We start from the raw sequence: 71743 nt of genomic DNA on the forward strand, positions 1-71743 counted from the left end.
GGAAGAGTCTGTCTTGCTCTTCTGCCATCCACTAAAAGTAATGTTTCTGAATTTCAAATCTGATTGGGCCTCTCCCTGCTCAGAGTCCTCCAGCAGGTTCCACGGATTATTGAGCAAAATGCACACTTTTTAGCTTGGCCATCAAGGCTATTAATTAACATTCTTCTAGGACCCTGAGCACACCAGATCCATTTCTACCTGTCATCACCTCTTTGTGAGATTCTCTTTTGTTAATTCAAATGATGGTTAACTCAGTAATTCCTACTTATTTTTTCAGACTGACAAGCATAGTTCTTCCTCCAGGAAACTTCACTGGACCAATTCCTCTCTTCTCTTCTACCCCAACCATTTCCTTCCCCTTGCTTCTCTCCCCCATCTCACTCTCCTGGGTCACATATGAAAACATTCTAGGATCCCTTCTGTCTCTGTATTTAGTGAGCTGTGTTGACACTTTTAAGTTTTAAGTCCTTTCTATCACTATTTTTGTGACCTCCCTCATTCATTGATGTAGACCAAGTGTACACGTAAGAGCAGGCACATAAAAGTTTCTCTGTATATGCTCTGTGATTCAGATGAAGGCACATTCTTCTATCATGGTAAACAAGTGGCTATCTGCCCTCCCCCAGGGTTTTGTTGCTGTGGCCAATAACAAAGTTTCCTGACTTGGCTCCTGGACAACATCATCTTCAGGGTTTTCCATTATTGTGAGAATCGAGTGTCTGTATCCACGTAGAATGTTTCTGAAAGGCAGCACCTTTCCCTCCTCCAGTGCCCCGCTCAGACAGACATCCCTGGGGAAACAGGGATATCCTGAAGGAACAGATATCTTGTGGGATATCTCTGAGAATATATTTGCCTGGCCTCTGGGAGTTTGCTTGGGAAAACACTTAACATCAGTTGGAATAAATTCTAGTTCAGTGGATAGAGCTGCTGGTTTGGCTGGGTCAAGGTTGCAGATGAGCCCACTTACCTCATGCCAGATAGAGAGGGTATCTAGGCTAGAATAATTCTCCTGCAGGCCCACAAATCCTAGGTTCCTAGAAACTCAGGGCAGTTCTTCCATTTCAGAATCAGCACTTTCTGAAAAACTGTGTGGTGATTAAGTGCATGGGCTGAAGCCTGAGTTCAAATCCTGGCTTTATGCTATATCATGCTATGCAATCTGGATGGCCTTCCTAATGTCCCTGTACTCAGTTTCCTCACCTGTAAAATGGAGTCCTACCTAAAAGGACTGTTGTGAGGATTAAATGAGTTAATGGGTCATATCTAGTACACACTCAGTGACTAGGAAACTTAGAAAGGTTAGTTATAGCTCAGTTCCAATGCATTGTATTATATCCAACAAGCCCTTACCCCATCTCTGCTTGGTGTCTCCATCTGTTCAGTGAGAGAGCTGGGCTATATAACCTCATCTGTGCCTTCTAGCAGCAGGAGCCCCTAATCATATTCCATCTTGTCAGCTCCATGCCCTGTGCTTCCGAACATGGATGTATGTCCATGGAGTAGTGTGGCTGGGCATAGGTCTAAATCACTTTTTACATGGATGGCCTTATTTGTGGTTTAAACAATACTCTTGCACTGTTTCTCTGTTTGGCTGTAGAGACCATCCCTTCTGGGTAGGTAACCTTCACTAGGGGAATTCACACCAGGATTTGCAGCCTTGGGGAGGAGGAGTAGGATGCAGAATATTCTGAGTTTTACAGCAGAGCCAATTTTTGGGTGAGGTTTGTTTAATTTCCACTGCTTTTTTTCTGGCCATATATTTTTTTGTAGAAGACCTGAAGGAAATAGCAGAAAATGATGACTCATACCTCTGCTTCTCCAGAGGAGCTAAGCTCCCTTGCAATTGCTGGGACAGAGAGAGAGACTTCTGGTTTGTAGTCTCTCAGTGTGGACTCACAATGCCACAGTGTAGACCCCTTGACAAGAGATATACAGTAGGGCAAAGAAGCCCATGAAAGTGCTGAGGGTAAAGAGGGAACAGGCCACAGTGAAGCTCTGGTATCAGTCTCCAAAGGGTGAGGAGTCTCAGAAAAGCTTCCTTGATTCCCATGGAAACTTCTCTCAATGGTCTTAGCACCCTGAGTGGTTACTGTTAATGTGCAGGTGGGGTTTCCAATCTTTTCTGTGCCTTTTTAGCATGCCTGAGTTTGCACTGGATATATTGTGTATTTTAATGCTTTTCACTTAACATTATATCACAAGCATTTCCTGAACTTATTAACAATTCTCTGAAACATCATTTTATTGCTGAGAACATCTAATTGCAAGCCCACATCATAATTTTCTTAACATTCTCTTAATGATAAACACTTAAGCAGTTTTATATTTTTCTTACTGTAAATAGAGCTATTATGGATGCTTTTTAACTGAAGTCCTGGTCTGCATTTCAGGTTATCTTCTCAGCATAGACTTCTAGAGGTAGAATTTCAGGGTCGAGGAATGTGAACATTTACGAGATTCTTGGCACACTGCCAAACGGACTGCCAAGCCTGCTCCTGCCAGCATGTGGCCATTGCACACTTAGTGGCTTTGGGTAAGTTCCTTTTAGATAACCTCTGCTTAATTAGTAAAATAAAATGGATATACATATTTCTTTGATTAGTAATTCAGCAGTGCATTTTTTCCTCTTAGAATCATTTTTCAATGGCAGGTAATTAATAATAAGTGGGATAAACAAGCTAGAGAACTTCCTTCTACCTCCCTGGGGGGAAGCTGCTGTTAGCTGCCAAGAATTCCAATTCAGCTTGTCTGTTGAAACTAGACTCTAGCTTTTTTATTTTGAAAATCGAAATGCCTGTGTGTGTGTGTGTGTGTGAGAGAGAGAGAGAGAGAGACCCTCCATATAAGCAACACAAACACATTTTTGACACGGTACATTTCAACAAGATATTGAAAGGGATGGGAAAACTCATGGTGGAGGCTTTCCAGCCATCACACATTAGCACCTATGTCTCAACATCAGCCAATTCTGACAGCTCCATGAAGAAGGGACGTTAGGACTTTTCTCCCCTTTTTACTAATGAGGAAATGAAAGCTCAAAGAGGAGAGCTTCCTGACTCTGTCAATGTCAATTCCCAGGAATCAACTCATCTCCCTCAGCTAGTGAAAAGCAACTACAAGATGCCAATGATTCACTTCAATTGTCAGACCACATCTGGATCTGGCTTAGGCTGCCGGGAGTTAAGTTTGGGGGAAAAGGTGAAGCCCAGCCTGGCTCCAGTGGGAGAGCAGTGTAATCAATTAGTAATACATGCCAGGAACACAGGGAATGGGAGGACTTCACATGTGCCCACTACTGCTCAGGTGTCCACTACTGCCCAGATATCAGTATTACCCAGGTGCTGCTATTGTGTAGTTGCTAGTATGGCATATTTTACAAAACATGTGGAGCCTATCCTCTTTGGAGTCTCCAAGACCCCATTTTTCCTCTTCCAGGGAAATTAGAAGGTTGAACATAAGTATACACATTTGCGTCTGTGACCTTGGCATATGTGTAGTTATTGTGCCTGACTTCAAGAATAGACTCTTTTCTGTATCATGGTCCTATGTGGGCCAGAATGGGGTTCTGACCTGAGTAACGTTTCAGAGCTGAGCCTTTGTAAAGTAATGAAGTTAGAAATGTCTTCTTTTCCTGCCTTGCATGGTGGAATTTCTGACTTACTTGGGGTTAGAAGTTTGGTTAGAATGCCTTTCCTGGGCATCTCAAATGCCATATAGTCAGGTTTTAAGAGGTAGCCCCTTCTGAGTCCCTTGTTGTCTCTTCTGGGGTTGTAGTCAGGTATTTTTAGTCCCAGGGGAGCTACAAATGTGACTAAAGGGTGCTGAAGACTTTGGTTCATTCTGTGCAGATTTTAGTGATAAAGGCTGATGAAGAGTCTACCTCCACAAACTCAACAAATCTAGTATGAACTTCTGCTCCAGGGGCTGGAGTGCTCTGCATGCATGGCATCCCATCACCAGTGCAGAGTCAGGTGAATTCACAATTGTGTCAAAAGAGGATTTTGACAAAGGATCTGTTACAAGGGGCTTTTCCCTATTCAGGCCTCACAAATTTCCAGGCTATCTTTCTTTCCAGAGTACACCTCTAATTCATCTTCAACACTGCCTGTCAATGTGACTTGCAAACTGGACTGCATCTGTGCCCCATTCCCACCTGTATGTTCCCCTCCCCCAAGAGCTCTCCACCACCCCCCACAGCATGACAGCCAGGCCCTTCATTACCTGGTTCTTTGTAGTCCATGGAACTAGCCTCATCCTTCTTCACTTCTGCACAGACCACATGCCCCAGGAATGACAGAACCCTGGAAGTTTCCAGACTCACTTTTACTTCTCTGCATTTCTTACCCTTGTGACTGGCTGAGTCCTTCAAGAACCAGGCTCAGAGTTCTTTTTCCAAGAATCCTTCCCTGGCCTCCTTTAGGCTCTTCAGTATTTCTCCACTGTGGGCTCTGTGCAACTTGAGCTGTTTTAACACATTTCCTATTATGGTGAGTGTCCCCAGAGTAGTGGCAGGGCCTTGCTCATCCTGTCTCTGGCATTGTGCCTACCATGTGGGATAAGCTCAGAGAACATTTGTGTACTGAATGGAGGTGTATTACTGCCTAGATGCTGAGGTCTGGATGCTCACCATCATTTTGTTCTAATGTCTCCACCTGTGACTGTTAGAGGACAGTCTGATGAACAACAACTGTGAACTAAATAGTTCTCCCCTGGAGGAAGAGGAAAGGGTGGTCTGCCCCTGAGCCATCTTAGGAGGCTCACAGAGTACTTTATCTTCAGAGAACTGAATGTAGAACTCTTTCTCACTTTTTGACTTGGAGAGAAAAATAAGAATTTCAGCTATTTGAAAAAAAAAAAAAGGTGGCCAAAATGTTTGGTTTAAAGTTAAAGACAGGATGGGGGGGGGGGGGGAAGGGTCTGCCTATTTTAAGCATCCTCTGAGATCTATAATGTTGGTAAGAGAGACCTCTTGATCACTGGATGACCTTAGAAATAGGGGCTGGAGAATTCCATCTAGCCTCGTTGTCAGGGCTCTAGATTTATGAGTTCACTCATGAACTGAGAGATTCCCATAGTGTATACCTCTATTTGTTCCTGTCTTTGTGAACCAAAACACCAGAGAATCTGCAGCCATATCTCTTGAGATCAGGAAAAGAATGGGGAAAAGTTTTCTCCTTTAAACTCCCCCATGTACCTTAGGAAACAGAATATGCTTTTTGGTTGGCTGGTGACAAGGTAGGGATACTTTAATAGGCTCTGAGCCCAGCTACTTAGCACATTGCTAAGGTTTAATGTATGTACACACTTATTCAACAAGTGCTGAGCACTCATGAGCACCAGGCAGTGAGGCAGTGCTTACCATGTTGAGGGGACAATGCTCTGCACGTGTCTCAAACTTCTCATATCTTGTGAGGAGTGAACTGGTTATTCTAGGCTATCTTTGCAAGGATGTTTGTTTAGCAAGCAGGTTTGGAAGATGGAGATAGTGCCTTTCTCCAGAGCAGAGGGCAGGCTTGCTTACTGCCCATCGAAAGAGACTTTGGTTTTCTTAGCTTAGGGCTCTTCTTTTGGAACTCAACCTACCTGTGGACAAGCATCCATTGGGGACCATCCACATTGTCCACATGGGGCTAGGGGAAAAGAAGTGCTGACGTAAGTATGCTGATGTTCATACCCTAGCTGTGAGTAACTGAGCTCTCTATCCTGTGTCTTCTGTCAGTATCCATGGAACTGTAAGGCTTGACTTACCTCATAAGCGGGTAAAATCTCAGCACCTTTATAGTTTCTGACCAGCTTATATCCTCATTGAATTTCATATTCAAAATACTCTAAAATTAAAACATCTTTATCTTCATTTTGTGGATTAGAACTGAAGTAGAGAAGAAGAGATCCATTTCCCCACAGGCAGGATGGGCTGAGTCATGTGAATTTCAGACAAAATAAAATGTTGTTGGAGTAATGGGTTTGCTCCAAGATGACAGAGGTCTCCAGGCCCTTGACAGGCCTGTAGAAGCCCCCTTGTACATTTCCACAGTACATTTTCATCTGTGTCCTATTTAATTTGATCATCGCCTTATCATTATGATAAAGAATGACCTGTTTCTCTAGTGCCTCCATATGGTCTGTGGCGCAAAGCCTCATTTCTTAGCCTGGGGCCCAAAACCCTCTGTGGTCCAGTCCTAGTCTACTGTGTGGCCAAACCAAGCTTTCCTTCTTGCCTGAAGGCTTCCTAATCCATCTTGTCCTTAGGTGGAACCGGTGTCTTCTTTCATTGGTCTTCCACGTTTATCTGTATCCCTTCTCTCACAGCATCTGTAACACTTTAGGGCTGTATACATTGACATGTTCATCTTCTCCACCAAGCCATGAGCTCTTGAGGCGAGGCCTGCTATATCCAGCTACCCCACCCATGTTTGTGGATTGTAGCTATATCCTCAGACACCACACTTAGACACACAGACACACACATGCATACTATCTCGGGGTCTGAAATTTCATCATTAAATACTCTTCTTTTGGGGTTAAACACCTTTTAAAACCACAAATCATCCAAGCAGGATTAGTACAGATGTTATATGGATGTTTTGACATGATGGAAGCTGCCTCATCATTGTCCTCTTCCATAAGACCTGGGTGGCAAGATTCTTGGGTGCCTGCATGTGAATCAGGTGTAATCAACCTGAAAGCACTTGCTGTCTGTATCTTGTTGATCATCCTGCAGAGGGCTGACAGTTCAGGACTCCATTTGGTCATTGACTCCCATGCAGAGCTGCCTCTATCCCAGGCTAGCCCTCGCCAGGGATGGAAATGTTGGTGTAACAGCCCAGGGCATTGCTGGCAGAGATGGGGCCTGGGGTCCTCTGACCCCAGCACTGGGTCATTTTGGGGTCCCTAGGTCTTGATGCCACCTGTTCTGCTCCCATGAAGAGCTTTCACTGATTCACCTCAGCCTGCAGAAAGAAGGTGCCTCCTCTTTCCAGACCACTGGTCAGACAGGCCTGGGTTCAAATGCCCCCATAGCCTTTAAAAGCTATGTGACCTCCAGCAATTCTTCCAAACTTTCTGAGCCTCAGTTTCTACAGGGCTAAAGGGTGGATGAGGCCACTGGCCTGTGAGGATTCTGGTGAGGATAAGAGGAACACGCGCAAAGCAGCTGGCATTGCATACAGAGTGTGCTAGCTCCCCTTCCCTTTTCTTCCAGCCATCCTCTTCACCTCTCCTATTTCTCTCTCCTTTCTGCTTTTCCTCGCCACTTCTTTTTTTCCTTCTTAAAAGCTTTTGGAGAACTAGTGTGTACATATTTGTGCACATTTGCTCCCATCCACATTCATGGCACACATGCTACGTAGTGACTCTATGTATCATTGGGGGAGGGATCAAAGATGAAGTGTGCTAAGTGTGGTAAGGTACCAGACAGAGCACTATTTATTTGCACACCAGCATGTACTAGGTGCCTGTGGGGATATGTGCTCACTGTTGTGGCTCTCTTGCTTCTACAGTTAGCTTGTGACAACTCCCTCCTGGGGGCATCTGGATAGGCCACTTTGGATGACCCAACCTGGCAGCATCCATGTCTGATTCTGGCTGGGCCTGAGGGCTGGGAGTAGACTGTGCTTTATTACACTTTGCTAGGACATTGGATGGGCACAGAGGGCAAAGGCCAGGGGAGGAAGGGGCCAGTTCTCAGAGATCAGTCAGTACAGGTTGCTGTGGGGCTGGGGCAGGGGGAGTGTGGAGGGGCATCTTTTTCTAGCACAGACACCTGTGGAGGCATGGGTGAGGGGATATCCTGGGCTTATCCTTTCCCTGGAGACTTTTTTTTTATAGCAAGGCATGCCTGTGTGGGGGTTCTGGGTGCTCTGTGCCCACTGGACAGTGATCTGTGCTCACAATCCTTGAAGACGAGGCCATATGCCCCCAGATTCTCAAAACCCTGAAGTGATGTTATAACAGGTAGGGATGTTGGCTAATTGGTTAGTTCAGTGTTTCCCAAACATGTTTTGGGGACTCTTGGCATTCAGGTTTCTAAAAAGTATTCTGGGAAGAAATAGAGTCTCTGGAAAAATGTATTTGAGAGATGCAGCATTCATCCCCTTATACCCCCCACTCTCCAAGAGTTATCGTACACATTGGAACCCTAAAGATGCCTGGAAGCCTCGCACGGCTTTAACTTTGCTTAACACATCATTTTACACATTTATTTGCACATGGAACACCCTTTTTGATTGGGCTGTTTATCACTATTTTGCCAGGCTGGTATTATATAGGTCACAGTTTGGGACATACGGATGTAGCCAAACCCTTGATTTGATAGATGAAAAGGTAGTAGGCCAGAGAACTCGGGTTACTCAGGGAAAAGTCTCACCTTTTGACTATCACCAGCTTCTTTTCTTCTATTTCTCTCCCCACACCCATGACAACCCTATAACTTCCAGCTCTTTTGCACAGTGGCCATTCCTGGCAGAGCTTGGATCCCATTATTCCCCTAGGGAGAATGATGGGACACCTTTATGACTCCCAGGTGTAGATGGTGCAGCCTCAAGACACCTGAGTCATAGGGAGTTCCTGGCTGCCTGGGCTGCAGTCTTAAACCTGGGCCTGCTGGTCTCTGAGTGATTGCTGAGCTGCTGGGAATCTTAGAAAGACTCTTACAAAGGAAGTTATTCAGTAAGTTCATCTTCTCTCCCTATTATTCATTTTAAATGACAATCACTCCTCCTCAGAAAGTGCTGAGAAATGATGCAATGAGCAACTTTCATTAACTAATCCATATGTGCTGCATTTCTATTGCCAATTATTGACACTAGAAGACAGCACTGAGCACCTGCCACATTTGTTCCTGCCATCAACCCTGAGACTTTGTACTGTAGGGATTCAGAATGAGTCCCTCAGGATGGGCCCACTTTGGCATGTAGATTATTTTGAGCTGGAAACAATCAAGGCCCCAAAGGCTTAGGAAGAAACTCTGACCTTCCCCTTAACTGCGGAAAAGAATTTACACAAAGGACCTGCTTCAGAAAAGGAACTATCACCATAGATAACTACATTATAATATAACCAGAGGAGGTAGACAGGGAGGGGTTCAGGAAAGTCTGTGTTAAGATTCCTTTCCATGTCCCATTGTTCCTAAAGGGCCTAACAAACATTTGTTTACTAAGCATTTACTCTTTTTCACCATCCTGGGAATGAGCTTTCCTTTCCTTCGAAGTCCCAGACCCCTACCCTTTTCTACTTAGTCAGGATGGCATATATACCTCATTTTGCCTGACTGTTTTTGGAATTCCATGTTTAGTACTTAGGATATTAAATTTGATTTTTCCTGCCAATCTGTTTCATGTCAACTTGATTCTTAGACCAGCCAGAAGGATCTTGGAGAGTAGAGGAAAATTTTCCTCCTCAACACTACCATGGAGTCATGTCCACTCTAGGGATGAGAAGACTGATGCCAGAAAGGTCAAGTGAGTTGCCCAAGGTCCCAGGACCAGGAAACGGGAATCCAAGGCCCAAACCCAGAGCAATGGCACTCTGCAGTCTGTGCTGTAGCCATTGTTATTGCAGGAAGGATGGGTTCACTCATAGTTATTTAACATATAACTAGTTAGTTTTTCTAATACCATAGTATTAATACCATAGTAGTTTTTCTAATACCATGCTTAGATAATCAGTGCTTCAGCCAGTGCCCTGGCAGCTAGGACAGCCTATTTTTAGAAGAACATTCCACTCTTATATTTGTTTCATGAAGTTTGTGCCTACATAGGGAAAAAAGAAATCTGGTCACTAGGCCCTCCTTCCCCCGGGGGCTCAGGACCCCTCTGTGCAGTCTATGCTGAGACAAGCCAATGGGGATGGAAGTGGATGATCCCAGTCCCACTCATGCAGACTGTACCAGAGAACACAAAGTCACACTGGTGAAAAGCAAGGCCTGAGTGGTAGTTATCTTTCTCTAGACAATTACAGTAATGCTGTTTGACTCTGAATGCTTGGTTACATTTCAAATTTATTTCTAATCATTTAGAGCTGGATCAATGGGAGACTAAGGTGCCTTTTAGCTTTGGCACCTGCTGTTCCCCCCAAATGTCAAGGACTGACATTTGATGCCATTATCCCCAGTCAGCTTACAGATGACTCACTTCCTTGCTGCCCCAGCCCTCAGACCCACCCACCTAGTAAGGACTTTCACATCATGCTGATGACAAATTGTACCGCCCAGGAGGACCAAGACTTTCTCCCTCTGGCAGAACAAAGGCAGGCCTCCTGGGTAGCCACTGCAGCTCTGGGTGCCTGGGACAGTCCTCTTGTGGCTCAGTTCCTCCTTCTTTCCTCTCTCTACCCAGGATGACACCTAGTGTTCCCGACCAGGTGCATATCTTGGGGATGAGGTGGGTGCTCTTATTGTCCTCCTGGTAGTGCAGAGAAGGGTGGGGTTGTGGGGTGCATCTTCTCTCATGGAGTTGAAGGAGGCATTGGGGGAGGTGAGGCCTGGTGCCCTTCAGATAAAGTACTCCTTTCTGCTGTTGTCACCTGTGTCCTGGAGGGAAGGATCGTCCTGCAGGGCTGTGTCTGCACTTTCGGCAAATTCTGTGCCCTTGGCCTCGTTCGTGTAGTATGTGCCCTTGTGCCGGTACATGTAGCGTAGCATGAAGATCAGGAGGCAGATCAGGACAAAGGCTATAGCGGCGATCACACCTGCAGGAGGGAAGCAATGCATGGCTCTGTCTGGAGAAGGTATCTGGAACTAGGGACAGGGGGTCAGGATGCACAGGGCTTGGGGCAGGACAGATACTTTGCTATAATAAACACCAACCCCAGACAGACTGGTTTGTTCTTGCCCTTCTTCCTCCTGCCCAGAGTGTGCTCACCCTTATTTGTGCCCATCTGAGTTGCCCCTCTCTCTCCTTCTGCTCCCCCTACCTCCACTCAGCCTGGTGCAGGCTGAGGCTGGAATAGGATCCCAGAAGGGAACTTTGCTCAGGGGCACTTGGTCTACTGAGGAAGACATGTCTCTATGCAAAACTTGCAGAATGAGCTGCATGCATTTACCTAAAACTAAGGGGTTCATGGGCCCTTCCTTGGGACTTTCAGTTTTAAAACCAGAGTAATCCCAACTGAGAAGTTTCCTGGGACACAAGATTTGGTGCTAAAGCCCTGAAAGTGCCCAGAAGGCTAGGCCCTGGTGACTGCCCTCTTTGCACTATTGGGGAAACAAGACAGGGCCATGGGAAGCACTTAAGACAAGTTGGGTGGAGTGTGATTCACTGCTCATCATCCTACCTTAGTTCCAGCACACTTTCTGAAGGTGAGGGCTGCATGAATCTGGCAGGGAAGCAGGGATCAACCAAAAAAGAGTTGAAGAGGGAGAGGATTCTGGAGGATGCTGTGCAAATGCATGGGATATGCGCAGACGTCAGCCTTTCATTTCTGTTTGGACTCATGAGCAGTTAGAAGAGGTCTGAAGTCTGGGCAATAGGGGGTGGGTCACTTGGAGCCTGGGAGTAATGGGGGAAGGGAATACTTATGAGTTTTAGAGGGGCTTACATATAGGCCCCCATGCAGCCTCATTCTCATTCAGGCATTTGCTTTGAAGGCGGGTTCTACCCTGGGCATTCCATCTGACCCTCCTGGCTTGGAGGCCCAGGATAGCTTACCTGCAATGATGGCAATGTTTGCCCCCAATGACATGAAAAATGTGCCAGTGTCGAGTTCTGTGAACAGAAGAGAAGAGCCTAAGTGGGGAGAAAAAGTTTCCCATATTTAGCAGCACCCCAGCTGTGCCTGCACCCCCTGCTCACAGGTGCACGGCTCTACAAACACACTGAGTGGACAGGAGGCAGTGTGAGCATGGACAGGCTTCTGGCTCTGCCTGGCCACTGGCCAGTCTGGCGAGAACATGTGAACCACAGTGGAGGCAGACTCAGGTCTGGCATCTCTGAAACAGTGCAAGTGGGGTGAGGGACAGGCTCCAGCACTGGGCAGACATTGGGGAGACATGCTTGGTGGTGAGCATGAAGGTGGGCAGTAATGCACCTGTTGCCAGCACCACCTGCCTTTGGACCTCAGCATTTCTCACGAGAATGGTAAAAACAGACTATTTGTGAGGTGTCCCCACACGTGGAGGGTCTGTACATGCCACGTATTGGTTTAGTTACCTTTCTCCCGTCATATCAGGTGGTCTTTGCCACAGTTTGATGAGGCGTGTGGTATTACCAGTCCATTTTATAGGTGTGACACTGAGCATCAGAGAGTGACCTGCCCAAGGTCACACAGCTTGCCCAATGGTGGGCCCTGATTTTGCTCACACTCACTTCTGTGGAGTACTTTCTCTTTTCTCTCTTGAAGATGTCCTTCCCAGGATGGCTCCTGTCTGGAGGCTCCTCCCCCAGGCCCCTCTGTGATCTCTGAATGGCTCTCCTGTGGGAAGGGCCACCCTGGGGCACTACCAAATTACTGAGTGTTTTTCCAAGGTGCTATGGTCTGGCCACAGGGCTAGCATCTCAAGGAGAGCAGGAACCTGCACATCACTTCCAGCACAGTGTCTTCTCTCTCCTCTGGGAGATAAGTGAGAGGAAGGATTTATTAGACCACAGAAATATCAGTGTTAACATGGAAATCCCATGTTCCCGTTACAATGGCTATGCATATTAAAACAGAGAAGACTTCTTCATAATAGCCCTTTCTGCTCAGATAATCACTTTAATTATAGTGGGATGAGGTCATTCTCCCCAGCGCAGCTTTCAGATGCCTTTTTCTGATAAGAAACCAGCTGTGGTGCCAGGAAGGACAGTGCAGGGAGCCGAGGAAAGGTTGGAGGCAGAGGAGGAGAAGAACCAGCCTAGAGCCTGGAGGTGAGGAAGAGGTTAAAAGAGGTCCTCAAGTCAGTAAAGAGACAAAGCAGGCACACAGCAGGAGTCAGCATGGGGAGAGAAGGGGAGGCAGGAGGAGCAGTCAGATCAGCTTCTAAGTGCTTCATAGCCTCCACCTGAGGCCGGAAGGGCAGGAAGTTCAAGTGGCATCTGCTTTGAGATCCAGGGTGAATGAGAGCAACCTGGAATTTAGCCACCTAGTACACAGTAGGTGCTCAATAAATATTTGCTGAATAATACTTCATAAAGAAATGCATGTAGGCATGTATACGTGTATACATGGGTGAGTGTATTCAGACACTGGCATTGTAGACCTTCCTCAATCATTAAGTGATCGCACGATTCAGTAAGAAAAAAGAGTGGCCCCTTCCTTAAGTCTGCATGGATGGTCACAGAAGTTCAAATATCCAGAATTGCCACTTAGAATGGTCCACGTAAAGGCCAGCATTTCTTATGCCAGTTTGTCCAACCCAGTCAGGGTTAGAAAGGACTGCTGTTTCCTTTTCTTTTAAAAACAACTGCTCGAAGCCTGTGCTTTCAGCTCTCACCTCTGGAGATGGTGGGGTGAGCACTGCAGAACAAGGTGTTATTTACAGCTGGGTGTAGGTCTGAGGTCAGAAATAAACCATGGTGTAGCCTTCATGGACAGGGATGGGAGGCCTCAACTCTTTCATAGAGATCCAAAGTATTCTGTGATTTCCCTTCTTGGCTCCCCTCAAGATTGCGATGCCCCCACCAGAGAGAAAGCTCTACAAATCCTGGAACATGTTAGCCCCACTCATAGCTCTATGCCCAGAATCAGGCTACTGTGCCTGGCACCCAAGAACAGTTGTTGAATGTTATTTGAAAGCCTGGTCCCTTTGGGAGAACTGAGAATCAAACTGTACTTTGCATTGTCCACATTGTTGTGAAGACAGCTTTTGGTTCAAGTCTTGGCACAGAATTTCACAGTGGTGTATCAGCAAAATATTTAATATTGACTGACTTTAGTTTCTGTGTATGTAAAACAAGATGAACAACCCTCCCCACCCTGTGGTAGGGATTAGAAGTGACATGACCACACATGATAAATATTTTCTATATATTATGGAGACAATACCTAATGGCACATAGCTCAGAATAGGTGTTTACTGAGTTGTCACCACTTTTTTTTTTTTTTTTTTTTTTTTTTTTAAAGAGAGGCAGACTGCCACATACAGAGCCTCATTTGGATGTGTCTGGAGTCTTGGAAGCTTGACCACCCTACATTCTCCTACAGATGGACTTAAGAACTTATTTGGAGATTTTAGCAGGAGAGCGCCGTTACTCAAATATCCTTGTCCAAAGAACCATCCTTCTCTATCAGGGAAGGTCGTCCTCTGACTGAGGGAGCGGCTTTGGGAGGGACACACATGGAGTGGTGAGGAAGGAAGGAAGGAAATACCCCCTAGATAGCCAGATCTGCTGAATCAACCCTGGTGATCAGTGGGGTGACAGATATCATAGCCAGACCATCCTCACATCCTGTCACCACTAGTTTGATTTCACTCTTATTGTCACTCTGGTTTGCACATAATTCAATGTCAGTCACCGAAGCGACCCACTAACAGATGTTGGGAGTCCTTGCAGAGGATGGATGCTCGTCATGGATTCCCACCACAGTCTTGGCTGACAGTGAATCAACATCTGGATGCTGAGTGTCTCTGTGTTCCCAGCATTACCATAGGGACTGAGGAGCTTTCAGGAAATAGAGAATGAGTCTCTAACCTCAGGGGGCTTATGGTTTCACTGGGAGATGTGATTATGACATACAACTTATTTAGGGCAGTGTTTGTCAAATGGTAAATCCCAACCACTGGTGGGACCCAACTAGAGAGAGAGAGGAAGGGAGAGGGAGAGAAGCAAAAGAAGAAGAAGAAGAGAGGGGAGGGGAGAGAGAGACACACAGAGAGAGGTATTCAGAAATCATCAGGCCCCATCATAGGCAGCCAGAGTAAATACTGTTTGGTGGGGCTTAGATTTCATTTGTGCACACACCAGTAGCATTCACCAAGCTGTTTGGAGGGCCTGGCTCAAACCACAGCACTGTAAGAGAGAATGCCTAGTCCTTCAGTGTTGGGTTCAAGGGAGCCCAACTGTGAGCAGGCAGATGGTGAAGAAAGCATGGCCTCACTCCAAACAAAAGCTAGTATGGGTCATGGCGGCAAGGTGGCCATGTTGTGTGACAGCTCTGGGCTTCCAAATCCCCAGTGTGGCTAGCCACAGGCATCGCCACAAGGCCAGGGCCTGGGCCATGTGCCAAGGACAGGGATAACAGATGCTTCCTGTGAGCTGAACTGATGAGTTTCCAGAAGGAGAGGAAGGGGGAGGGCTGTTACTACCCGAAACTCTCTTTAGGGAAGCTGCCCTGTAACAGGGGTAGGGGTGCGATGGCAAGTGGGAAGAATGACCCCTGATCGTGGAGATGAGGCCATGTATCCTGGGGGTTCAGGCTTCTGAGGCTCTGGAGGAGGAGGAGCACTGCATAGGTTCTCTGTGTATTTACTAGGCTTAGGCACTGGGCAAGATTTCTATGGAAGCTCTCTCATTTAAGGTGACATTCCCAGTTCCAGCTGGCAGCTTGGACATAGCCAACAGGATGCAGGACTTTAGCAGCAGCTGGGCCCTGGGGGTTGGGAGGTGAGGGTATTTTCCGATGTTGACAGAGAGCAGTGGTTAGGCACTGGCTCCAGGGACATAGGTCAACCCCTTGTTGCCACTAAGGACCTCCCATCTTTTGTGTTGTCTGTCTGATGAAGCTGTGCCAGGAGTTCTCTTCTTTCCTGCGAGGTGTTGTCTTCACACCTCCTGCCCATCTCTAACAGATTTTCCTTGTGCCTCACGAGTTATGTCGGAAGTGCCTGCTCCCTGCTTCCCATGTCCGCCTGGCCCAGCAAAGGGGCAAGAATTTCGGCCAGGGCTGAGGCCTCTGGGGATTGAGTTCCTTTTAGTCAAGAGGGAGAATGCCTTTGGAAAAGGAGACCTAAGTGTTCTGGGAAGAGGAAGATTATTTCAGTTTTAAAACCATGAAGGGGAACACAGGTTTGTCATGGAGTCCTTGGGAGAATTCCTGCCATGACAACCCTGTCTATGACAGCAATGCAGAGGCAACCACACCACCGCCTGGCAATTTGCCAAGCTCTGTGCCACTTACCCAGAGCATTCTATTTCAAGGGGACTACAGATCTGGTTAGAAAAGTCAACTCTCCCACAGCAATGACTTTGCATGAATATGATTTGGGTTCAGGGGGAGGGCAGCTATTGGGGAAGGGACAGGAAACTTTGTGGCCCTAGAAAGTTCTTCACTCCCACTGGAGTTTCTTCTTCCTGTGCTAGATTCTTGCCTATTGGCATAAGAAATCTGGCAATTTCTTATGCCAGTTAAGCAGAAAGCAGTTGACAACTGAAGTTTATTATCTGACTTTTATATTTTGGTAGGAAAAATGTCGACCACATTTCCTATTCTTTGATGGTTTGTTGTTATCATACCCTGAAAGGATATAACAGTTAAGCTACAACTGGGGAAGAGTTGATCTCAGGATAGTAGTGCTACAAAGTAATAAACGAACAGCTTATTATTTGCTGTCTGTCCATCTCTCTTGCAAGCCAGAAATGTTGGCTAAGCAGGTAGCATTTGCCCAGCCCCAGGGATGTGGAGAGGATGGGGTGTACCCCCAGGGAGCTTATGACTTGATTGAGGAGATTCAACATATTTATGTGAAAAGAGACTTTTCAATAGAGTAGAAAATGTAGAGTGTCAAAATGAGCAATAAAGTGTCAAAATGTAGAGTGTCAAAATGAGCAATAAAGATATGCCTGGGGGTTTTGCAGAGGGGACTCACCCATCAGACTCAGCCCCAGGACTCCCAGTGTCTTTGACATGATAGTGCAGACGCTCGTGATTTTGTTTCTTCTTCCTTTCCTCAGCAACATTTCTTTAGCACCTACTATTTTGCATGATGTCATCTCTAGCGAAGCAAGGGCCTTACCTTTAAGGAGCCTACTGTGTAACAGACAGAGACAAATGCCTGTGGGTAAGTTTAGGAAGGGTAGCTGTCTGATGTTCTCAGGAAGGGCTTTCTGGAGGAAGAGGAGGCCCCCCACGGCTGACCTATGGAGATGGCAGGGTAGGCAATGCAGGCAGGGGGAACTGGGTGCAGTGGTGAGAGGGCATGGGGGGGCAAGTTCATAGTGGAGAAGTCACAATTTCTGGGTGGGGCCAGAGGACCTCTGTGTGGGCCTGTTGTGGTACCACATCATCATTATGTCAGGTACAAAGCCCCATGAGGTAGGACTACACCTATGCTGGAGCGCAGAACTTCTCAGGCAAGTTAGCTCACCTCTAGGAGCCTCCTTTCCATTTCTGTAAAGTAGAGAGTAAAACCTCTTTCTGATAGGGTTAGTGGGGGCTGATAGGCATGGGTTCTCAATCTGAGTGTGCATCAGGATTTCCTGGTGGATTTGTGATACCACAGATCTCTGCACCCACCTCCGATTCTGACGCAGCATGCTTAGAATGGGCCGGAAAATTTACATTGCTAAATATGTTCCCAGGGGCTGCTGATGTGCTGGTCCAGGAGCCTGTCTTTGAAAACCACTGAGCTCCTGACAGAGTGGCTTATAGACCACGTGCTCAGTTACAATGCTATCACACACCTCCTCTCTGCAAGGAGGTGATATAAAGCTTTGGTAAATGGAAGTCGTGGGGGATGGTACTCTCTTAGCAATGAAAATAAGAAGTCACAGTCCCAGCTGTCCTCATCACAACCTGAGCTTAGTGTCCTTCCTTTAAGGAGCCAGCTGATGTAGTTTCAGACTTGGCATGGTGGTAACTGTGAGAATCTGTCACCTGTGTTGGCTCCCTTGCCTGCCCCCGTGACTGGAGCTGAGTGAGAGGACTGAGGGCCCTGTGCCAGCATCTCGCAGGTACACTTGGTCTCTGATCAATGTCTGATCATTGAGACTGTAGTCTCCTTTGCCTTGTTCTTTGGAAACTCTGAAAGTCTCAGCTGCCCCCTGGATGTCCATCTGCATGCTGAGTGTCTGCAGTGAGACCTCTGGAAGGGCAAACAACCTTTGCTGATTTATTTCAGTATTCCTGGGCTCTGATGATGCAGCAGGGAAGTGGTTCTCCAAAGAAAGGTGTCTGGGGCACCAAAATGGCAAAGGGAATGGATGCTTAGGGATATTTTGAGGAGCTAGGAGGGGACAATAGTATCCTAATCAACATTTTCTTGGCTTCTAGCTCTGAGCTCCAGCAGAAGTGACTGGAGTACAGATGGCCCTGGATACACAGCTCCATCTAGACTAGAATAGAGTGAGGGTGCAGAAAGCCTCCACCTGCCAGGCTCAGGGCTGAGTGCCTGCATACCTATGAGGTGTGCACACTGGCTGTGTCAACCAGGCTCAGGGGTGAACAGGTGAAGGAGTGAGGTCCACAGCAAAAGGCAGTCCCACAGTACGACTGAGCTCCTGCCTAGACCACACCTGGACCATCCTGGGAAGTGCTGTGTCCTTTCTTTTCTCTCTCTCTCTTTTTTTAGATTTATTTATTTATTTATTTATTTATTTATTTATTCATTCGAGAGAGAGAGAGAGAGAGAGAGGCAGAGACACAGGCAGAGCAAGAAGCAGGCTGTATGCAGGGCATGGGGCTTGATCCTGGGACTCCAGGATCACACCCTGGGCTGAAGGCAGATGCTCAACCGCTGAGCCACCCAGGTGTCCCCTGCTGTGGCCTTTCTAGCCTCAGCTTCCTCACATTTGAAATGTGATGGCACAGCTGCATAGGCTCCTTGTGAGTTAGTGTGTGGTGAGCACCTAGCACAGTGGCCAGCACAAGTTGGCTGTTTCATTATCATCATTGTCACCATTATCGCCATTGTCAACAATATCAAAATAGCCTCAAAGTGAGATTTTTCAAAAATGGCCACCTTTAATTCTCTCATACAGTATTTGGCAAATGTGTCACCCTAAGAATCAAAAATTCCACTTCTAGTAATTGATCCTAGAGAAATAATCTGAAAAGGAAACAAAAATTCATGCTCAGGAAAGTATACTGCAATTTGGTTTAAAATGGGAAATAAAAGAAAGAGAACAATCTAAACATTCCACATTAGGGAGTTGGTTATGTAAATTCTGATACGCTTATATAATAGAATATTATGCAGCTATTGAAGTGATGCATGGAAATTCTTAGTGACAGGAGGAAATGCTTACAGTATGATTTAAGAAGAAAAAACAGGACCCTATAAATATAAATTATGTTAAGTATTCAAAAAAATACCTATGAGAAAGGAATAAAAGGAAATAGCATGTTGAGGTAGTAGCTTTTGAGTGGTGGCTGGGTAGTGGTTAGAGGTGGTATTATTTTCTCCAAACATACATTTATTTTTCTGCACTTTCCAAATTATCTATGATAAACATGTTTTCTTAAAGTCAAGAAATGGGAGTGGATCTCCAGAAAGGGCTATCATCAAAGAATCTTCGAAGCTGACTAAAAGGTCTACAAAGTTCCCTCCTAGCTCCCCCACCCCTGCTTGCACTGCCCCACCCTCTGTGGGGTGTTTGCATCCCTTCTGCAGTGTTTCCCATAAAAGCCACCATGGGCCGTCACTGGACAGTGGGACTATGGATGCACTTTCTCAATGACTGAGTCTTGTGTTCACATACCTTTTGTCTGACCCAGTAGACATTCTCCCTTCCAATAAAGAAGCCCTCACAGGGGAAAACCACAAGTGCATTCAATGCCCCTAGCTCATCTTGCCTTTTCCCTGGGCTGCAGATGTGGATGGAGGAGTTCCAGATGTGGCTTGAGTCCAAAGTCCTCACAGACACCCTTGTTTCTGCAGGTGGGAACAAAGGCGAGCTCTGGCCATCACAGGGGATGAGTCAAAGCCTGGATGTTAGAAATCCTGCAGCTGCTAGATGACAGGTTTTGCTCCTTAAGTCATTGTGGGTGTTCTACTCAGCTGGCCACTTAGGGATCCCTGGATTTGAGCATCTTCCTAAAGACACTGGAAGGATCCCTCTCACTTCCTAGACTGGTGGAGAGCCCTCTAGGCAGGATTCTTTGAAAGGAGGCTCAATTGTCCCTCTAATTTCAGTCTCAGGGGAAGGGACCTTATAATGGAAATGCACAGACTCAGTTTCCCCTCTTGGCCTCCTCTTCTCTCCATCTCTTCCTTTCTTCCTTATCTCTGTCGCCATCTTCAGTCACTTCATGCTCATCCATATCTCTTGCTTCTTTTTTTCAAGTATAGTGATTTTTCCATCAATGATTTCTGCCCCCCCACCCCCACACTTTCAGAGTCTGTATCTGTTCTTGTATTTATAAAGGAGTGATGGGGTTTAGGTCTGGAAGCAATGACTATAGTTTGCTTTGAAAAGTGCTAGCTGTGCGGGTGCCGCAGACCTCAATCGGGGAAGATCCTTGTATTCCCTGAAATCCAACCATTGTAACTTTAAGAGAGTGTGATTGCACCTCAAGGTCACAGAATGTCTCATCTTTCAAAATGTCTGTGGGAAGGGTGTTGGAGGAGTTACTATGATCTATTGTACACATTGTAGTAAGCATGTACTTATCAGTTGCTGGGGTCACAGCAGCTCTGGGTTGGAAATGACCTTGACTGTTCATCCTGGTCATTGTTGTCTGGTTCTTCCGTTACTCTACAGCCTCCCTGACCACAATGCCTACACTGCATCCACAGCTTCCCAGGGTTATCAACCCAGCCATGGATTCCTTTTCTTTCCACCTGAGCTGGGTGGCTCCAGGGCCCCAGGACACAGCTGTCCATCTGGCCCTTGTCTTGCTATCTGATCAGTTCAGGAGAGCTCCTCGAGCTGGCAAGGGGCTGCCACCCCTACTTCATGTTTTGTGGGGAAAACACATATGGAGTATGGCAATGTTTGTTAGCAAGTTTACACATTCTCTCACCCAGTTAAGCAAATTGGTATTCAAAGCAATTACTCATTCACAATATAATTTTAATTCTGGTCTCCTACAGGTAATGCCTGCAGCCAGGAGGCCCTGAGTTGAGCAGGCATGGGAGGAGGGCCTTTGGTGTAGGAGAGACAGGCAGGGAAGATGATGGGGCCCTGCAATGGGGACACAGCTTCTGCCCTCCCTTTGCATTGTCAGAATGTACTTTGTGTATCTCCTCTTGACCTGGGACTGCATTGTGGGCCAATTCTATAACTTTTTAGTCCCTTCTGGGAAAAGTCTAGTCCACAACAAAAGCTTTGGTCTTATATCCATTTTAAAGGTCCTAAGTGAAATAAGCTAGTCACAGAAGCACAAATGCTGCATGATTCCATTTATATGAAGAATCTAAAATAGTCAAATTCATAGAATCCACGGGTGGAATAGTGGTTGCTAGGGGCTGGGGGTAAGTGGGGACTAGCTAATCAATGAGCAGTTTCAGAAAATGAAGGTGGAAAGCCCTAGAGAGGTGTCCACAGTCAACTGTATGGTACCCTGGGACACTGGTTAAGAGGGTAGATCTCATGGTAAGTGTTCATACCACAATGAGATAAAATGTTTTTTAAAAAACTCCCACTTGTGCTCAGCCAGGTCAACAGGGGAAAGAGGGCCTGGTCGCTCACTCTCCTTAATTCTTCTCTCTCTATCAATTCTGATTCTGGCCTCTCCAGAGTTGCAGTGGAAAGGAGATTCGAGACCAGGGGGAACTGTCTTTTTACCTAATGGGTGACATGGTTGTTTGGTCTTGGTGGGGGTGGTAGTCCTCGACTGGGCAGTCTCTTTCTGCGGGCAGGGTGATGGCCTCTGGGAAGAGCTGAGGCAGGTGTGCCCACCTTGCCCTGCCCCTGACCCCAGTGGGCCTTGAGCTGACTGACCTCCTCAGTGGCTCCCTATTTAGCCTGGATGATGCTCTTCTGAGTGGGCTGCTTGAAGGTGGTTCATACCCAGGCCCTCTGAGCCTGACCCTGCAGACCAAGGAAGGTTTAGGATCTGCTGCTGCTGCTTCTACTGCACAGAGGGATGGAGAGCCAGCAACCCAGTGGCACCGGCCCTGCATGCTCTGGGGGCTCTCTCAGGCCTTCTCATTTGGCCAGAGGTAGAGAGGCTGAAGGCCACTTAGAGAGACAAGGACAACGTGGTATTGTAGTCTCCCAAAACTGCCCTCAGGGATGCCCTCTGGGCAGCTATCTAGCCTTTCTGAGACTATAACTTATGGGTGACTGTGCCTGCCCCAGTGTGGACTCCATTTAGGATGTGTCCAGTGTCTGTTTAGAATGTGAGTGTGCTTATTGTTTCCTCAGCTTTGGGTCTTCATGGGAATTCCCATATTATATCACACACACAAGTGCACAGGCACACACACATGCACACACACATGGTGTTCTAGGACCTGTGGCCCTGTAGCGCCCTTCCTTGGGCTGATGCAACTGCTTCTCTGAGACAAGGTCCCTATCACTGGTTGCCAGGCTGTCAGCTTCCCAGCTATGTGACTATTCCTGCCCAAGGTCAAACACATGGATGGTGAATGAGATCCACAATGGGGAAGATAATTCTCTAAGGAGCCAGTGTGCCTCTCAATGAGGTGTGAGGCTCAGCACACCAGTGCTCACCCAGGAAGTGGGCCAGTGGTACTCTGGCCAATCAGGCATGGACCTAGGGAGGGCTTGATCTCTTCAGCTTAGGAAAGAACAGAGGCTGGGATTATAAAGCCTCTCCCTGTAGTGACCCTACAGTCCTCCCTGTAGCCCCTGTAGTGCCTGCCTCTGAAGCTTTTCTGAAGACGTCATCTTCTCAGACTTACCCAAGCCCCCATAGGCCTATGTGGCCTTTGTTTGCTCTCCCTTTCACACCCTGAGGCCTGGGCTGCCCACTGGCCTCCACTTCCCCACAGATCCAGGTTGCCTGAGGCTGTCTTTTCCTACTTGAAACCTTCCTTTCCTGATGTGTATAATGATGCCATTGCCACCATTTTGGGAGCTCATTTTATAATTGCATGTATTGTTCCAATTTTTCACAAGAATCACTGAGGTGAATATTATAACGTCTATCACTTTACAGCTGAAGAAACTGACACTCAGAGAGATTGAGTAACTTGCCTGAGGTCACATAATGGATAAGAGTGGGATTGGAATCTAAGTCTGTCTAATCTCAAAGCTAATTCCAGAATCATCCATCCAACAAAAGTCTCTGAATGGCTACTGTGTTCCTGTTTTAGAGACTGAGGATCTCATAGTGCACAGCACAAAGCCCTGTCCTCAGGGTCTTCCATTCTAGAGGAGGAAAGTAGCCATTAGCTCACAAAAAATGTGGATCCATGCTATAAGGCCAGGCGGTTGTAGACACTATAAGACAAAGAAAGGAGAAGAGCGAGTGATCAGGGAGGCTCTCAGAGGAGGTGCTTTTGGGCTGTGCTACAGCTGTGCTGTTTGTGTCCTACCAAAATTTCAAAATTCATATGTTGAAATGCCTCACTGTGATGGTATTGGGAGGTGGAGCTCTCATGAATGGAGTTAGTACCTTTATATAAAGACCCTGAGAGCTCCTTTACCTCTTCTGCCATGTAAGGACCCAGACAGAAGATGGTCATCTATGAAGCAGAAAACAGGCTCTCACAAGATACAGGATATCTCAGTGCTTTGATCTGGGGCTACTAGCCTCCAGAAACACACATAAATGTCTGCTGTTGAAGTCTTCCAGGCCACAGTACAGTACCCTGGGTAGCAGCCTAAGCTGCTTCGTATAGGGTGAAGCAGAGGGAGAAAGAGCCCTGATCATTCTGAATCCAAAAGAGGAGTGTTCCAGATGGACACTGGCCAGTATGAAGGCCAGAGCAGGAATGCTTGATGAGCTCTGGAGTGAGGCAGAGATCGTGGGGCTAGAAGGTGCAGCACTCAACAGGAAAGAAGTATGGCTTCCATCTGAGAGGGATGGAAGGCCAGGGAGGGTCTCCCACGGGAGCTGTTCATGTTGTTTCTATCTAAGCAGCATCACTGTGGCTGCCATGCTGAGGACAGACTCAAGGGTGAGGATGGGAGCCACTACAGCCATGGTCCATGCAAGTGCTTAGGCCTGCACAGTGGTGGTGCTGGTGATGAAGAACAGAGGTATTTTGGACATGTCTGGAATAGGGGCTGATAGGAGTGCTATTGGATTAGGGTGAGCAAATTTTAAAAAATAAGAAAAAAGAAAATAGAGACAGGAAAGAGTCAAGATTTTGGACTGAGTGGGAAGGCTGGGGCTATGTTTACTAGGAGGGGTGGGCAATCTGTTCAAGGGGAGGTGAAGACCTGCTATGCCCAGAGAGCCTCCAGATGTGAAGCACAGTTTCAGTGTAGGCCACTGTGCATAGGGTCTCGGGGCTCAGGGGAGAGGTGCAGGCTGCAGTCCCAGCTAGGGCCTCCAGTGTTTCAATGGCATTAACAGTCAAGGGTAGGAGAAGAGGAGCGAGGGTTGAGCCAGGGGTCTTCCACAGGGCATCCCAACAGGGAGCAGGCAAAGGACCAGGAGGAAAGCAGGGAATGCTGTGTCAAGTTCTCGGCTTTCCCTTTGCTGCTGTCCACAGTGTCTGTGCTCCTAACCTCTGAGTGTATATTAGATCCATCTTGCACATCACCTAGACTCTGTTGAGATCCTCCCCTCTCCCCTCCCTCACTGAATTGCCTTCCTCCATTGGATTAGCTCTGGCAGCATGACCATCCCCAAACTTAAGAAAAGGAAAACCTCCCCTGATACCCTGCCTCCCTCCTGCTCCTGGAGGAGCAGCAAAGTTCCCCAAAAGATTTCTATACATGTTTTTAGTATTTGAAGTGCTTCTTTTTATTTCTTTCCCAGAGAGGTAAACTGAAATGGAGATTCTACAGTATATGGGAGGCTTGGAGAGAGTGGAGGCAGGGAAACATGGTGGTTTGCTGGACAACGCATTGGGGCTGTGGTCATGGTGCTGAGGTAGGGCTGGTCCATGTGAGTGTGCATGAGTGTGAGACCGTACAACATGTATTTGTATGTGAGTGAGTGGGGTGTACTTGCAGCCATGGCCATGTTTAGGTGCAGGCATGCAGCAGGGAGGAGTTGGATATATCTAGACTGAGTGAACAGGTGAGAATGAGAAAAGACGAAGAGAGCATTCAACCTAAACCAGTTGGGTTATAGAAGTAGACAAAGCCCAGAGGTTTCATCCTCCTGGAGTTCATATCCTAGGGAAGAGATACAGATAATGCAAAGGGGAGATAAATTAGTGTGCTAATGGTGATAAGAGAAAAAAATGGAGCAGAAAGGAAAGTGGGGCTCCGGGTGGGAGCTACAAGTTTAAACAGTGCAGCTGAGAGGGCTCAGGAAGGTGGCAGCTGAGTAAGGCCTGAACCAGGCAATGGGGGAGGATGGAGGCATCTGGGAAACAGTGTAGCACACAGAGGAACAACAAGTGCAAAGGCAATGAAGTGGGAACAGCTCTGCGTGATTCAGGAACACCCAGAAGGCCAGTGTGGCCATAATAAAATGAGTTGTAGAAGACAGTGTTGGAGTATGAACTGGGGGGATGGGGTCGGGGGGGAGACTATGTAGGGCCTTGAGAGCTCTGTATGGGCATCAACTCTCACTCTGAGGTAGACAGGAGCCATGGGAGGATTCTGAGCAGAAGAGTGACATAAACTGAGACACTGACAGGATGACACTCTGCAAGGGAAGGGGACAATGAGGGCGCTGTGGTAAAATCCAGGGTGGAGAGGATGGTAGCTTGGACTCTGGTGGAAGAGGTGAGAAATCGTGGCCTTGAATATATTTTCTAGGGATTACTGGCAGGAGTTGAGGACTTCCAACAAAGGACCACAACAACGGGCTACAGAATCTGAGCACCATAAGGGAAGAGGTGAGAAAGGAAGGGAGGTGGCCAGGCTGCGGAGGGCGGAGTGCCCTGGGCTGATGAACTGAGTGGAGATATGGAATGGACATTGGCACGAGCTAGGAGTGCTGGGGTCCACTGGAGGGCAAGATGACTGAAATGGAGACTGGGGTCACTAGTAGTGTCCCATGCCAGGAGTGACTATAGGAGCTAGTGGCTGATGCCAATTGCAGGAGTTGAAGGAAGTCACCTGTACATATGCACAGCACGAAGAATGATGGTGGCAGTGTGTGAGAGAGGCAGCAGAGGGAAGGGCCTTACCCTAGGGAACAGGATGTGTGCTTTTTAGAAGGAAGGGGCTCTTAGGGAGGAAGGAGTAATAGTGCCTGGGAAGTAACCTCTGTCTTACACAGCGCCCAATGGCACAAGGGCATGGGAGAGAAATGCAGTGTCTTCTGAGAGCCAGGCTTCCTCTCCCATGGGAGAAGAGGCTGAGGGAAGGGGGTGATGCAATCTGGGGGCCTAGGGATAGAGACACCAGGCAGCGCTGAGGGTCTGGTCAGCAAGGGAAGTACTGAGCCATAGGGGGAAGGGCTGGGGCATCCCATGTCCTTGGCGTCTGTGTGGGAGGCCTGGAGCACTCTTGGAGTTGTCTGCGTGTGCCTGTCTCTTCTCTCCCTGGTCATTCAATCCCCAGAGGGACTCTCTGATGATTCAAGGGCTACAGTCAGTGGCATCTAGGCCGTAAGGGCTCTGAGAAGCTGAGTCATCTGTCCCTTCCCTTTGATTGATGATGGGGGCCAGGCTGGTGTCTCTGGCCAGATTCCTGTTGGTTCTCCAGCTGAAGATCTACTCCAAGTGCCACTGCCTGACATTTCAGAACTTCTGAATGCCTACAGCCCTTATTTCAGGTACAAATAAATCCTCTAAGTTTGCCTTTATCCTTGCTTTTCATGTTCAGGCCGCCTGGCTGGAAAGAAGCTCCTGGAAGGCTTGTGCTGCACTGTGCCATCATGACTCTGGGCCTTTGCAAACTCCTGTTCTGCCAACAAGTTTAGATCATGTCACCTCCTCTGGGAAGCCTTCCCTGACTTCTGCAAAGGGCCTGTGTGCTCCCTCTATCCCAGCAGAAGGCAGCAAGCTTTCTAATATTCCTTTTTTTTAAGGATTTTACTCATTCATTCATTCATTCATTCATGAGAGACAGAGAGAGAGAGAGAGAGAGAGAGAGAGGCAAAGACACGGGCAGAGGGAGAAGCAGGTTCCATGTAGGGAGCCTGACATGGGATATGATCTGGGCCTCCAGGATCACGCCCTGGGCTGAAGGTGGCACCAAACCGCTGAGCCACCCGGGCTGCCCAGAAGCAAGCTTTCTCACAAATATTTTAGGCTTTATAGACCACATACAGTTTCTGTTGCATAAAACAGAGACTCTGCCATATAGATGACATGGTATGATTTTATATGCATAAAACAAAGTCTCTTCTTTGTTTTATCTTTTTTTTTTTTCTTTTTTAGATTTTATTTATTTATTCGAGAAACAGAGAGAAAGGCAGAGACACAGGCAGAAGGAGAAGCAGAAGCCTGACGTGAGACTCGATCCTGGGTCTCCAGGATCACATCCTGGGCTGAAGGTAGCGCTAAACTGCTGAGCCACCTGGGCTGCCCTATCTTATTCCTTCTTCCTTCTTCTCCTTCTTCTTTTCTTCTTCTCCTTCTTCTCCTTCTTCTTTTCTTCTTTTTTTTTTTTTAACAATACTTTAAAAATGTAAAAATCATGACTCTACCAAAACAGGCCAGAGGCTGAGTTTGGCCAGAAAGCTGCAGTTTGCTGAACAACTTGTTCAAATCACCATTAAAAAGCTTTGCAGTTGTCTGTCTCCTGTGCTGATTTTTAATACTGGAGGGCAAGGACTGTATTTTACATACCTCAAATCTGACACAATGCTATGTGAACGAATAAGTGATGTTGTATAAACTATCCTCTGACATGCATGTCACAGTTGACTCTTTTATCATTTTTCTGCACACCTGCCTTTCACAAGTTAAATAAATAACCTCAAGAGTCTCCACGCCAGCCACGAAACAGCCCTTTCACAGATGCGCACTAAGCTTTCAATGATATTAATGGATGTCATTTATTAAGCTTCTGGTATGCAGCAGGCCAATGTAGGGTCCTGGGGACACAGAATTAAAGCCAATAGCCCATGTGCGTATGTGCTCACACATGTGACTCAAGTCCAGGTCACTCGGTTTCTGTGCAGCCCAGGGTCACACTGACATGCCCTCTACAGTTCCTGCTCTTCAGCTGGATCACATGTGCTAATCCTTACCACTTCTCTGGAGGACTTAATTCACTTAAAAAATCATATAATTGCATTTTCAGCATAATTAGGTACCTAATTACTGACTAAATGTCCTCGATCAGGCTGCATGTGTAAATAATAATGATTTAGTTAGCCATGCTTTGTTATTGGCTTTCCAGAAGGCTTATCAGTTGGTGAACAGGATGCAGAAAATGTTTTTCTCCTTCCTTCACTGAATTTGACAGGAAGGAGTGGCAGAGCCCTTTCCTGTCGGGAGAAGAGCAGAGTGGGGAGGAGAACAGGAGGTGGAGGGGACTCCTATTGCCTGGGGACCTTGATTGAAAGCCTCAAGTAGAGCCTGTCAGATGAAGGCATGAGTGCCCAGGTCCTAAAGACAGACAAGATCACTTCCTCCCCAGGATGTGCTAAGGGAGGCCAAAGTGGCCCTGAGACAGCTGAACCTCTAGGTAATGGACCAGAAGGGTAGAGATGTGGTGAGTATCCTGGAAGGTCACAGGAGTAGGAGGCATGTGTGGCTCCTCTTCCATTTCCTGGAATGTTTCTCTTCCTCCCAAGCCAGTGAGAGCACCCACACTGAGGGATGCTGCTTTCTCTCCACCGGGTAAAGGCATGCTGAGGCTCACTGTTCTTACACATGCAATGGGATTATGAGAGAACCTTGGAGGGCAGTTGTAAGGATGACATGAGCTGATGCATATAGATGGCATGGTATGATTTTATATGCAATACCTGTTAGCTAGTATTGTGAAAGATACTTCTGTGGTTTTTTAAGCTGGATCAGCATTTGAAAGGGAGGGTACATTTTGACCTACATATTGGGAGTGTATTGTTTGGGGCAATGATGAAGAGAAGGGCAAATGCACATCAACACACTCTTCTAAGAAATAATCTTAAAGTGATTGAGGAAGGCATTGTGATGCACAGCACAGGGAGTATGGATTATGGTACCAGAGAGGTATGGCCATAGGTCTTGGCCCCTGAGTCCCACATGCAAATAACCCTCTCTAACCCTCAGCTAACTCGCCAATATAGAAGGATGCACCTGCACAGATCCAAGAAAGGCAGTGTGAACACATGCAAGCTCTTCTTACCATTCCCATTTATTTGAGCATAGCTCCTGCACACATGTGTGCACACATATATGGCCCCTGGATCCAGGGCCCCTATGGGGGAAGCAGAGGGAGACAGTTCCAGTGACTTGAGAGGTAAGGAGTACTTGTTTATCTCCTGGGATAGTTGGGCGTCCAGACACCTCTCACTCCCTGTTAGCCCTCCTTTGTCGTCTGGGTATCAGGGCAGGAAAGGGGCTTTAGGAAGTCACCAATTTACCTCATTTTGCATCCAGCACCAGAACCAGGAAGCTGGCTGCCCAGAATCAAGCCCTTGTGCTGTCTTTGTGCTTGGGGAGGAAAAGCCATTTTTCTTCACTGCTCCCACCCCACCACCCCTTCACCCCATCTTCCCACTGTGTTTCTGGCTGATGAAGACACTCTATAATACATCTCAATCCATCACCTTGGCACACTCCTGGTCTGTCTTCCCAGACCCCCGTTCAGGTCTTGTGATTTATATTTCCCCAACATTAATCTTTTAAAAGCAAAGAAGCTATAAACACATACATAACTCTTCCTCCTGTCAGTTGAAATCCCATGACACAAATCAACTGCCATCTAAATTAAATGTTTCTTTCACAGAAAGTGATAAATGCCCTGGAGACCAATCAAGAAAGCCAACAAACTTAGACTTTGTTTCACTTTGGAATTTTGCAGGTAGTGTGGTTAAAGTCCAATAAAGGGTTATATCTCATGACCAGCAGAAAAGGTGAATTGGATGTTTTAGTACAACTGATATGGACAGGGAACTTTGTGTATCTTTCCTCATCGGGGATTTTAGCATTTCAAATGCAGGGTTGAAATCTAACACATAATCTTAAGGGAAAAGGGTAAGTACAGACAAAATCTACCATTCTATCAGACTGATATACTACTTTCTTAAGCAAACCAAATAACAGAATGAAAACAGAGTTACCAAAAGAGACATCAACCTGTTATAGAGTTGGATCTGTTTAAGGAGTTAGGATTAGGGCTCCCACATATGCCAGATAGTCTAAGTGTAGATTTCAAATAATTTTATCCTTTTTAGTACAGATGGCTTCATATTTTTAAAAAAGCAATTTTTAATTCTATGTCTACTAAATAGATGTTTTTAATATTTTTTGGGAAATATAAAAGCTATGTTTTTAGGAGAAGGAAGGAGAGATACGAATGGCTAAATCCAGTACATATCTTGAGTTTATTTTCCTCTCTTCCTTTTCCATGTCTTATTACTTCTTCCACCATCACTGTCATATTCAACATCATTAATAAACTTAATTATTCATCTCATTATGGGAAGTAGAGACTCCTTTTTGAGAGAGAGAGAGAGCAGAGAGCATGAGTGGGGGTTGGGGGGCAGAAGGAGATGGAGAGAGAGACAGTGGTGGAGCCTGACACTGGCTCCACTTCATGATCCTGAGATCAGGACCTGAGCCAAAACCAAGAGTTGGATGCTTAAAATCACCTGAGCCACCTAGTTGCCTCCAGGAAGCAGAGTCTTAAAGGTCAGGCTGTGTCTTCTACTGTAGGCCATGAGCAGGTGAGAGATTAGGGAAAAGGAGATTCCTAAAAATTCTCAAGTAGTATAGGGATGGAGAGGAGAGTGTTTTCTAAGTTTAGAAGAGCACCTGGAAGCCACTGAGAAAAGATCAGAGTGACACAATGAGAGACAGACAGCAGAGTTGTATGGGTGTGCGGGGGGGGGGGGGGGGGGGGGGGGGTCCAGCAAGTCATACTTGACAAGTTGAGGGTTAGAGAGTTTCAGGTTCTGACAGGAGTGTGATTAGAAGTGAATGAGATAGTGTGATAGAAAAGGTAGGAAGGTAATGAAAAACGATTCATTATATTGTATTAAAATATATATAGTTAATGAATAACTTCCATAATTATACAATTGTTATAATTATGTAAAATAAATTATTATAAAATAAATACATCACTTAAAGTGTAAGATGTGTTTCAGATTTTCAAATTTATGTAAAAAAATAGCTTTTTAGCTATTGTGGGAGGTATACGTGTATGGATGGAATGAAGGAGTAAGAAGGTGATCTTGAAAATGCTTGAGGGCAGGCCCAGTGGCTTAGCAGTTTAGCGCTGCCTTCTGCCCAGAGCGTGATCCTGGAGACCCGGGATCGAATCCCACATCAAGCTCCCTGCATGGAGCCTGCTTCTCCCTCTGCCTGTTTCTCTCTCTCTCTCTCTCTCTCCCTCTCTCTCTTTCTGTCTCTGATGAATAAACAAAAATCTTTAAAAAAAAGAAAAAAGAAAAAAAGAAAATGCTTGAAATAAGGATGTTTTTTTGAAACTAGGAGTCCTCCATCTATACAGAGAGCTTTGCACCCAGGCACCTGGCCTGGGAGTTACGGCATTGAATATGTGGGCTCCTTCAAAGCAGGAGCCTCTTGTGTGTGGTTCTCAACTCTGGTTGCAGATCAGAATCACATGCAACCCTTTAAAAAACACCCATGTCCATGTCCCGTCTTCCTAGGGTTGCCAGATAAAACTGGTTGCCAGTTAGGAACCAGTTACATTTGAATTTTTAGACAAACAACAACAAATTTCTTGGTATAAAAGTATGTCCTAAATTTTGCACGTCAGCTCCATGGACTGTTTGGTTCTTTGTGAACTCATCAGATAGACTGGGAGTGTTCTAAGGGAGATACACCTGGAGGAGAGCTCTAGGATCTCCTGGGCCCAAGCCCAGAGCCATAGGCACAAGCTATGAATTCTCATATTATTATCTCACATGTTCACATGTCTTCTGCTTGTCCCATGTGGGCCCATTTTATGTCACAAGGATTCTATTTCACACATCCAGGCTTTGGCTCATGCTGTTCCCTGAGATATCCACTTCACCTGGCCTACCTGGTGAACAATGTCCACATGTCAAGGAGGGTATCTGTCCTGACCTCCTAGCGGAAGAGACCTCCTGTTACTAGGTACAAACTCACCAAGTATGTCAAAACAATTCTGGGAGCGAAGGGAGGGCCATGGAATCTTCATCTCAGTATCCTAGCATTTTTGCAAGATGGTCTGCACATAGTAAGTCAGTGGCCATCAAAGCTTACTGAGAGAAAGTTCTTCTCAGCAGACCAGATTGAAATGCAGAAGGAAAAATCATCCAGAAGAGAGGTTATGAAAGCAGGAGTTTGCAGTGATTGCTAACCCAACTAAACTGAGCACCTATTAGGTGCTAGGTGGTAAAACTATCTTTTGCATTTATTTTTCACCAGGCACAGAACTTTTGCTTACACTAATCCTTTGGCTAATCATTACAGAATGATTATCAGCGATGGTTTGGCTGATTCCAGGAAGGAGATGGGAGGCGTCCACCTTTGTTTCCTCCCAGCCCTGGGTACCCTCCTGCCCTTCCCTTGAACTGTCCTTTATCTAGCTCATCAGGTTTTGTCAGCCATGAGATCTGAGAGTTGTTCATTTCTCAATATTCCAGTGATAATCACAGGCTTTGAGCTCAGTCTCCATGTCAGGGCACACCACCAGCACAGTCCCAAGCTGGGGATTTGAGTCAGGAACTGCAACTGCAACTTTCCCTCAGGTCTGCTCTGATGGAGCCACCCTGGAATATTTTCTGGAGGCTCAGGCCTCACTCCTGGGCATTCATCTTCCTGGCCAACTTTAGGTGGCCACTACCTCTATAGAAGCCTCTAGTCCTTAGGCCAGCTTGCTAGGAGGCCCTGTCTGACCCGCCTACCAGAGGCTGCTGTGTCTGCCTTGTCTTGGAGAGCCTTTCAGATTCTGTTTGCATCCATGTGCCTCAGAGTCTGGGACGGGGGGCAGCTGGAAGTAAGTGGGGCCCATGCCACTGCTTTTTATGGTGTGTTCCGTACTGGGAATTCACTTGCATCATCGTCTACTCATGATGCTTCTCTCATTCAAAACCCACTGTCATGGGACAGACACAAATCATGAGTACTTCTCATTAGCTGAAATCCCCCAAACAACATTGCCAATAGCCATTTCCAATCCTGTTTTATATATATGAAAAGACTGAGTCTCAGAGACATGATCAGTTGCCAAGGACAGAGCCAGGGTTCAAACCCAGACCTGAGCTCAAGGGCCTAGTGCTGGTCACTCCCTCCAGCCTGTGGCCTTGTCCCCCAGTGCAGTGCTGAGTCTGGTGGTGGAACGCTAGTGACCAGTGATGGTGATATGCCCTCCATCCATGAAGCTTGTGTGCTCCTGGCAGGGTACTGGACACTGAGGCTCAGTGAGGCGGGAATGACCAGCCTACCTTAGAGACAGAACAACTAAGTCTAGAGAGACAATTGCTCAAAATCAGTCTGCTAACCCAGTCGTTCCTACCCTAAAGATGAGAAGTTTAACAGCTTAGAGGAAAAGTAGTTAACTTTTGAAGGTAAAATTGGCTGCCCTCCAAAAGGAGTGTGTGTGTGTGTGTGTGAGAGAGAGAGAGAGAGAGAGAGAGAGGTGGTGGGATAAGTCTTTGATCTTCAGATTGGAACTCACAGGATGGAAGGAAGAAGGCAGCCTGAATTTTGGGGGCAGCAAACCTGACTTCAAACCTGACCACACCACAGGAAATAAAATACCTTAACACCTTCCCTCTCCTCAGTGTCTGATCAAAAAAATGGGGACAGCTGTATGCCTCCCAGGGGAGTCTGAGTGGTCTCAAACCACAGATGTACTCCTGATATGTCCATGGGAGGTGCCAGCTCCCACCACCATGTCCAAGTCCCCCAAACTCCCTATCAACCCCTTCTCCATCAACCCTCCCTGTCAAACCTTTCCCCCAATTGTTCCCCATTAGCTCCTGTTGCCTGTGGCCACTGGAAATTTGTTTGGTGCTTAAGAATGGAAAGAAGCTTCCTGGGTCTCACTGCTCCTGTTTCTGAGGGGTGGGTCCTGGGGATAGGTCTGAGAACGCAGCTGGTGAGTGGCTGGGCCCAGACCCACTTTATCAGCCCCAGGCCCACCAGGCAAGGCACCAGATCTCCCTGCAGCTGTCTGATAAAAGGTTCAGCTCTGCTTTCTTACCGCTTACAGCCTTATCAGAGGCGGGCCTGGGTGAAAGTTCCATTCCCCTCAGCGTGAATAAAGGGGAGGGAAACAGGCCCCCAGAAGAAATATAATGTCCTTGCATTCAGACACAGTCAAGTCGGCTACCTGCCTGAGTCTGCAGGACAAGGCACCACAGGCTCCCCTATGCAAGAGCGAGGTGGGACCCTCGTGCCCACTAGGTCTGAAGCTTATAGAGACAGCTCAGTGAGTGTGTGTGCTGCATCTCAGGTCTCCTGACTTGTGTGTGTGTGTGTGTGTGTGTGTGTGTGTGTGTGTGTTCGGGGGAGCAGGCAGGGCTTATGCATAAAGCATTGGTCTCCTTAGAACCGTAGCACATAAAGCGCATGGTGCCATAAAGAGGAGCAAGCTGCCGGCCTGTGCGTGAGCCTGGCAAGTTGCAGAGGTTGTGGGATCAAGTAACACATGAATCGTACTGCGGGCTCTGCCATGTGCTATTGTGTGCCTCTGAGACAGACTATATCTTTCCCAGGAACACTCAGGATACTGAGTTGTAGGAGGACCCTAGGCTCCTCTGCTAAGCATGTGCTAACAGCACAGTTCTTCCTGGTGGGCACATGAACAGCCCACCCTGGCACCGTGGCATAGAGAGAGCTCGATAAATGCCAATGCCCTCTCCGCTCTCCTCCGTACCAGGCTGCGAGAGGACGGAGTGAGACAGGGAATGTGAAGAGCTTCACTGTGTGCCGGTGATTCCAAGCACAAACAGTTGCCCAGGTGGCTTCCAACAGGGTCCTCAGGTGGAGAGAAGTCAGTCACTTCCTTAGAAGCTGGATTCTCATGCCGGGATCATATTACCTGAGGGGAGAAGGCACACAGGAGGAACTGCTGTGTCTGTGTTTAAGTGGCTTTGGTCACTTAACTGACCTGCTGACTGGACTGCTTTATCAGACTAACAGCAAAGTGTGCAAATATAAAGCAGAGGCAAATAACCTCTCAACATCTTTCCCATTCTTATGAACCTGGCTGCTAGTGCGACCTGCATGGGCAGGGGGAGTCCTGTTAATTGCTATCTTGCACATGGTGGTGGGAATGGCGTGCGGAGGGCCTGAGGAGGTGGAATCCTGGGCTCGAACCTGAGCCTGTCTCTTCAGTTCTCTGATTTCCAGGAGAAGGAGCCTGCGTTTCTGGGCTGTGCCTTCATTCTGCCATGAAAGACTGGGTAAGGCTGAACATGGTATGAAGTCCTCCTTGCCCAGCAAGGTGGCAGCGTGGACCCCGGGAGCAGCAGGACAGCCACCCTTGTCCACACTCTTTCCCAGTTCTCTTCTCCACCTCCTTCTAGGCCAGACCTTTCACCTCAGGGGACAAGGTTGCTGCTCTGTGCTCTCTGTTGGGTTGGTACCCTCAGGGCTTCCGTGGATGCAGAGACACAAGTGATGGGCTGATCCACATCCTTTTGCTCTGAGTTGCTTCAACTGAATGCCTGAGTGCCCTGTGAACTGCAGATGCTTGGGGCTCCAGGGCCCTGCACTCATACACAGTCCTTTCAGAAAACCTTCAGACCCAGAAGATGCAACTAGCAATTTCTGAGAGGCTTCCAGAAGCTGGCCTCTGCGTGTGCACACATCTGTGCACTCAACTGAAGCATCACCTACCTTCTTCTCGCCTCCCACTCGTTCTCTCCACATGCCATGGCTTACCCAGGGCTTCCCTCTTAGTCTTTTCCTGGAGCATTAGCTGGGATGCTCAGGGGCTCGTCTCTCAGGGTCAGGAGCATTGTATGAGGAGGTTTGGCGGCCCCAAGACTCAGGAGGGATGGTAGAACTCCAGCTGCTACAACAGGTGCTGGGAGATAGTCCCATTGTCTATCTCACCTGTCTGGCTTCATCTCCTTCTTACCATTTCCAACCCTCCTCCCCCAGTCACACTGCCTCTTGGCTGTTCCTTGATCGGGCCAGGCCTCCTCCTACCTCAGGGCCTTTCTACTTGCAGTGCTCTCTGCCTATTTTGTCTTCTCTCAGATATTCCCATTTGACTCCCTGGCTTTCTTTGGGTCTTTCTCAAACATCATCTCTCCCAGTGAAGACTTCTCCAGCCATGCTCTTTAAAATGGTGCCTCCCTCATCCCTTGGCCTTCCTTATCTCCTTTCTTGACTTGATTTTTTTCTCTAACACTCAACACCATCTGATTTACTGAGCATTATCCCCATGTGTCTACTGTCTGTCTGTCTAAGCTTCATAGAATATAAGCTTCCTTCTGTGATTACTGATTTTTTTTTTATTACTGCTGTTTTGTTCACTGTCATATCCCCAGAACTTCCAACAGGGCCTGATACACAGTTGGTCCTCAATATGTGGTTATGCAATGTGATTCCTGGTCTACTATGGTATAAGTGGCACAGGCAAAGAACATGGATATAGACTCAGGATGCCTGAACTTGGATCCACCATTTTATAACTGGTCAAATGTGGTCATACCTTTCAGTATCCAGCTCTAATCTGAAAAGAGAGGTGACAATGTCTCAAGGGATTAAGAGGTTTCAGTAAGGTCTGGGGCAATGCACCTGGCCCAACACTTGCCATGTGGAGAGGTATCCCTCTTCCTTGCCTCGGCTATGGGTGAGAAGTACTGAACTCAAGAGGTGAGCTGGCTGGCCCCTTAGCTGTAGATACCAGGGGGAGCCTGTCTCATGTCCTGCCTTCCCTCTCACCCTGTCAAGGTGAGGTGAAGATTTTCCGCAGGGCGGCAGCAGAGTCCTGAGTGCCTGACAGAGGGGTGATTGGAGGACAAGAGACAGTGAAGACTATGAGGGGCCTCTCTCCTTGGTGGTGGTGGTGTGGGCATTGGAAGATTAAGTGATGGGGACCAGGGCACTTTGTGTGATCCCAGTGTGGCCCCCACACTGGGCTGATTTCTGATGTCTAGTCCCTGACCTTGACTGCAGGTCTTTCTTCCATGGCCTCTTATCCATCAGTGGGGTGGTTATAACCCCAGAGAGAGGGGCAATGGGGTCCAGGTGGGCTCAAGGCCTGGAATTTGAGCCATTAGAGATTCTCCTGTTGGTTTAATTCTAGAGCTGGCAAACTTTTTTGATAAAGTGCTCCATGGTAAACAGTTTAGGCTTGGAGGCCTGGTTCTATGGTCTCTGTTACAAAAAAAGCAGTATGGACGCTATATAAATGAATGGGTACAGCTGCATTCCAATAAAACTTTACTTATAAAAACAGGTGGCAGGCTGGATTTGAGCCATGGGCCTTAGTTTGTGGGCTCCTGGTTTAAGACTCTGTATCCTTGAGTCTCTCTCCTCCTGCTCAGGCTAATATTTACTGAGTATCTGCCCCACGCTAGGCCTGGACCTTTATCTACATCTTCTCATTTAAGGTGCCCACAGGGAGGGAGCCACTGAGTAGCCACGTTGCATCTTGAACAAGGTCTGTCACACTGGAGGACGGAACTTTCACCTGTGCAATGCTTCGTTGTTTGAATGCAGGCACGCTGTCTGCTGCCATGGCCACTTTCTACAGATTGCAGAATCTGGTGGCACCTGGGGCTCACTGCATCCTGGACATCCCGTGGGTGGGGGAGTACACAAGCATCAGGGACACAGGGGCCAAAGGGGGTGAGATCACTATCCCAAGGTGGTTCTCATGGCTTAGTGGTGGAGCCAACAGTAGCTGGCAAGGTTGCATGGATGGGGTGCAGTCCTGTCTCTTGAGTTAAACCTTGCACAGGTCAAAGCCTTCTGTGCCTCTGAGGACAGTGGACTGGGCCTCTCTGACTTGGTTCTGGGTACCTTCTCTGGCCAATTGCACTGATTGTCCAGGCCTTTGTCACAGAGGGACGTTCCAGGGACTCCTGAGTCCCTGGGGCATGGGTTCCCAGAGCAGGATAAACGGCCACAGCTGGCTACACGGTAAGGGTTTGGTGCAGGGAGGCCAGAGGAGGGGTGGGCAGTGTTCTGGCGCAGTCCAAGTGTCCCAGAGAGAGGGGTTGTCGGCTCAGGAGGAGATATCATAAACTGAGACAGAGGAGAATACCACCCTGCATTCCCTCCCCCTTGGGGAGAGCCCTCTCACGGGAGCTCAAAGGAGAACCATCAGGGACCCTGGAGGCAGGAGGCAGGGCAGTGAGAGGTCAGCCTTTTATCTGCCCAGTCAGACTTCTGTTCCCACAGCCCCTGGACAAGGAAGGCAAGATAAGGCCAGGAACTCAGATAATTGTGCCTCCAAGGCAGTGCAACCTCACAGTTCACTTATCCCAAAAGCACCACCCTAGAAACAGAGGGAAGAAAGAACAGTGAAGATGGGCAGGCAGAGACCAAAGCAGCAGGAAATAAATGGCCCAGAAGTGCTCTTGAATGGGAAACACAGCCTCAGGGTGTCTGAACTTTGAAGGAAAACTGTGGATTCAGTTCCCCACTAACTGCCCTGTCTTCTGAGATGAATTTTGACTTTTTCCAGCATTGTTTTCTCAGTGAATGACAAACATCTTTCACTCAAACGAGTCCTTTAAAAATAGCATGTTCCAAGAGGTCTTTTCAGAAGCTCCATGATTCTTAAATAGGAAATGTCCTAGGGGTAATTACCAGAGCCTAATATAAGGAAATGTACTTAAACAGTCCATTTGAACCAACTTTCTTCCCTTCTTCCTGTGAAAGAAAACTTTGTTCTCCTAGGAAACTCCCCATTTTCTGCACATAGGAATACTGGTAGTGTGCAGGGGTTAAAAGACAACCCAGGGGTTGGACGCCTTGGGCGAAAATCACAGCCCTGACACTCATAGCAATGTCCTGTGTCCTGAAGATCTGAGGGCTACCTACAGCACCCCCCTCACAGTGACAGATGGTGCCTAATGCTGAGTATGACCAGCAAATATTTGTTCAGCTCTTCAGACAGGCCAGATACCCTGGCATAGCAGGGTACCTCATACATTTACATGATATTTTTCCTTTTTACCTTCTGCAATTCATCTTTACTGAAGTAATTCCCCATAGTTGGGACATTCTCAACAATCAACATTGATCGCTGGCAACTTGTTTTTTCAAGCACAAAATCTTAATCCAAGATAAAATTATCTCTAGTTAAGTAGAAATTCACCATAATTTAATACTACCTACCAATATTAACTAATATTAGGTCATAATTTGCATTTGGGGAGCTGCATTACTTTAAGTTATTCTTTAGATATCCAGATACCTATTTAGCTATTTCAGTGAATAATCACAAGACATAGGCAATTTGATCTGCAACCTGAATTCATGTGATAAGAAGTTTCTCCATAGGAGGATTGGTTGCTTTTGTTGTTGTTGTTAAAAATGTGTGTCTTGCAGCTCCAAGAAGCCCAACAATGCTTTGAGGGCAGGGATCTTGTCTTATGCTTTATTTGTCTCCTCCTTAATTCCCAGGACAGATGATAGGATGTGTGTTTCTACTGATGAACCAGGAATGTATATGATAGTTAATAAAAATTTGTGCATGAATTGCTTTCATAATGGACTCTTCTGTCCAGTTTCCTTTCCCACTTTTCAGAGTTTCTTCATGGAGTCTGAGAATAAGGGTTCTGAAGTTTGATAAGAACTGTCCTCATGGAATTAATTGGTAAAGTGACTGACAGCTGGGCATACATTACCGTCTGGCTATAGGCAAACAGCCACAGTGAGAATATTTTATGGCTTCATGTAATGGGAACATCTATGATGGAAAGGTCCTCTGAGATCCAAGCTCTCAGGTATCATCATTGACAACCAACAGTGACTGGATGTCAATAAACCACTCTGGCTTAGGCACCAGGTACTGGGCAGTAGGGAGTTTGCACACTGGTTACATGAAGCCCTCAGTGTCCAGCGATAGCTTGAGAGTGAACCATCACAAGGAGCCCTTAGAGTGTGGTCACCTGCATCTTATCCTCAACTCGACTACATCAGATAGGCTTTCATATGTTTTATATTTCCAGACTTCATCCAAGAATTTGTTTTATGGAAATGTCATTTCTGCTGAAAGAAAGTGCAATGGAGATTTATAGCTGTGACACCACTTTGTGGTGTTTGTATGTTTGGGGTGGAGACCCCAGGTGAAAATTACTTCTTTTAGAATTTCAGGGATACACGACCTTTATTCCAGAGGGGACCTGCAAAGTTGCATGCACCTGAGCCAGGTGTGACCAGAGCCTGAGGCGTGTTTTGAATTCCTTTGCCCTCTGATGTTTTTGGGTTTTGCTCCCCAACTAGGCTAAAGATCTTTTGAAGACAGGATCCGTGTCCCCTATATCTCCTGTGTGGTCCTTTGCACACAGGTGGTGCTTGGTGGATCAAAATCAAAGTGCATCAGATTGAATTATGGTAATCTGAAGGTGGTGCTCTGGACTGGATTCACCAGCAATGGATAGAAAGCTCAAGGTGCATGGCTTGTGTCACCTGCTTCCCAAGGGATCCCTGAAGACTTGGGACTTACAAAGAGATGCCAGATGAGGGGATAGGCTGGGAATGAAGAGGGGGTTTACAGGGGTCAAATCTGGAAACTGGTCCTGAATTTAACCACTGGAACATATATGTGCTGCATGGATAACCTGCCAGAGGGAAGCCTGCCTTTATTAATGGACTTATTAATAGATTGTTGTCTTTGTTGATAGACTCTGGATGGGCTCAAGGGGCAGGGGAGGCAAGAGAGAGGCTATGCTGAGACCAAACCCCAAATAACCAAAACAAAACTTGTTGACTTCTTCAGACCTGTGTGGCCCTGTCTGCCACATGAGGGGGGTGGTTAAGGGGATCTGGCCTGAACATTGCACTGACCTCAGATGAGATCACAGACAGAAGAGGCTTTGAGAAGCAGAATACACTGCCGATATGCAGGTGTACTGCAGAGATACCAGACTGAGGCAAAGACATGGGAACGGGGTCTGAAAACTGGTGGCATAAGAAAGTTTCAAAAGCATACCCAAAGCCAAAGATGCTGAGGGCAGCACTTCTCACATCTGTTTCCAGCTATCTCTGTGAGATCAGTAGGACCCATAGACTAAATGCCTACTCACCCTGCCTCACGCCAAATGAGGTAGCACCCAGGAGAGCTTCTCCTTGCCTTGAACCTTGCTGTGACATGAGTCTATTGCTGAGGACTGCAAGGAAGTGGTAAGGGGCTTATGTGTGTGCATGCTGTGTGCACCTGTGCATGTATATGTGCATGTGTGTGTGTGCACATGAGTGTATGTCAAGGTACAGGAGAATGTAGGGCCAGTGTCAAAGTTTCTTCCTTTTGGTGGCCCTGCAGTCCCAGCATCAGCTCCTCAGCATCACCCCCATTCTGTCCCCCACTTAAGAACCCGAGGAATGAGTTTCTGTGGAATAAACAGTACACTCCCAAAGGAATCAGAGACCTGTGTCCCAGTCTTACTCCATCTACTACCCTGGCTGTATGAATTCTTTTTGTTTTTGTATGTGTGTATGTATGTATGTATGTATTTAGGCTGTATGAATTCTTGTTAGTCGCTTAGCTTCTCTGAGCTTTATTTCCTTTCAAAGAGAGAGAGAGAGTAGTCTCTCTTGAATGGCGATGGGGAAGAGAATGAACATGCCTGGCAAACTGTAATACACAATGCAGTAATAGTCCTGTGGTTTGAAATATTTTAACAAATGATAAGATTGCCAGCCCAGGGGTGGTTCTGTGGTGGAGGCATTCCAGGAATTGGCTAGGAATTGGTGGGTTCTTTATTCTCTCCCAGTGCCCTTGCAGTGAACCTGAGAGGCAGCTGCCCATTGCTTCTCAGGGGAAAGTGAGACCTGTGTGTGGGTTGGCCTGGGCAGGCAGGGCTCTCACAGTCACAACCTGGCCCTTGTGTGCCACTATAGGCATTTCACTAGCAGCTGCTGGGCCAGCAGGTGTGGGCTTGCGGAGGAGGGTAGAGCTCACCACAAGTGGCCTGGGGTGGGTGGATAAAGAAAGGCTTTTTCTTCTGAGGCAGGAGAGTGACCTCAGGGCTGCACAGAGCCAAGCACAAGGGCATGGGGTCCTGGGCCACCCCTTCCCTGCATCCCAGAGGTGGAGGGAGATACACCTAACTCAAGGCTGGACAGTGCCAGTGGTACACAGTGAGGACCCAGGCACACAATCTCCTGACCCTCAGTTTCCATCTTTTTAACCTGGAATCTACATCTGTGCAACTTCTTCAGGATAAAACAAGGTATCCATGTATATCCTTGCTGGGTATGGAGTAGAACAGAGCGGGCACTCAGCAAGTGCTCTTCACCACCCACCCACCACACACCACAAGTGCCGTGAAGATCCACACCATCTGGAATGATTGGTGCGGCCCCAGCTGGCTCTTCTTGCCCCCACTCTGCCTTCCACCAGCCCCTTACTGCCCTGACTCCATCTTTATCTCTGCTCAGATCTCTCTCCCCACTGCCTTCCAGCTGCCACCTGGCTGCCCCATGAATATCTCAAAGTTACCTCAGCTCTACAGAGAATCTTCCTACACCTTTCTTCTTGGTCTTACATATATAATTCTACAGTGAACATGAATTGTTTCTGTAATAATGAAACAGGGTAAAGAAAACTTACTTTTTAAAAAAATCTTTAAGTGAAGATCAACCTTAAAAAGCCAAGAGAGTAAGAGAAAAGAGAGAGAGAGAGAGAGAGAGAGAGAGAGAGGGTGGGGAGGGAGAGAGAGTGAGTCCTGGCTCCCCTCAAGCATTTACCTTTGAGAGATTCTCCCGAGAGCAGAGGTAAAGGGCAGGCACAAAGCAGTCACTGCAGCTGCGCAGTCCAGGGGCCCTGCTGGGTTAGGCAGGACTGCCAGGGGAGGGGTGTGAGGAATCCAGGTAGGCAATGATGTAAAAGTGGTCAGACTGCCAGGAGCAGGACAGAATCTAGTAGGGAGAATGGCAGCACAGGAGCCAGTGGGTACCCAGCCCCTTGGCCTCAGGTGTCCTGAGCCAGGCAGAGATGATGCAGGGTGACCCATTTGGGTCTTGAATGCTTTACCTTATGGATCCCCTCTCCGCCAAAATATTAAAAGTTGTATTTTATATCAGCATCAGTCTAAAGACAAATGTAATATTTAGTATGAAAAGTTTGTTTTTTTCCTTTTGATTTTAAAAGAAGCACTCATTTTTGTGCATCTTGAAAAGCAGCATGGATCTTAAGCACTTGCCTACTGTACATGTTAGCCCTGGCTGATCCCTTCCTAGAAAAACCCGCTATCGGTGAGCGGGAGTGTGAGGCGTCGGCTGTGGCTCTCTGCAAGTCACGTTGGTTGCCTCTTGGGTTTCAGTATCATCATATGCAAAACAGAGATAAAAATACCTCCTGTGGCGCAGCTAGAGGGTGAAATGAGATAACTTATAGGAAGTGAAGCCTACTTCCATCCTTTGAGTCAGGGAGACAGTCACCATAAGAGGAGAGTAGGTCAGGATAATGTACAGATTTTGTACAAAAGGGAAAAAGAGATTGTGAAATTAAAAAAAAATTAAAAGATTACTCAGGATTTTCAGCCATAGCTGAAATTAATTCACTAAAATGAGAATTTGGGTAGAAGCTGATGGAGGGCAATTCAAATGACGAGTCAGTCCCAGGGCCCAATCAGAGAAGCAAGGCCCAGGTTCCCTGTAGGAGTTCAGGCGTGGGGTGTAGGCTGGAAAAGGGGGTGGAGGGAGTCCTCCCAGGAGAGAGGAGAGCCCAGGCTTTAAGAAGCACCTTGGCAGAGTCCTGGCTGTGGACCTGGATGAATGGCCAGATTGAGGAAAAGAAAGAAATGAGCAGCGAGGGAAGGCACTGAAAGGTGGCGGGTGAGTCATGAAGTGGGTTCCACGTGCTACAGGTCACAGTGAACAAGGAGCGCAGGGCACTAGGGGCAGAGGCCAGTGGGCTGACCCAAGAGGGGCTCTGAGGCCAGGGGTGGGGGGAAGGCAGAGGATGTGAGTACGGGGACCCACAGTACTCTGTGTAAATCAGACATGGGCTGCATTGGTGGGACCTTCACTTTCACGCACTCATTCAATCATTCATTCACTCACTCACTCATTCAGTGTTTTTAAAGAGCCTATCTTCTCCATGGGTTTAGCCAGCTGAATCCCACATGTTCAGCAGGGGCTGGTGTTCAGATGAGGGTAGGGGAACATGGATGGTCCCCCCAAGTACCATGTAAGGAAACTGACTGCAGAGGGTAAGAAGTTTGCTGGAGCCACAACTGGTACGAGAGGTCACAATGGCCCACATATGTTCTCTGGGCTGCCTTCCCCCTCACTGCACCCCCCTCTGATAGAAGCATGAAGGAGCCCACATATTAGGGGTGGCACCCACAGCTCAGAAGGGAGCAGCTTGACAGCTATTGCAGAGGGCCTTGCCCTGGCTCTACAGACCTAGGCAGACTGTGCCATCTTGTCCTCAGGTGCTGTGTTCAACAAACAAAGACAGAGACTGAGGAACAAGGAGGGAGCTGGACAGGGCGAGAGTGAGGCAGCAAAATCACTTAGAACACAGTCGGGTACTCAGTAAGTGGTAGAGATTAACATGTACCAGTACTATACTAGGAGTTTTATCTAGGATAATACATTTAATCCTCAGAACAAACCCCTGAGGTAGAAATGATTATGATCCCCATTTAATGGATCAAGACTAGTTATAGAATTTGTGGGGCCCAGGGCAAAATGAAAACAGGGGCTCCTTTACAAAAATTAAGAATTTCAAGACATGGATTGCAATGCATGTGGGGCCCTCCGAGGTTGCGGGCTGGGGGAGGGGGGGGACATTTCCCTGCATGATTTCCACGGACAAAGCCAGCCCTGTCCTGGAGGATGAACTGAATCGTAGGAGGCCTAGCAACACGTTTAAGGCCACAGGCAGGTCAGAAAAGTTGCAGACTCACCCAAATCTTTGAATTGTGAAGCTGGTGGTCTGACCTCTTCATCACTAGCAAACTGGTGCAAAGTGAATTTGAACTAAATGATTTTAAAAAGTGCAGAAGGAGAACCTGAACCTGAACCTGAAGCCTCTGCTCACTGAAGGTGGTGTGCATGGTTCTACCATTTGGCAAGCCCCTCAAGGAAAAGTATCATTTCATAGCCAGTGGACTTTGCTGCCTGCTGAAGACCGAAGTCACAGACTGGGGCCCCAAATAAAAGGCAAGCAGGCATAACTGCAGTATCTGATTTTGATGTAGCAAGATATAATGTCCTTCACTTTATGACTCTGGTGAGAATGTATGTGGCCACAGCTAAAATGTGAAGTTTCTCCATTCCAGGAGAACATTTTTCCAAGGGGCAGAAGTGGGAATGCTGGGGCATGGAGACAGTTGGCATAAGCACACCTGAACACCTCTTAAAAATGTGCATTGTACGTAGAAGTGGGGGCAAGGGGCTCTGGCTGGCTGTGTTCTCCGTAAGTGATGTGCTAGTTGGGAGCATCACATTTGAAGTGGAGACAAAAGGCCTCCATCAGGGTATGAGGGGTGCAGTAAGGTGACTTGGTAGCCTTGCCCAGGGCCTGCTCCCATGAGCACCCTGGAGTGCCAGCTTCCCTCTTAGGGACCCAGAATGGTTCTGGGGTGTGTCCACTGAGCCCCACATAGTGTGCCGCCCACAATGTTTTGGCAATAAGAGAAAGAAGGTGTGGCTTTAACTACAGAAGGACTTGGCTAGAAAAGCAGAAATAAGAGAGAATATAATAAAGTGTCATGAAGAGTTATTAATTGTAGTTGTTTTCAATTTCCAGTCTGGTAATTCCAACATCTCTGCCACGGCTGGTTCTGATATTTGCTCTGACTCTTCAAATTGTATTTTTTGCTTTTAGTGTGCTTTGTATAGCTTTGTTGACAGCCAGACAGGATGCAGTAAGTAAGAGGTACTGCAGTGACGTGGCAGTGGGGTGGGGGAAGGGGAGGCATCCTGCAGCCCTGTGACAGTAGGTCTCTGTCTCTGGTGAGCCTGTACCTTTTGACTGTGAACTTCATGAGTTTCTGTTCTTTTTTCATCCCTTAGGTGGGATGGGATGGATAGAGTGGGCTAGAGTTGGGTAGATCCCTTCCTTCAGGTGAGATGGGTTCTGATAATACCCCAGCAGGTTTGGGTCTGGTTGACTACAGTTGACCTTTGAACAAAGTAGGAGGTTAGAGGTCCGATCCCCCAAACAGCTGAAAATCCATGTAGAACTTGTGATTCCCCCCAGAACTTAACTAATAGCCTACTGTGGACCGGAAGCCTTATCAGTAACACAAACAGTCCATTAACGTATTTTGTGTATTATATGTATTATATACTATCTCCTTACAATAAAGTAAGGTAGAGCAAAGAAAATGTTATTAAGAAAATCATTGGTAAGAGAAAATTAATTTATGGCACTGTACTGTATTTATTAAAAAAAAAAATCTATGTATAAGTGGATCCACTCGGTTCACCCCCGTTGTTCAAGGGTCAACTGTAGCTTGCACTGAGGCAGGCCTCATTAAGGACAGGTGCTCTGGTCTTTTTCAAGATGCATCCTTTTCCCTTCCTTCCTCTGATGGAAGCTTGAGGGGATTTTCCTCTGCTCTATACTGTGGGAACCAGGTGGAACTCTAGAAGGTAAACCTCACAGTATTGAGGACCCATGACTGGGTCTCCCAGCTTCTAATTCTCAGAGTTCACCACGCTGAGCCTCCAGCAATTCAGTCAGTCTCAGAGTCACTAATGAGAGAGGGATTAAGATGTCAGGCCACGAGTAAGGAAGGGCATGTGGCACTGCCAGGTAAGTGGGCCTTGAGTCCTGCTCTGCTGCTGTCACCCAGGCAACAGGGGCTGTCTATGGGGTAGTGACAACCCCACACGTTTTTTAATCCGGGAGAGTCATGCAAGGGCCTGACCGAGCCCACCCAGACTATGATGGAATCTAGTGTCTTGGCTTTGGCTCCTACTGGCACAAGAGGAAACCCATTCTTGTCAACATCTGCCATTGGCTAAGATTTTGCACATTATTTGTTCCGGAAGAATGTACAAAAATGAAAATGCTTAATAACTAAGGGCAGGAGCCAGCACTTCCTCAGAAGTTCAGATTACATGGAGAGCTCAAGAAAACCCCAGGCAAAGATGTTGGGGTGCTGGAGGAGAATATGAAATAAGAAACAGGGCGGGAATGGCAAAGAGTGAGGTGGTAAGTGCTGGGGCCAGGAGCCCTGTTCTTAGAGTTTGTTTCATTTTGACTTTCTGTCCATTTTAACTTCACTGACCTTCATGTATATACCAAGTTTTGGACTATGAGCTACTGAGTGTATGTTTAAAAGTTGTTTCCAGTGTGTGGAATGGACACAGGCCTGGAAGCATTCACCTCTCTGTGTCAGATCCCAAGGAGAGGGCAGTTGGGTCCTTTGGGAGGTCAGGATTTCCAGGAAAGGGACAAATCCAGGAATTTGTTGGGGCTGCAGTGTTCCTGGGGCCATGGTGGGTGGTTTCCTAGTATTCAGGGAGGGGCCAGGGAGCTTAGGAGGAGGAATACCCCATCCTTATGGGATGAGCAGGAGTGAAACAGGCAGGCTGTGTGTGTGTGTGTGTGTGTGTATGTGGGTGTGAACATGTATGTACATGTATATGTGTGTGCAGGGGTACCCAGAGAGCACTGGAGGTGAAGGTGGAGAGACTGAGCAGTCCAGGCATCAGGAAAGGCCATAAGAGAATGCTCTAGGGGACAGCCTTAGCAGGATGTGGAAGGCAGGGTGAAGGGCAGCAGCTGGCCTGGCAGGCTCAACCACAGAACGGCGGGCAGTGATAGGTTGGAACACAGGCCCTGCTCAGGAATAGTGGGTTGGTTGGTAGGTTCTGAGCATTTGTGCCAAACACAGTTCCTCTGTGTGCAGAGCTACCGCTGTGTTTCCCAGGCACAGCCCCCATGGTGCTGGGGGGTGGATTGCCCTGCTCACATGCACCTCAGGGCCTCCCAGCTGACTCCTGCTGGCTGGGGAGTCTGACAGCCTATGTCCACAGCCTGGCTGTGCCCTCCATGCCTGGGAGCCCTGGGGTAAGCCATCAGCCATCACCTGGGCCTCCAGTGTTTCTGCTGCAAAATAGTTAAGGCTGTGGAGAGGTGACCCACACAAGGCCCTATTAAAGGGCTCAGCATGTAGTTACTGATATTCTTGTTATATTATCAAGAACAAAAACAGCACCCATCTGTAAGGGAGACTCTGGAGATTAGCAGCACCCGCAGGCCAGGTTTGCTTTGATAAATTCCGTTAACAACAACAGCCACAGATACCACTATTCCTGGGCATGATGCCAAAGCCCTTAGTCTCGTGTTCATGACGTGGCTCCTGGAAAGTGGCTGTTATGATTCCCACTTGCAGATGAGAGAACTGAGACTCTGACATATTGTGTACCTCCTCAAAGCCTGGAAGTGTTGGAGGTGGGACCAAACCCAGGTGTGACTCCATAGCTCTGACTGTGGGGCTCAGGCTGTGCTCTGCCTCCAGGTCACTATAAGAGAGAGGACATGTCATAAACTTCTTCACTGGGGGGTGGGGACCTCATTGGAAATGGGCAAATGCCCTGAACAAGTACTTCTCAGAAAAAGAAATGCAATATGTTGTGGAGGTATGAAAACATACACAATCTCCTCTCTCTCTCAGTCTCTCTCTCTCTTTCTCTCTCTAATAGATAAATAAATAAAATATTTTTTAAAAATGGGGGCACCTGAGTGGCTCTGTGGGTTAAGTGTCTGACTCTTGATTTCAACTCAGGTCATGATCTTAAGGTCCTGAGATCGAGCCCGGCATCGATCTCTGTACTCTACACCGAGTCTACTTGTCCGTCTCCCTTTATTCCTCTTCCTGCTTATGCACAGACTCTCTCTCTCTCTCTCAAACAAATAGATAAATAAAATATTTAAAAAATAAACAAACAAAAACCATGCACAACGTCACTTATAATTACAGAGGCACATTCAGAAGTGACAACATGTTTTACTTATCAGATTTGCTAAGATGTAAACTGCACAGTGTGAATGATGATGTGGGGGAAAAAAGAGTTTCACTGGATACTTAGGTGGATGTTAGAAATCCAGATGACCTCTAAGCAGGCAATTTTTTAGTATTGACCAGCATTTTAAATGTTCATACTCTGTTTCCCAGAATTAAATGTGTGTGTGTGTGTGTGTGTGTGTGGTTTATCCTAATCATATACAAACACATATATTTACACACATACGTGTAAATGCATCAACCCCACTTACAGGGTTGTAATGGCAGCACTGTGTCTTGTTTTAAAAAAAATCAAATAAAGACTTCACGATCTAAATGTCCATAACCAATTCATTCATATATTCACACAATTCATACTATGCATACAGCCCTGAGAAGAATGAGTTAGTCTATGTGATGATAAACTATAGTCTTCAGCATATCTTCTTATGAAAAAAAGCAAGATGAAATAAAATATATAAATAAGTTTCATTTTGTAAAGCAAAAAGTAATTGTATGTAGCTATGATACTTTTAGAAAGATTCTCCTAAGTCCATAAAGTGCTCTGGAGTTGGGATGGTATCTCTTTCCGATTATTAACTCTTGATTCATTGCTTAAATTTGTTTTTAGCTAACGCTTGTAGGGCCCATTGCACTCACACAGTCTCTGAAAGGCGTTTGGGTTGGGGCCGCAGAAGGCCGTTGGATATAGGTATATCTGCTACCCAAAGAGGGAAACCGATTCGGCTTGCCAACCTCCCCCTGCTGCCTCTTCCTTCTCATTGAAGATGGGCTGGTGTGCTTCCACTGTAAACACAGAGTGCCTCTCATCCCACACCCCTCTGTTTCCCAGAACGTGCTGCAAGTCCCCAGAAATAATTGCCCAACCACGGGCACCCTTGGAAAGGTCCAGCTGCTGACTATGCCAATGCCATGTGATTCCTACCGCCCTGGATATCTGGAGAGGTTGAGCAATGGTTGAGATGGAATTTCATTTGGCACTTAATGCAATCCTTTTGGCTTCTGCCAGAGGCAGTGAATTCTATATAAAGTTGACAAACCTGACCATCTCCTTACTGAACATTGACCCCTTCCATCCAAGGGCAAGACAGTGGATTTCTGCACATGACTCATTTGCAGTACCTGTGGCACTGGGGCTTATGGGAGTTGGCTGAGGCCAGAGGGATAGGGCAGGCTTGGTGAAGCAGGAGCAGAGGGTCCTTTCTATTCTAACCTCTGGTTCTGAGAAGCAGTGATAAAAACCGAGACCGGATATAGACACATCCTGCCTGAGTTAGCAGCAAGAAAGAGGGCCCCAAGGTTCTCTTACAGCAGAGAGCCTGTGGTAAATCAAGTCCTAAGGGTAATCTAGAATGGTATGCAAGTGAGGGTTGCATCCCTAGGAGCTCCAGAAGGGCAGTGTGGCCATTGGTCAAGGTCTGAAACTTGAATCCTAGAGAACTTTTTAAGAGAGGGGGCAGGGGCAGGGGCAGGGGCAGGGGCAGGGCTCCTGGTGAGCAAGCCTGTCCTCTCCAGCCCCTAAATGACAGCAGACCTTCACTTCCTCAGTGCCTGTACTGAGGTGATTACAGTGGCTTTGCCCTTCAACCCTGGCCAGGACACACACATATAAGTTCACTAGTGTCTGACTCCCACACACTCACAGAAACACACATGCAAACGCTAATGCACACAGGCTTCCAGATCCAGTCTAGTGTAAAATGAAAACAAAGATGCCTGACATTTATTGAGGCCTGGGTATGTGCCAATGTCTGTGCTGAGCCGTTTACAGACTCGTAATTCTCACAACCCAGAGGAATACCCCATTTCTCTCATTTTGTGGATAGTAAAGCTGGAGCTGAGTAAGAGAGGGGGCGGCTTGCCGTAAGCCGCCGGCTGGTAAGTGGCACACCTGATCCCAAAGCAGGCAGCGAGGCCTTCGCCGGGGGCCTCTCGTGTGCACGCCGGCTAGCTGAGCACGCTCACAGGCCCGCCGGTGGCCACGCGCACAGGCTCGGAGGGCCCCAGCCCCGCACCTAGCCACAGTCCGCTGTGCTCAAGTTCCACTGGTGAGGCCACACAACCATTTGTGTTTTAGAAACCCTGCAAAGAGGGGTCCCTGGGTGGCGCAGCGGTTTGGCGCCTGCCTTTGGCCCAGGGCGCGATCCTGGAGACCCGGGATCGAATCCCACATCAGGCTCCCAGTGCATGGAGCCTGCTTCTCCCTCTGCCTGTGTCTCTGCCTCTCTCTCTCTCTCTCCTCTGTGTGACTATCATAAAAAAAAAAAAAAAAAGAAAAATTTTAAGAAACCCTGCAAAGGGGTGGGTGGCTCCAGTTCTCAGATCATTACCACATTCATCACTTAACAGGCTTACTCCATGGACGCAGAAGGTCCCCTCTCTTGGCAGTTTCCAATGATCAGATCCAGCCAGGGTGGGGATAAGAGGGATAAACATTCACGGTTTTAAAATGGAAATTGTCGTCGTTTCGGTTTGTCTTTAAATTGCGAAAGCCCCCTGGCAGCGAAGGGGTGGGGTGCGGCGGGGCGGGAGGGCGGCAAAGTTTCCCGGCGCGGCCGGAGACGCTCAGGGTCGGCGGTGCCCCCGGCAGGAAGGCGTGTGCCGCGGCCTCAAAACCAAGGAAGAACCCCAGGTCCCCGCGGGGTCGCGGCGGGCCCGGGCCTCGGGCCTCGGCGGGGGGGGGGGGGGGGCTCGGGCCGGGCCGGGAGCAGTCGGGCAGGGCGGGCTCCCCGGGAAGTTCGCTCCGGGGCGCCCCCGCCCTCCCCGGCCGCGGCACCGAGACGCCGAGCGCGGGCGGCCCTTCCCGGCCCCGGGCGCGACCCGACCCGACCCGACCCGACCCGACCCCGCGGGGGGCAGCGGCGCGGACTCACCGAAGCGGGGCGGCGACGTGCCGTTGAGGCCGCTCATCGCCGACGGGAGCGGGCGGGCGGAGCGGGCGGAGCGGGCGGCGGAGCGGGGCGCAGCGCGGGAGGGTCCGGACCTGCCTCTGACCCGCAGCCCGGGGGGGCGGCACCTGTGTCACGCTGCTCCGGCGCGGGCCGAGGGGAGGGGCTCCGGCCCCAGACAGGCCGACTGCATTTCTTTCTTTCTTTTTTTTTTTTTCCTGCAGACTTGGCTGATGGGGTTTCCACGCTTCTCTTTCTTTCCTTCTTTTTTTTTAAACACACACACCCGCCCACGTCTGAATTCTTCTCTGCTCCAACTTTTCTGCGCAAGAATCACGTTTTTCTAACTACGTGTGAGTTTCCACCTGCAGCTGCCATACCCAGAGGTTGTTGCAGAGCCCCCAGTGCATGGGCTGAGAAACCCCCAGATGTGACAGGACGGCCCGCCAGGCCCTGTCAGGGCGGGTGACCGAACAGGGACAGACCTGCGTTTGAATCTCGGTGGCTGCTCCGCCGCCACTTACAGCCCGTGGCCTCCAGGGCGGAGGGGCACTGTCCGCGCAAGGCCGGGCCCTCAAGGGCGCTGTCCCAGTTCCAGGGCTTATGCTTGGAAGAGACTCTTAGAAGAGGGATTGCCTGGACAAAGGCCATGGGACTGATTTGGATGACTTTTGTCTGAGGCTTCCAGACATAGTGGAGTTTGCAATGGATTCGCTTTGCTTAAGCAATTAGAAACTTGACGCGGATTTTGACACTCTGCTTAGTTAAATCAAGTCTACCTACATCACCCAGAAAGAATGTTATGTTATGTGTGACATTTTATCTCTCCCCTCTCCCCACCAGAGAGAAGGGCAGGGAACTTGAGACCATGTCACCCTTGTTTTAAATCTCGGATCCAAGAGACATCTTGTGCTCCTCCTGTCTGATGGCCACTCTTTCCTATGGGGCTTTTCATTATTGTTTACTAGAAAGTCCTCCGGTGCACTGCTGTGACACCCTTCCTGCTCCTGCCATTAAAATTGCTCTGCTGCAGCCCCTGGGCACCATTCCAATGTCTGTCTATACAGTGCTTGTGTCCTTGGGAGTGCCACCCAGGTGGAACACAATGTAGGGCTGCCCCCTGGAGGTGTGTGGTGCAAACATCTTTCCCAATTCTGGGCTGGACCAACTCCAGAGATTATTATTAGGACTGTTTGACACAGTGAGCAAATGTTCATAATTCTCTTCAGTTAGTTAATAAAGAAACTCACGCCGGTTATAAATCTTTACTGAAACTCCTATGCTGGACATATATAAGTTGATGTGAGGGGAACTATTCACAAAATGCTTTTGGCCAGACGTGGAAACTTTTGAGTCTCCATTTCTTCGTCTAAAAAATGGGGACAAGAATACTTGCATTCCAGAATTTTGCAGAAGCCATGTCTATAAAATAACAGTGGGACAAACAAGCATTTACTAGAAACCAGCAATAGTTTAGTATTTTGTTTTGTAATACATATAGGTTCATGTTGGCTAAGAGTATTCCCGTATTCAGAGTTCATAAATTAAACAACCTCAATTATCTGAAATTCAGCTGGAAAGCTGGAAAGAAGTCAAAAGAGCCAATAGGTAACCAAAGAATGAGCCCCCAGGTCACTGCGTTTCACTTATAGGAAGACTTCTCAAGGCTCACTGACAGCCAGCTGGCCTTTAGACATAATCAATATGTTTGCTTATGTCATTTCCAAAGAGGACAGGTTAAAAGCACTAGAATGTAACAAGAATTCCTTACAAGGAGGAAGCCAAAAAACTACCCCCAAAAAGATTGAAAGCTCCACAAACTATAAGGTCCGTACAAAAGCAGAGTAGCATTTATTATATAACTAATGCTTCTTGGATCCAGCCATAAGTGGAGGATGTGACTACCCTGGGCTGTCAAGGAACCAAGGCTTTGGGGCTCCGTCTGGGTTTGAGTCTTCACTGCCTTCTGTGTGGCTGACCATCGGCCTTTTGCTTCACTCTTCTGAGCCTCAATTTTCTCATCCGTGAAATTGGAACAATTTGCAAAGTTAGCTTGCTGCTACTGATACATTAGATAATGATGTGATAGTACAGTGTCTTACTCAGCAAATAGGTTAAAGATATTGAGTTTAAGTTACTGAAGACATGAGTTCCCTTCCCTGACAGGCACACTTAGAATAAAGACCCCGAGCCATTCTAAAAAGAAGACAAATAGTGTTTAATGGTGATAGTTCTTTAGCTAGCAGGAAAATACTTGACATATTTTAGAAGATTTAACCATGGGTGTGTCTGATTTTAAAGAAATGAGGAATACTTTAAGAAGGTAAAACAATTATATGAAAAATTAGATTATAGGGTAAGGATGTGACATTAAGTCACAGAAGTTCAATGGGTCTTTCTTTGATGGATATTTATTAATGGAGGAGCAAGAACTCAGCTTTATCTTATGACAATAACACTGTTATCTCATTTAATTCCCATAAATACCATTAAAGAGAATATTGACAAGGGTCCATTTTAAAAGTGAGAAGACAGAGGTGAGGAGCAGTGACAAGAATTTATCTGCAGCCAGGACCAGGACTCAGTCCTGGCAGCTCTATAATGTGTGCAGGACCTGGCTGGTATAAGCTGCTGAGCTCCCCACAGAGGGAGAGGGTGTAAGGGAGTTCCAGAGGGGATTTTTTTGCTTCCTTCCCAGAACTACATAGAACAGGAGTTGCCCATGTGAGGGGGATCCCTGCCTGCTTTATCCCCACCGAAATGAAAACACACTCAGCGCTGGTTCCTTCTTGGAGGAGCACTACTGCAGTCCCTGTCTATGAGCACTTACAGATAGAGGCAGGCAGATTTTACCTGGGTCCTTTAAAACTTCTAATTAAAAGTTGTGCCCTTTATCAAAGTAGTAGATGCTCTTTGTGTAAAAAAAGAAAAAAACAAGTAAGGGGGAGAAAAAAAAATCCCAAACTCTAAAAACTGCTCATATTATCTCGCACATTTGGGTATATTTATTTCTTGTCTCTTTTACACATTTGTGGACATTTGCTTTATAATACTGAGATGTTACTGAATATGTGATTTTAAGTGCTGACTTTTCATATCGAACATTATGCGATGACCATTTTCCTCTATAAAAGTACAAAAGCTCTTCAATTTTTTTTACTTACTAAGTTGTTTCCTTTTCTTTGCTGCGATAAACCATATGAACATAAATATCTGCCTCTCATATTTTTTTCCTTAGTTTGTATTTCAGTAGTGGAACGACAGGATCAGAGCTTAGGACCATGTTTTAGGCTTTTGATACATTCCTAAATTGTGGCTGAAACAATTTATATTCTCCCCAATCAAGTGTTTATCTCAGAGCCTCTTGCCTGAATCAAGCATTAGATTTTAAATACTGATAATTCTGTAGATGAGAAATATCTAATTATTTGACTTTGCATTTTCTTGATTACTAGTGGGGTTGAATATACTGTCATGTTTATTTAGAAATTGCATGTTCTTTGGGTGAATATTTTGTTCATCTTCTTTTTCATTCAGAAGAGTGGTTAATGTTTTTCTTATTGATTTGTTTGAGCTCTTTATACACAAAAGACAAAAACACCTTTTCATGTGTATTGCAAATATTTCTCCATGGGCCTTTTTCTGGTTCTTCTTCTTTAACACAAATAACATGGCTTCACTTATCTGATTGGCAAGTTGGCAGCTTTTAAGAAAACCAAACTGTGGCTCTGCATATTTTAAGAGGAGAGGAGAGAGGAGGCTGAGGTTCCATTGGTTAAGGCTGCCACAAGCTGTGAGTAATGAGGAACATGGGGTGGGAGTGGGGAAGATGGGGTCCAGAGAAGCACAGGGAGATCAGTGGCACAGCAGACTCTGCAGCTTTGACCAGGGGCCTCTCCCATTTCCCAGCAGCACACAGATGTTTCTGAGAAGAATCTATAAATGAGGAGGTTTGAAGGCTGAGAGAGAGGAGGCCCAGTGCTGCCTGCTAAGACAGAGCTGCTAGGTCCTCTTCTGTCTAGAATTTGCTAAAGTCTGGCTCTTGGCATACCAGGCAAAGAAGAGCATTCAAGGTCAGTGAGGCTGTGGAACTCTTTTCAGACCCAGAGCTGCAGCCTTGGCCCCTAATTTATAGTGTCACTTCATCCAGGGGTAGATCTTAAAGATCCAGAATGAGTTGCCTCTGGAAGCTTTCCAAAAGTATCTTTAAGAGAAGATGTGACAACACAGAACCCCAGCAGGAACACCAAGTGGTCTGGGATAGTTTGAAGTGACCATAAGCAAAATCTCATGTGTTTGTAACAACTCTGAAATTCCACCTATATGGACCAAAGTTAAGAAAAGTGAGAAAGCTTCAGATTGGTATTGAGGGGGAGAAGAAAGGAAGGAAGGAAGGAAGGAAGGAAGGAAGGAAGGAAGGAAGGAAGGAAGGAAGGAAGGAGAAAAAGAAAAGAAAGAAAAGAAAAGAAAGAAAAAAAGAAAAGAGAAAAGAAAGAAAAGAGAAGAGAAGAGAAGAGAAGAGAAGAAAAGAAAAAGAAAAGAAAAGAAAAGAAAGAAAAGAAAAGAAAAGAAAAGAAAAGAAAAGAAAAGAAAAGAAAAGAAAAGAAAAGAAAAGAAAACCTACAGAGATGTCAGGATGGGGTCTGCTTGAATCTCAGGCAGAGAAGAGTCGCTGATAAAGACACAGCACATAAATCAACCTGGGTGGTTCTGACACTTTAGTAGATTTAGTGATTTTCCAGAGAAACGTATCCCAGCAGACGTAGGAATATACAGATAGTAACCATATTCTGAACACCTAGAATGTGCCAGGCCTGGTACTGTGTTGGGCTTTCCTATGTGAGGTTACTGCTATGTCACAGCATCCTTACAGGGTAAGTGGTACTTTGATTTTATCTTCTTTTCCCTTTTCCCTTTTCTTCATTTTACAGAAATGGAAACTGAGGACCAGAGAGGTGAGATAACTCCTCATGTTCACATAGCTACTCAGTGACAGCTAAATTGGAATGAGGACTATCCAACCCTAAAGCTCTGCTGTGGGGGAAATGCTATCAGTTCAGTCTCCTTTGCACCCCTCCTTTGCAGCCTATTGTCCCTGGAGGATCCCAGTGTCTCTGGTGGACTCTTTAGTGTTACTGCTCAACTTGATGAGGCTCTTTTTGCTGGAGGCCCGGAGGCACAAGAAAAGGAAGCAGGGAGTTGTTGAACATGTTTCCAATAGTTCCCATCAGAACATAAGGAGATTAGTATCCCCCAGCAAAAGGAGAGTGAATTACTAATGTTCAGAGAGCCCTGTTTGGGTCACAGCCCTTTCCCTTCATGTGTAAGTTGTTGATGTGAACCTGAACTAAAAAATTGCAACTCCAGCTGCTCCCAGTTGATGTCTGGGGCCCTCTAAGTTTCTTCCTTAGACCCCTTGTTGTCTTTGCCCAAGAGGAGGGAGGGATTTGGAATATGTAGCTGTGACTAAGAAGGGGGAACAGAATGCTAATTACATTTGCCAAACTTTTGCTGAGTTCTACATATTTTATTTCATTTAATCTTCAGAACAATCTCATGAAGCAAAGAAACAACAGGATTTGGAATGTGGCAGACATGGCTTCTCATTCCTGCCTCACCAATTGCAACTTTGCTAAGTGACTTTGCCTCCAAATTTTCTCATGTGCCAAATAGGGTTAAAAACACCTACATCTGGGGCAGCCCGGGTGGCTCAGCGCCTCCTTCAGCTCTGGGCGTGATCCTGGAGACCCAGGATGGAGTCCTGCATCGGGCTTCCTGCATGGAGACTGCTTCTCCCTCTGCCTTTGTCTCTGCCTCTCTCTCTCTCTCTCTCTGTGTAATTCTCTCTCTCTGTGAATAAGTAAATAAAAATAAAAGACACCTACATCTTATGTGCTCTGAAGGAGTTGGTATAGGTTCCTTCTGAAGGCTTACATATTTAACAAGATGGTAAACACAAAGATTTCATAGCACTACAAAGTTAAAATATCTTGTGTAATACAGAGAGAGACATAGATATAACTATGCCCACCCACAGATGGGAACGGTCATGCCAAGGCCACAGGGACACGGGTGATTGCAGATCTATTTATCTCATAAGTTCCTTCAAGTGCATGGCTCAAGAAATAGTGTATTTTGTACTATTTTGACAGCTCATTACAATTATATTAAAGGAATAATAAAATAAATAAGCTCACAAAGTAAAGAGGTTCAAGGGGATCCTTCAGCTTGTGTAAGATTTTAAGAATTCCAGGAAGATAGGTAGGTGTGGAATGTGTTGGATGAGGAAATAGAGAGATGGAGACTCCAGTCCAGGGAGCCTGCAGGGTGACTGGAGTGTGTGTGTGTGGGGGTGGGGGGGTCGGGGGGTGTGGAGGGCCTGGGAGTTAGATGAAGCCTGTCAGAGCTACAGGGGCCTGGCTTGTAGGTGGCAGGTTGGAATGCGGGGGTTGGAAATAATGAAGACAAGGAGATTGGTTAAAGCTTTATTTGGAGCAGAAGCAACTTCTCCCCAGTTCCTCACCTTTGGTTATAAAACGTCAGGCCTGTCAGAGAAGTTTGCCCCTGTGGATGAAAATGTGTGAAGGTCTTCTAAGGAAATTAATTGTGTGGGTCAAGGCTACTGGTATGAGAAGGAGCCTCTTTGGTGAAACCCTCCACTTGACTTCAAGAAAGCAAAGGGACAAGGCAGTACTTTAATATGCACATAAATTTGGGAAAATAATAAAAATATAAAATAAGAGTGGTGTGCTATGTAAAAGGAAAAGCAAATAATAAGAAAATTATTTTTTTGTTTTTGGTTATTTTTTTTATTGGAGTTCGATTTGCCAACATAACACCCAGTGCTCATCCCATCAAGTGCCCCCCTCAGTTCCCATCACCCAGTCACCCCAAACCCCCCACCTCCCTTTCCACTACCCCTTGTTTATTTCCCAGTTAGGAGTCTCTCATGTTCTGTCTCCCTCACTGATATTACCCACTCATTTTCTCTCCTTTTCCCTTTATTCCCTTTCACTATTTTTTATATTCCCCAAATGAATGAAACCATTTAATATTTGTCATTCTCTGATTGATTTACTTCACTCAGCATAATACCATCCAGTTCCAACCATGTCACAGCAAATGGTGGGTATTTGTCGTTTCTAATGGCTGAGGAATATTCCATTGTATACATAGACCACATCTTCTTCATCCATTCATCTTTCGATGGACACCGAGGCTCCTTCCACAGTTTGGCTATTGTGGACATTGCTGCTAGAAACATCGGGGTGCAGGTGTCCCGGCCTTTCATTGCATCTGAATCTTTGGGGCAAATAACCAGTAGTGCAATTACTGGGTCGTAGGGCAGGTCTATTTTTAACTCTTTGAGGACCCTCCACACAGTTTTCCAGAGTGGCTGCACCAGTTCACATTCCCACCAACAGTGCAGGAGGGTTCCCCTTTCTCCACATCCTCTCCAACATTTGTTGTTTCCTGTCTTATTAATTTTCCCCATTCTCACTGGTGTCAGGTATTATCTCATTGTGGTTTTGATTTGTATATCCCTGATGGCAAGTGATGCGGAGCATTTCCTCATGTGCGTGTTGGCCATGTCTATGTCTTCCTCTGTGAGATTTCTCTTCATGTCTTTTGCCCGTTTCATGATTGGATTGTTTGTTTCTTTGCTGTTGAGTTTAAGAAGTTCTTTATAGATCTTGGAAACTAGCCCTTTATCTGATATGTCATTTGCAAATATCTTCTCCCATTCTGTAGGTTGTCTTTTAGTTTTGTTGACTGTATCCTTTGCCATGCAGAAGCTTTTTATCTTGATTAAGTCCCAATAGTTCATTTTTGCTTTTGTTTCCCTTGCCTTCATGGATGTATCTTGCAAGAAGTCGCTGTGGCCAAGTTCAAAAAGAGTGTTGCCTGTGATCTCCTCTAGGATTTTGATGGATTCTTGTCTCACATTTAGATATTTCATCCATTTTAAGTTTATCTTTGTGTTTGGTGTAAGAGAGTGGTCTAGTTTCATTCTTCTGCATGTGGATGTCCAATTTCCCAGCACCATTTATTGAAGAGACTGTCTTTTCCAGTGGATAGCTTTTCCTACTTTGTCGAATATTAGTTGACCATTGAGGGCCCATTTCTGGGTTCTCTATTCTGTTCCATTGATCTATGTGTCTGGTTTTGTGCCAGTACCACACTGTCTTGATGATCACAACTTTGTAGTACAGCTTGAAATTTGGCATTGTGATGCCCCAGGTTCTGGTTTTCTTTTTTGATATTCCCCTGGCTATTCAGGGTTTTTTCTGATTCCACACAAAACTTAAGATGATGTGTTCCAACTCTCTGAAGAAAGTCCATGGTATTTTGATAGGGATTGCATTAAACGTGTACATTGCCCTGGGTAACATTGACATTTTCACAATATTAATTCTGCCAATCCATGAGCATGGATTTCCATCTCTTTGTGTCTTCCTCATCTTCTTTCAGAAGTGTTCTGTAGTTTTTAGGGTATAGAACCTTTACCTCTTTGGTTAGGTTTATTCCTAGGTATCTTCCGCCTTTGGGTGCAATTGTAAATGGGATTGACTCCTTAATTTCTCTTTCTTCAGTCTCATTGTTAGTGTATAGAAATGCCATTGATTTCTGGGCATTGATTTTGTATCCTACCACATTGCTGAATTGCTGTATGAGTTCTAGCAATCTTGGGGTGGAGGTCTTTGGGTTTTCTATGTACAGTATCATGTCATCTGCAAAGAGGGAGAGTTTGACTTCTTCTTTGCCAATTTGAATGGCTTTGATTTCTTTTTTGCCTGATTGCCGAGGCTAGGACTTCCAGTACTATGTTGAATAGCAGTGGTGAGAGTGGACATCCCTGTCGTGGTCCTGATCTTAGGGGAAAGGCTCCCAGTGCTTCCCCATATTTGCTGTGGGTTTTTCGTAGATGGCTTTTAAGATGCTGAGGAATGTTCCCTCTATCCCTACACTCTGGAGGCTTTTGATCAGGAATGGATGCTGTATTTTGTCAAATGCTTTCTCTGCATCTATTGAGAGGATCATATGGTTCTTATTTTTTTCTCTTGCTGATATGATTAATCACATTGATTGTTTTATGAGTGTTGAACCAGCCTTGCATCCCCGGGATAAATCCCACTTGGTCATGGTGAATAATCTTCTTAATGTACTGTTGGATCCTATTGGCTAGTATCTTGTTGAGAATTTTTGCATTTGTGTTCATCAGGGATATTGGTCTATAATTCTCTTTTTTGGTGGGGTCTTTGTCTGGTTTTGGAATTAAGGTGATCCTGGCCTCATAAAATGATTTGGAAGTATTCCATCCCTTTCTATCTTTTGGAACAGCTTTAGTAGAATAGGTATTGTTTCTTCTTTAAACATTTGATAGAATTCCCCTGGGAAGCCATCTGGCCCTGGACTTTTGTGTCTTGGGAGGTTTTTGATGACTGCCTCAATTTTCTCCATGGTAATTGACCTGTTCAGGTTTTCTATTTCTTCCTGTTCCAGTTTGGTAATTTCTGGTTTTCCAGAAATGCATCCATTTCTTCCCAGTTGCCTAATATATTGGTGTATAGCTGCTCATAATAAAATCGTTTGTATTTCCTCGGCATTGGTTGTGATCTCTCCTTTCTTTCATTTGTGATTTTATTGAGTCTTTTCTCTTTTCTTTTTTTTTTTTTTTTTTTTTTTTTTTAAATTTTAATTTTTTTTTTTATTTATGATAGTCACAGAGAGAGAGAGAGAGAGAGGCAGAGGGAGAAGCAGGCTCCATGCACCGGGAGCCCGACATGGGATTCGATCCCGGGTCTCCAGGATCGCGCCCTGGGCCAAAGGCAGGCGCCAAACCACTGCGCCACCCAGGGATCCCCTCTTTTCTTTTTAATAAGGCTGGCTATTGGTTTATCTATCTTATTAATTTTTTCAAGGAGCCAGATACTGGTTTTGTTGATATGTTCTACAGTTCTTTCTCTATTTCATTGAGTTCTGCCTGAATCTTTATTATTTCTTTTCTCCTTCTGGATATAGGTTTTATTTGCTGTTCTTTCTCCAGTTCCTTTAGGTGTGAGGTTAGCTTGTATATTTGAGTGTATATCCTCCGTTTTTTGAGGGATGCTTGTATTGCTATGTATTTCCCCATTAGGACTGCTTATGCTGCATCCCAAAAATTTTGAACAGTTATATCTTGATTTTCATTAGTTTCCATGGGTCTTTTTAATTCTTCTCTAATTTCCTGGTTGACCCACTCATCTTTTAGCAGGATGCCCTTTAACCTCCACGTATTTGAGTTTCTTCCAAAGTTCTTCTTGTGACTGAGTTCTAGTTTCAAAGCATTGTGTGATCTGAAAATATGCAGAAGATAATCCCAGTCATTTGGTAGCAGTTGAGACCTGATTTGTGACCCAGTATTTGGTCTATCCTGGAGAAAGTACCATGTGCACTTGAGAAGAATGTGTATTCAGTTGCATTTGGATGCAAAGTTCTGTAAATATCTGTGAAATCCACCTGGTCCAGTGTGTCATTTAAAGCTCTTGTGTTTCTTTGGAGATGTTGTGCTTAGAAGATCTGTCATTTGCAGAAAGTGCTGTGTAAAAGTCTCCTACTATTAGTGTATTATTATCTAAGTATGTCTTTACTTTGGTTTTTAATTGATTGATATATTTGGCAGTTCCTACAGTAGGGGCATAAATATTCATGATTGTTAGGTCCTCTTGTTGGATAGACCCTTTAAGTATGATATAGTGTCCCTCTTCATCTCTTACTACAGTCTTTGGGATAAACTTTAATTTATCTGATATGAGGATTGCTACCCCTGCTTTCTTTTGAGGACCATTTGAATGGTAAATTGTTCTTCAACCTTCTATTTTCAGGCTGTAGGTGTCCTTTGGTCTAAAATGAGTCTCTTCTAGACAGCAAATATATGGGTCTTGCTTTTTTATCTAGTCTGAAACCCTGCGCCTTTTGATGGGATCATTAAACCCATTCACATTCAGAGTTACTATTGAAAGATATGAATTTAGTGTCATCATAATACCTATTCAGTCCCTGTTTTTGTGGATTGTTTCTTTGGACTTCCTCTTTCTTTTACAGAGTCCCCCTTAACATTTCTTGCAGAGCTGGTTTGTTGGTCACATATTCTTTCAGTTTCTGCCTATTTTGGAAGCTCATTATCTCTCCTTCTATTCTGAATGAAAGCCTTGCTGGATAAAGTATTCTTGGCTGCATGTTCTTCTCATTTAGGACCCTGAATATATCCTGCCAGCGCTGTCTGGCCTGCCACGCCTCTGTGGAGAGGTCTGCTGTTAATCTCATATTTCTCCCCAAATAAGTTAGGGATCTCTTGTCTCTTTGTTGCTTTAAGGATTTTCTCTTTATCTTTGGAATTTGCAAGTTTCACTATTAAATTTTGGGGTGTTGAAGAATGGTTCTTATTGATTTTAGGGGGGACCTCTCTATCTTCTGAATCTGAATGCCTGTTTCCCTCCCCAAATTAAGGAAGTTCTCAGCTATGATTTGTTCAAATGTCCTTTCCTGCCCTCTGGCCATCTCGGCACCCTCTGGAACCCCAATTATACGTAGATTTTTCCTTCTGAGGCTGTAATTTATTTCCCTTAACCTTTCCTCAGGGTCTTTTAATTGTTTTTCTTTTTTTTTCTCAGCATCCTTCCTTGCCATCAACTTGTCTTCTATGTCACTCACTCATTCTTCTACCTCACTAACTCTTCCTTAGGACTTGTAGTTTGGATTCTATCTCATTTAATTGATTTTTAATTTCAGTATGATTAGATGCAAAGTCTGCAGTTATGAAGTCTCTTGAATCCTTTATGCTTTTTTCCAGAGCCACTAGTAGCTTTATAATTGTGCTTCTGAATGGGCTTTCTGACATCATATTGTAATCCAAATTCTGTAACTCTGTGGCAGAGGGTATTGTTTCTGATTCTTTTGTGGTGATTTCTTCGTTCTAGTCATTTTGCTCAGTGCATAGTGGCTGTATGGGCAGGCTGAATCAAGAATATCAACTGCAACCTAAGTAAATTTCACCTTAGATGATTCTGCCAAGGTCAGAGACCAGAAATTGAAAACATATATCAGAATGAAATAAAACAAAAGGACCACTACAGTGAAAAACAAATTTAAAAACAAAGTAGTAAAAAATAAAAGGCCAGGAATCCCAAAGAAGAGAAAAAAAAAAAGAACGAAAGGAGAAGAAAAAAAAGGGGGGGTACTGGGATTTTGTGGTGTGATGACGTTGTAGTGGAGGGAGAATGTAGTCTACTTGAAGGGTTTTAGAGGGTTACCCTCTTGTTTCTGATTATTAAGTTCTGTATTTTAGAAGATGCTCAGTCTCAAATTTATATAAACCAGAAATACTTGTAGAGAGCCTCATCATTGACCACAAAAACTGAAATGAGATAAAAGACTGGGGCAGAATGGGAATGAGAAATCTCATAGAATGAACCAGCACAGTATAGCACTTGGTTCTGGGTGAATGCGGGTCATGTTTTATAAGGTATTAACTTCTGCCATTGTAGAACAAAATGAGGCAGATAAAACAAAAAACACAAAAGAAACAAACAAACAAAAAACATATCCTGTATATCTCCCAAAATTACGTTGAGTATGTTGAAGGGAATTTAGAAGTGGAAAATATATCTAGGACTTGTAATTGTAGAAATATGAAAGTCAAAAAGGAAGAATCTTAAAAATTTAGAAGTGGTAAAATATTTTAGTTAAGGTGGGAAAAGAAAAAAAATGGAAATTTACAGTCTGATATATAAATGAGTTGTACTGGAAAAAGGAAGAAAAACAAATAGGAGGGTTACCTTCTGGTTTTATATACTGTAATCCCTCGACTTCCAGCGCTGGTGGGTCAAGAACTTGCTCTTCCCCTGTCCTTCCAGCTGGTCTTCTGGGGGAGGGGCCTGCTGTGCTGATTCTCAGTGTGTGCACCTGGGGGAGCTGCCCTGACCCCTGCCAGGTGCTGTTGACCCCATGAGGCCTCTGTCCCCTGGTGGCCCCGCCTCTCCCAGGCACCCGGTGACACCAGGAGGAGCGACACTGGCGGTGGCCAGATCTCTGGCCCTGGAGTCAGCTCCCATAGTAACCATCGCAGACTCCCAGTCCGCAGGGGCCTGGGTGCTCCCGGGACGGGGGCGCTGATCTGCACAGCTCGGGGGCGCCCGGGGCAGGAGCATCCTCACTCTCCTGTGCCCTCCCGCCTCCGCCTGTCCCGGGGCAGCGCAGGATCCTGGCTGTGTCCGCTGGGCGCCCTGGGCTCCGGGGCCTGCGCTGCCGGAATCTGCTCCCGGGGGGCGGCCTCGAAGGCAGCAGGTGCAGCCCCCTCCTCCGGAGCCGCCGCCTGACCCCCGGCTCCTCCCCGAGGCCCCGCGGGCGCCCCAGGCCTGTTCCGAGATCGGCCCGCGGTGCGCGGCGCAGCCCCGGGGCTCACTTCTCTGCTAGTGACCCCGGGAGACTGGAGGCTCCACCGCCCCTCCTGGGATCCTGCCCGAGTTCCCTGCTAAGCGCGTTTCTGTCCCGGAAGAACCCAGGATTTTTTAAAGCTCCTGCCTCTCTGGGGCTGGGCTTTCTTGTCCCAGAGGGTTTTGCTGCCCGGCCTCAGCCTGGCTCTTCGCGGGGCCCCTCCCCCACTTGATTCTTTTTTATTTTTTATTTTTCCCGCCTTCCTACCTTGTTAGAAGGAAACCCCTTCTCTTTGTAGCATTCCAGCTGTTCTCTCTTTAAATCTCAGGTCGAATTCGTAGGTTTTTCAGGATGGTTTGAATATTATCTAGGTAAGTTGGTGGGACCAGGTGAGGTGAGGACCCTACTCCACCAGGTGAGGTGAGGACCCTACTCCTCTGCCATCTTTCCCTGCCCCGGATATCAAGAAAATTATTTTTGACAATGACAATAACAACATACAAATGAATTATACAGACAATTAACAGTATATAGATCTTCCCCAATTTAACAAACCCATTGTAAGATGAAAATATACATCATCAATGCATTTAATCCACCGAACCTTCCAAAGATCATAACTTAGTGTATGCTGAGACCATTTATATTAGCCTACAGCTAGGCAAAATCATCTAACACAAAGCCTATTTTTATCGTAAAGTTTTGATTATCTCATAGAATTTGTCAATGCTGTACAGAATGCGAGAAATAGAATAGTTGTATGAGGACAGAATGGTTGTATTTGTGTGGGTTGTTTGCCCCCGTGATCATGTGGACCAGGAAGTGCTACTGCTCAGAATCATGAAAAAGGATGAATCCCACATATTGCTAGCCATGGAAAAGATCAAAATTCAAAATTCCAAGTACAATTTCTACTGAATATGTATTGCTTTCATACCACTGTAAAGTCTAAAAATCCTAAATTGAGCAGTCCTAAATTGAGACCATCTGTATTGGTTAAAATGAAAATCCAGTTAAAGAGGTGAAAGTCAAAGCTGAAGGAATGAATGATAATTTGTTTTTGCTTTTATTTCCCTTGACTCAGGAGACGTATCTAGAAAGATGTTGCTATATCCTATGTCAGAGAAATTACTGCTTATGCTCTCTTCTGAGCTTTTTTTTTTTATGGTTTCTGTTCTCACATTTAGGTCTTTAATCCATTTTGAGTTTAGTTTTTTGTAGGATGTAATAAAGTGGTCCTGTTTCATTCTTTTGCATGAAGCCATCCTGTTTTCCCAACACCATTTGTTGAAGATACTGTCTTTTTTCCGATTTTATATTCTTGCCTCCTTTTGTAGATTAATTGGCCATGTAAGTATGTTTTTTTTTTTTCTGGGCTCTTTATTCTGTTCCATTCACCTATATATCTATTTTTGTGCAGATACCAGACTGTTTTAATTGCTACAGTTTTGTAGTATAGTTTGGAATCTGAAATTGTGTTATCTCCAGGTTTGTTTTTCCTTTTCAAGATAGCTTTGGCTATTTTCTCATTACACACACATTTTTGTATCATTCTTGTTCTGTGAAAGCACTGTTGGCATTTTGATAGGGATTACATTGACTCTGTATACTGCTTTGGGTAGTATGGACATTTTAGCAATATTTGTTCTTCCAATCCATGAACATGGAATCTTTCTAGTTATTTGTGTCCTCTTCAATTTCTTTCATCAGTGTTTTATAGTTTTGACAGTACAAGTCTTCCACCTCCTTGCTTAAATTTATTCCTGGATATTGTATTCTTTTTGGTGCAATTGTAATCCCAGGCTAAAAGCAAAATGAGAAAATAAGAGAAAAAAATGAGTGATGAGATAGGAAGCCCAATTAATACACATTTCTCAAAGAAGAGCAGAGAAAATGGATGAGAGGAATTTACACGTAAATATATATGAGGAAGACAAGAAGAACAAGTGGACAAGGAGGAGGGATTTATTAAGAGCTAAATTTTGAAACAGATTTATTTATTTTAAAGATTTTATTTATTTAATTTGACAGAGAGAGAGAGCACTCACACAAGTAGGGGGACCAGCAGAGAGAAAGGGAGAAGCAGGCTCTCTACTGAGCAGGGAGCTAGATGCAGGGCTTGATCCCAGGACCCTGGGGTCATAACTTGAATTGAAGGCAGATGCTTAACTGATGGAGCCACCCAGGTGCCATGAAAGGATTGAATCAAAAAATACATATAAATGCATGTTATTTAATTTTAGAACAAAAGTAATAAGGAGAAGAAATTTAAAAGCTTTCAGAGACAAGTGGTTTAGTGAGGGTAGCAGGTGCTTTCTATGGAAGACTCAAGTCAGACTGGCATCAGGACTCATATCAATAATACAGAATGTAGAAGACAACAGAGCAATGCTGTCAAGCTCAGGGGTAAACATGACTTTCACCTTTTCTTCTTATACCTGGCCGAAGATCAGTTGTCTTGAGAGAAGAATAAACACATCTTTGGATATGTAAGGACTCAACAGTTTTAGTTCTTATGCAGCAGAAAGCTGTTGGAGAATAAAATCTGTCAGAACATAGGAAAATGGCTAGGCAGAGGAGCCCCAGATGCAGGCGACAGTGGGTGTGGAGGGCAGGACAGAGAGGTTCCAGTGCTTTCATTGCGTTCTGGAGGATGGTGAACTTCAGGAGGGATAATACTACAGGAGACAAGATGATTGAGCAGCTGGATATAACTGAAAATGTGGTAAGAATCCATACATTGCTTCCCCACAGAGGAAAAAATGCTGACTAAAAACCCAGAAAAACAAACAAAAAGCTGTAAAAATAAGACAAATTCGAGGCTTACTAAAATATGGCATTATTTTGGACCATTGATGGAGTATGAGAAAAGATCATTCATTTCCCCCTAAGTCCTTCCCCCAGGGAGAAGTAGGGGAGAATGGGACTGGGAGGCAGGCAAATGGAGAGTCACCAGTACAGAAGTCAGGGCATATTGCTTGCAGTTGGCAAGTCAAAAACTAGATAAAAAGCATTATCTAGAAAAATTATGTAACTAACTGGAGATCTACTGTTCACGATGGTATAAAGGGCATTTGGAGAGCAGACTGTAGATGGGAGGATAGGGTGGAAGAGGGTTACTTTTAAAACAAAGGCCCCCTATGATATTCGAATTGCCCCCTTTTTTAATTTTTGAAGGACACTTGTAAACCACAGGGAAAACCTAAAATATCAAATCAACCAACAAAACCCCCAAAACAAAACAAAACAAAACAAAACAAAACAACAACAACAAAAAAAACCTTTCAGCTGCCTGAGAAAATGGGCTTGATCTGGCAAGATGAAATTGAGGAACAAATTCATTTAATTACCTTAGCTCAGTCCCCAGTCTCAACTCCACTTGCAGCATGATTTAGGGTCTGTGTGGCAAGAGAGGTGTCTCAGTCTCTACCATACCCTTAAAAGACTGGCCCTAAGCCCCCACCCCCACACTCCAATCAATTCCAGCTAAGTCTCCAAGCAGAAACAATAATCCACTTTCTCCCAGTATACCATCCAGATCAGTACCATCATGCATTACCATTTCAAGTCACTACTGAAGTTCAAGGTTCACAGGCTCTTCATCCCACCCAACTCTTAAATCCTCAGTGGGAGCCCATCACCCATTCCCCTGACTCTCCAACCCCTTCTACAGGCACTCCAATGCTCACATTCCTACCAACAAATCTATGTATGTGTTGGTATATCTAAATATTACAACTGTACTTAGGAGGAATAGATGCATTAATAATATAGTATGAATTTGAGTCTAATAGATAATGTCAAACTGTTCCCCAAATTGCCAATTTCCATTGCCACTGGCAGTGGAGGGAGCTGTCAATATTCCACCTCTTCCAAGCACTTGGTATTTTGAGTCTTTGAAATTTACTTGCTCTCAGTTTAGTGTGTAGGAGTATTTCATTGTGGTCTTAATTGGCACAAATAAATACATCAGATAAGATGATCAGTGAGGTTGAGCACTCCAAGAAATTAGAAAGAGACCATGAGCAGTGAGTGGGCTGCTAGAATGATCCCCATGTCTATCTCTGGCATGCACTTAGTGCCAATGGATAAGATACTTTCTTTCTTAGATTTGTAGCTTTCTTGTATGTGATATGCCTAACATATGTGTAACAACAACTTTCTTTGTAGATCTGTGGTGAGAATTACAAATGATACAAATAATGTGGCTGAAGCATAATGGGCACTCCATAAATACTCTTTTAATTATCTTTATTCACTGGGTATTAAAAGCCACCAAAGCATAAGAAGCAGACAGAGCTCCAGGAAACTGCGAGGAAGCAGCAGGGGCCTTGGGGGTCAACTTAAAAAAAAAAAATTATTTATTTATTTATTTATTTATTTATTTATTTATTTATTTATTTAAGAGAGAGAGAGAGAGAGAGAGAGAGAGAAAGAGAGAGAGAGAGAATGAGCAGAGGGAAAGAACAGAGGGAGAGGAACAAGCAGACTCTGGGCTGAGCATGGAGCCTTATGTGGGTTTTGATTCCATGGCCCTGAGATCTTGACCTAAGCTAAAACCAGGAGTCTGCCCCTCAGCCAACTAAGCCACCCAGGTGTTCTGAGAGTTAACTTTTGAGTGACTCCCTGTGATAGTTTGTATTATTATAAATATTTATGCTTCACTTCCCAAGCAAAAGCCAGTATAGTGCCCTGCTGTATGGATGTTGGGCTTGGCCATGAGATTTATTTTGGCCAATGGAAGCTGAGTGGACATGACCTAAGCCACATCCCAGGGGAGGCTTGGAATGTGTTTGCATTGTTTAGCCTGACTTCTTGTCCTCTAGCCCTCCACCCTGGGAAGAGCATGCCCCTGGTGGCTGCTGCTTCATCAGCTGTGTAAGGCTTTGGAAGCCTCACTGGCTCGTACTATGCCATTTTGATGCCTTGATTCAGCTGTGAATGCCTGTGTTGAGAATTGCTGGCAATGATGACAGTCTGAGACATATCAGAATTTCATTGTGTATAGCAACAATGAAAAATAATAAACATGAAATAGATTTTTCTTTGCAGAGAGGAATTAATATGACAGTAGACAGATATCTAATATTCATCCCTGAAGATGTTAGTGCTTGTTTTCTCAGAAACACGAAACAATAAAACAAAGATCTTTCTGCTTTGAAAAGAGAAAAAAAAACAGCTAAAGGAAACAGCATCAATTTAATTATAGTTTTCTCTGTGCTGATGAAACTTACAGGGTGGAAATAAATTCCACAAAACTGGAATATTTAAGCATGGAAAAAAGTTATATCAGAATATAGAACTATTTTCTGAACAGTAGACTTTAGACATTGTCTGGTATAACCCTTTTATCTATTTGTCATGAGGGAAAGGGTTGATCCTTGGTATGAGGTATTCACTTACCCTCCCATCCACCTATCTACTCAGCTATTTGTCTACCCATCCATGGACCCAATCTTTCATTTATTGAACTGATGGCCCAGCGTGTGCCAGATACTGTGCTAGGTGTAAAAGATATTGAGAGGAGTCAGGCATACAGTTGCAGAGCATTGGAGAAAGACACCTGATAGAAAATCCCCAGAGAGTGCTGTAGATGCTGCTGGATATCCAGGCAGGGTTCCTTCTCTGGGAGGCTGGAGCAGAGTGCAGTGTTCCCACATCACGTCCAGACTCTTCGAGACAAGTCTTGTTATTCTTTCATAAGTCCCACAGCAGTTGGCACAGTGGAGCACACAGAGACAGCAGGTGGTTGACATTATGTGGTGCGGAGGTAGTGGACTCTTCTCCCACAGTTACCAAATTTTGGGGATCTGGCTAGCCCAACCTTGTGGCTTTATTCACCTGGCTCCATGTCTTTGCCCAATACCCATGTGGGCAACACTCTAATCTATGCCTGATATCCTCCACTCAGCTATTCCTTTTAAAATGTTTGTCTCTTCTACCTAGTGTTTGAGGCAAAAACAAGCACTATATTCCCTTTTTAGCTTTAGTGTCCTACTTCAACTACCATTCAGACTGGGAAATATCTATTGCCTCTATGTCATCTTGACAATTATATGAGTTAATACACATAAAGCACTAAGAATAGTATCTAGCAAATAGTGAGCTCTCAAAAATGTATTGATATTATTATTGATATTATTATTAGCTAATATATCTTTTTGTGCTTCCATGAAAATTTCTGAATGACTTATCAAAAACTAAATAAATTTGAAACACAGAGAGCTATCTTTCAACTGAGAATTGTCATTTCCAATTCCCTAAGATATGAAAGTCTCAGCTTTACCATCATAGATTAATGATATATTAATTTGTTACTTTTAATGCAATGTTTGAAAAATAGCATCTTATTGCTCTTTTAATTTGAATTTTTTATTGAAAGT

The 71743-nt window shown here is 45.8% G+C and overlaps 1 protein-coding gene across 1 annotated transcript; it reads right to left on the bottom strand.

Moving 5' to 3' along the window:
- Positions 1 to 9983: 9983 nt before the first annotated feature.
- Positions 9984 to 52990, bottom strand: GYPC (glycophorin C (Gerbich blood group)). Its single transcript, XM_025435962.3, has 3 exons — positions 51930 to 52990; positions 11649 to 11705; positions 9984 to 10689 (listed from the first exon to the last, which is right to left on the bottom strand). Exons 1-3 carry the CDS (start codon positions 51964 to 51966, stop codon positions 10493 to 10495), a joined length of 291 nt encoding a protein of 96 aa, XP_025291747.1. The 5' UTR covers positions 51967 to 52990; the 3' UTR covers positions 9984 to 10492.
- Between the last annotated feature and the right edge of the window lie 18753 nt (positions 52991 to 71743).

This window comes from Canis lupus, chromosome 19 (assembly GCF_003254725.2).
Source record: "Canis lupus dingo isolate Sandy chromosome 19, ASM325472v2, whole genome shotgun sequence".
Taxonomy (NCBI): Eukaryota; Metazoa; Chordata; class Mammalia; order Carnivora; family Canidae; genus Canis; species Canis lupus.

Bases quoted from the DNA above. Each gene is read 5' to 3' on its own strand.
- GYPC (XM_025435962.3), bottom strand. From the start codon at position 51,966: ATGAGCGGCCTCAACGGCACGTCGCCGCCCCGCTTCG. The intron at 11,706-51,929 runs GTGAGTCCGCGC...TTCTGTTCACAG, and splicing joins CACGTCGCCGCCCCGCTTCG to AACTCGACACTGGCACATTT. The intron at 10,690-11,648 runs GTAAGCTATCCT...TCCCTCCTGCAG, and splicing joins AAACATTGCCATCATTGCAG to GTGTGATCGCCGCTATAGCC.